At 42.3% G+C, this 71,873-nt stretch overlaps 2 protein-coding genes across 5 annotated transcripts; one reads left to right on the plus strand and one right to left on the minus strand.

The window, feature by feature from the left end:
• Positions 1–19,647: 19,647 nt before the first annotated feature.
• Positions 19,648–21,327, minus strand: LOC133071775 (collagen alpha-1(I) chain-like). The gene is made up of 2 exons (XM_061164554.1): positions 21,277–21,327; positions 19,648–20,625 (listed from the first exon to the last, which is right to left on the minus strand). The coding sequence occupies exons 1-2, from the start codon at positions 21,320–21,322 to the stop codon at positions 20,066–20,068; spliced, it is 606 nt and encodes a 201-aa protein (XP_061020537.1). The 5' UTR covers positions 21,323–21,327; the 3' UTR covers positions 19,648–20,065.
• A 103-nt stretch (positions 21,328–21,430) lies between these two features.
• Positions 21,431–56,799, plus strand: KLF3 (KLF transcription factor 3). Of its 4 annotated transcripts, XM_061164550.1 has the most exons (7): positions 21,433–21,587; positions 30,794–30,852; positions 35,565–35,660; positions 42,393–42,879; positions 43,763–43,913; positions 49,998–50,158; positions 52,832–56,799. In XM_061164550.1, exons 3-7 carry the CDS (start codon positions 35,604–35,606, stop codon positions 53,011–53,013), a joined length of 1,038 nt encoding a protein of 345 aa, XP_061020533.1. In that variant the 5' UTR covers positions 21,433–21,587; positions 30,794–30,852; positions 35,565–35,603; the 3' UTR covers positions 53,014–56,799. The 4 variants fall into 4 exon arrangements, with proteins under 4 accessions (XP_061020535.1, XP_061020533.1, XP_061020534.1 ...); XM_061164552.1 differs by lacking the exon at positions 30,794–30,852 and having other exon boundaries at positions 21,431–21,587; XM_061164551.1 differs by lacking the exon at positions 21,433–21,587 and having other exon boundaries at positions 30,462–30,852.
• The last annotated feature ends 15,074 nt before the right edge of the window (positions 56,800–71,873 follow it).

Here is a 71,873-nt window from a genome sequence, read left to right on the forward strand (position 1 = left end):
TCATCTTAGATAGTATTTTTTTCATCTCCAGATGTTTCATTTAGTTCTTTTCTATATTTTTCATTTTTCTTCTGATTCTTTTAACGTTTTCCATTAAATACTTACACATAATAATAAAGCCTATTTTAATACTCTTGTCTGCTAATTCTATTATCGTCTCATTTCTAGGTCTTTTTTATCTTAGCTAGTTCTTCTCTTTGTTATAGGGCTGCTTTTTGATTTTTGGTTCTTTTTTTGGGGGGTCCACTCTTTAGCATGTCTAGTTAATTTAGCATGTCTTGATATTGACAAGTGTCTGCTTTGTGTTGCCTTCTTTTAAACAGCATTGGGTTTGGTTTTGATGGGTGGTGAAGTTAATTGCTCATCAGTTTGATTCCATCAAAACGTAGCATTGTGCTATCCAATACGGCAATTACTATGTGGTTATTGAACTATGACTAATCTGAAATAAAATGTGTTATAGGTATAAAATATACAGGTTTTGCTTCATCTAAAATACACAGATTTTGAAAATTTAATGTGAGAAAAAGAATGCAAACTTTCTCATTAATAATTTTTATATTGATTACATGTGGAATTGATATTTTGGATATATTTGGTTAAATATATTATTAAAATTAATTTTACCTATTTATCATTAATTTTTTACTACAGTTACTAGACATTTTAATTTACATATATGGCTTGCATTAATTATATTTCTATAGGTCAATGCTGGTCTAGAGCAGAGGTCAAACTACAACCCACAGGTTGGCCATCTATTTTTGTTAATAAAGTTTTACTGGAACATGGTCACAACCATTCACTTATGTATTGCCTGTGGCTGCCTTCACATTATAATGGCAGAACTGAGTAGTCGTGATGGAGACCATATGACCTACAAGCCAAAAATATTTCCTATCTGTAAATTTCAGAAAATATTCCCCTGGTCTAGAGGATCTTTCACTCCAAGAATAGTTCAGACTCATTACTAATGTATAATTACTTTAGGGTCTCCACTGAATACTCCAAGGATGAACAAGGACTTACCCATTTGGCTTGTCAAGCCACAAACATTTTCTCATGTCATGTGTGCCCTGGGATTTATTCAACTTACAGTTCACCAGTCTTTTCTGTCCAGCCCTGTGGAGTATCATTCTACACATGTGTGTCATGGGATTCAGCAAAAGACACCCTTCACTACATATTGACACTACATTTTTCTGAATAGCTCCCTCCTTCACAGAATTCCATCCCACACTACCTCTGCTCACCTTAGCCTCCCCAAACTCTGACCTCTATCTCATCAACTCAGCAAGGCTGCCAGCATCTGTTTGAATCTACACTCTAGAAATTGCTTCCAGGCAGAAAGCCAGGGTAATTATCAAGTTCATGTTGTTTCTTTTCTCTCAAGGATCACAGTCTTATACAGACTGTTGTCTAATGTCTGAAAACCACTGTTTCAAATTTTCTCCAACCATAATTATTTATGGTGAGCAGTTAGGTCTGGTCCTTGTTGCTCCAACATGCCTTGAAGGGGAAATCCCCTCTACTTATCTTTTGATAAGTGGAATCTTCTAGATAGTGTACTCTAGCTCTTCAGACTTTCCAAAGAACATTTGTTGAATGTAACTGACCTACAAGACCTTTTAGAACAAACACCCAAAAAAGATGTCCTTATCATTATAGGGGACTGGAATGCAAAAGTAGGAAGTCAAGAAACACCTGGAGTAACAGGCAAATTTGGTCTTGGAGTACAGAATGAAGCAGGGCAAAGGCTAATAGAGTTTTGCCAAGAGAATGCACTGGTCATAGCCAACACCCTCTTCCAACAACACAAGAGAAGACTCTACACATGGACATCACCAGATGGCTAACACCGAAATCAGATTGATTATATTCTTTGCAGCCAAAGATGGAGAAGCTCTATATAGTCAGCAAAAACAAGACCAGGAGCTGACTGTGGCTCAGATCATGAACTCCTTATTGTCAAATTCAGACTTAAATTGAAGAAAGTGGGGAAAACCCACTAGACCATTCAGGTATGGCCTAAATCAAATCCCTTATGATTATACAGTGGAAGTGAGAAATAGATTTAAGGGACTAGATCTGGTAGACAGAGTGCCTCATGAACTATGGATGGAGGTTCATGACATTGTACAGGAGGCAGGGATCAAGATTATCCCCAAGAAAAAGAAATGCAAAAAAGCAAAAATGGCTGTCTGAGGAGGCCTTAAATAGCTGTGAAAAGAAGAGAAGCAAAAAGCAAAGGAGAAAAGGAAAGATATTCCCATTTGAATGCACAGTTCCAAAGAATAGCAAGAGGAGATAAGAAAGCCTTCCTCAGTGATCAATGCAAAGAAATAGAGGAAAACAAAAGAATGGAAAAGACTAGAGATCTCTTCAAGAAAATCAGAGATACCAAGGGAATATTTCATGCAAAGATGGGCTCAATAATGGACAGAAATGGTATGGACCTAACAGAAGTAGAAGATACTAAGAAGAGGTGGCAAGAATACACAGAAGAACTGTACAAAAAAGATCTTCATGACCCAGATAATCACAATGGTGTGATAAGTCACCTAGAGCCAGACATCCTGGAATGTGAAGTCAAGTGGGCCTTAGAAAGCACCACTACGAACAAAGCTAGTGGAGGTGATGGAATTCCAGTTGAGCTATTTCAAATCCTGAAAGATGATGCTATAAAAGTGCTGCACTCAATATGCCAGCAAATTTGGAAAACTCAGCAGTGGCCACAGGACTGGAAAAAGTCAGTTTTCATTCCAACCCCAAAGAAAGGCAATGCCAAAGAATGCTCAAACTACTGTACAATTGTACTCATCTCAGAAGCTAGTAAAGTAATGTTCAGATTTCTCCAAGCCAGGCTTCAGCAATACGTGAACCATGAACTTCCAGATGTTCAAGCTGGTTTTAGAAAAGGCCAAGGAACCAGAGATCAAATTGCCAACATCCGATGGATCATCAAAAAAGCAAGAGAGTTCCAGAAAAACATCTATTTCTGCTTTATTGACTATGCCAAAGCCTTTGACTGTGTGGATCACAATAATCTGTGGATAATTCTGAAAGAGATGGGAATACCAGACCACCTGACCTGCCTCTTGAGAAACCTGTATACAGTTCAGGAAGCAACAGTTAGAACTGGACATGGAACAACAGACTGGTTCCAAATAGGAAAAGGAGTACGTCAAGGCTGTATATTGTCACCCTGCTTATTTAACTTATATGCAGAGTACATCATGAGAAATGCTGGGCTGGAGGAAGCACAAGCTGGAATCAAGATTTCCGGGAGAAATATCAATAATCTCAGATATGCAGATGACACCACCCTTATGGCAGAAAGTGAAGAGGAACTAAAGAGCCTTTTGATGAAAGTGCAAGAGGAGAGTGAAAATGTTGGCTTAAAGCTCAACATTCAGAAAACTAAGATGGCATCCAGTCCCATCATTTCATGGCAAATAGATGGGGAAACAGGGGAAACAGTAGCTGACTTTATTTTTCTGGGCTCCAAAATCACTGCAGATGGTGATTCCAGCCATGAAATTAAAAGACGCTTGCTCCTTGGAAGGAAAGTTATGACCCACCTAGATAGCATATTAAAAAGCAGAGACATTACTTTGTCAACAAAGGTTCATATAGTCAAAGCAATTTTTTTTCCAGTAGTCATGTATGGATGTGAGAGTTGGACTATAAAGAAAGCTGAACACTGAAGAATTGATGTTTTTGAACTGTGGTGTTGGAGAAGACTCTTGAGAGTCCCTTGGACTGCAAGGAGATCCAACCAGTCCATCCTGAAGGAGATCAGTCCTGGGTGTTCATTGGAAAGACTGATGCTGAAGCTGAAACTCCAATACTTTGGCCACCTGATGTGAAGAGCTGACTCATTGGAAAAGACCCTGATGCTGGGAAAGATTGAGGGCAGGAGGAGAAGGGGATGACAGAGGATGAGATGGTTGGATGACATCACCAACTCAATGGACATGAGTTTGAGTGAACTCCGGGAATTGGTGATGGACAGGGATGCCTGGCGTGCTGCGGTTCATGGGGTCGCAAAGGACACGACTGAGCAGCTGAACTGAACTGACTTGTGTGGAAACAGCAGGGTAAATACAAACCCTTTCCTGATGGGTCTGCCTAAGTAGTCAATGATTTACTGTATTGCTGACTTGGATTTCTCATGTCCAGGTTATGACAGAAAGGACAGAGATAACTTTACAGGAGTTATCTGAAACCACATTCATCTTGGGCTGTGCATTTCTGAATTCATTTCTGCATTTATATCAGAGGTGCAACAAACACATTAGAAGACCCAAAAAGGACTGCCTCTTTTAAAAGTTTAGGAAGTGATTACCACAAGTGCCAGATGCTATATTAAATTAAACAGATAGAACTGACTTTCTCCAGGAGTTTATAATTAAAAGAAAGAAATGATCCAAAATACAGATAGGTGATAGATGCAGATAAATATTTAGATTTTGTTTTATATTAGCAGCATTTCTTTATTAAGGCATGAAACTATAATCGGTTGACTACATACACACACACACCCCAAAAAAAAAACTCATTTTCTTGTACCTGATTAGAAAATTTTCAAAAGAATGTGGAGAAACAATCAGTTTGTTGAAAATAAAATGAGAAGTGATAGTTTAGCCAGAGAGAAGGGAATAACAGAAAGGACTTGAGAAGGGCATAATATTGAAGATGTGGGTCAAATACTGGCGATCCAAGAATCAAATAAAGAGGCAGAAGTTAAGGCAGTCAAAGGAGAGAGAAGGAGAGGAGAGAGAAGATAGAAAAGTAAACGATTCAGGGCACAACAGTGCCAAGGACATGGGTGAGGTTCAATGAAGGCTGGGTGGATGGATGACGCATGGATGGATGGAGATACATATATATATATATATAATTATCTAGTGTTTATGTATATTATAAATAATTACATTTATTTGTTATAATGTTATAACATAATAAAACTTACTCAACTATCTACAGAGAGAAAAAGATAATTATCAAAGATTGCTCTTATTTTTGGTTTTATTCTTAGAACCCAATATAAAAAGACAAAACAGAACAAAGAAACAATTTGCACTCTCTATAGTCGCACCCAGAAACTGTCAGTTCTGCATCTGAATAAGCCATAAATACACGCTCTACACTTTTAACCATGGCTCACTTTCCACTTCCAAGGTTTCATCCTAGTGAAAACATTAAACATAGTATCACTAAAGCAAACCCCCATAGGCACTAAATGTGGTGTGCCCTCAGCCTCCTCACTGTGAAGTGGGGCTAGCGATACTTACTTCATGGGCTGGCTGCCGCACCAGAGCAGCGATGTGTATGGCTGTGCCAGGAACAGGGCCTGGCACAGAGCAATAAGGAACACCTGGGCTCTGGGCATCATTCACTGCTGTGCCATCAGCGTCACCTGTGATGGGCCAGACTGTGTCCCATGGCCATCCCCCTGGCCCAATCCATATGCTGAAGTCCTACTTCAGAACATGACCATATTAGGAGACAGGATCTTTATTGAAGTAATTAAGTTAAAATGAGGATTAGGGTGGACCATTATCCGATATAAGGATACTCCTTATATATTACATCCTTATATTGTCATTACAGGAAGAGGAACTCTAAACACAGACAAGGAAAGAGGGAAGACAACGTTAAGACATAAGGAGAGATCATCCTACAAGCCAAGGATCCAGGTCTGGAATAGATCACGGCCCTAACAAGGAACGGATTCTACTGACCACGTGATCTCATACTTCTAGCCTCCAGATATGTCAGAAAATAAATTTCTGTTGTTTAAGACATTTAGGCTTCCCAGGTGGCACAGTGATAAAGAATCCATCTGCCGGTGCAGGAGACACGGGTTCAATCCCTGAGTTGGGAAGATCCTCTAGAGAAGGGAATGGCAACCCAGTCCAGTATTCCTGCCTGGGAAATCCCATGGACAGAGGAGCCTGGCAGGCTACAGTCCATGGGGTCGCAAAGAGTCAGACATGATTTAGCTCACACACACGCACATGCAAGACACGTAGTCTGTGGCGGTTCTAGAAAACTAACATATCACTGAAATAAAAGCTCCATGGGAGAAGAGATTTCTCTTTTCCATTTGTTCAGTGATGTTCCCTGAGTGCCTAGAACAAAGCCTGAGACATAGCAAGCACCTAATAAGTAATTTTTGAACTTTTACATGAATGTCCATTCCTGAACCTGGCACAAAATATTGAGCAAATATTTGAAGACAGAATAAATGATTCTATTTCCCAAAGATCAAACCAGGACATAGGCTGGAAAAAAAAAGTTATGTAAGTATATTTGTATAAGCAGTGTAAAACATTTAATATGAAATCACACTTAACAATCACCTCAATTGAAAAGGGCAAATGTCATGAAATTCAAGCTGGTCTAGGAAAATCCAGCTTTGGTTAAATAAGTTCCCAACTGTTTGATGCCCCTACTCCTTGACCTAAATTGAAGTACTGTACTTAAAGCTCTCACTTGCTTTTCCAACCTCTTTCTTCCACATTTTGCTGGAACTACTGTGTTCATTGGAAGGACTGATGTTGAAGCTGAAGCTCCAATACTTTGGCCACCTGATGCAAAGAGCTGACTCATTTGAAAAGACCCTGATGCTGGGAAAGATTGAAGGCAGGAGGAGAAGGGGACAACAGAGGATGAGATGGTTGGATGGCATCATCGACTCAATGGACATGAGTTTGGGTAAACTCTGGGAGGTGGTGATGGACAGGGAGGTCTGGCGTGCTGCGGTCCATGGGGTTGCAAAGAGTCAGACATGACTGAGCGACTGAACTGAACTGAACTGTGTTCTCTGCATCCCTTCTAGATACACTCTGCTCAGTTCAAACCCCTCCTTACACATGAAGCCTCTTCTGACCCTATAAGCCAAAGTGATACCACTCTTTATTTGGACTACCTGTTTAAAAAAACATATCATCTACTTCCTCCAACCATCAGTTATCTTTGGATGAAGAGTCCTTTCTGGTTTCCATTTTAGATTGAAAATCTCTGAGAACAAGGATGTTGTAAATTACTTAATTCTACCCCTATCTAAGAAGACGTCCAGCAAATATTGTAGATTTTTAAATTAAATCACTGGAAAACAGCATCGTCAGCACTTACACAGAAGCCCAAGCTTGAGCACAAAGAGCCAGAGAAGGCAGTGGCAAATCCGAGTCTCTTTAACAGCTTGGGCACAAGTCCTGCTAAAGGTGGGAAGTGGAGAATTACAGTTGTTAGTGGAGAACAGCGGTGCCATTAACGTCACCACTAACACCACTCTAATAAACATGGATCAGGCCCTATTACTGAATAATGTCTATTTGATTAATTCTGGGAGTTTCCTTTCCAAGGATTCTTACTATTCTTTCATCTGACTGTCTTTTTTTTGGATCAACTAGACACCTTAGAAACCAAACCAGCAGCATGATGTGGAAATACGGTTAATCTCTGCCTCTGTGGACTTGGGAAACAACTAGAGTGTGTTTGTGGCAATCATAGGCAAAAGAAACACCATATAGAATTAAATGCTATCAGTAATTTTTCTGGTATGAAAACATGATATGATATCAATATGAATCATGACCCAATGTAAGGAAAGGTCTTTTCTCTTGATTTAACAGAAACCTTTAGGAAAAATGAGTGTGATATTTCTTAATTGTTTTCAGACCACTTGATCTCGTCTTCCTGTGACCTTTACAGAATCTTGCTGTTGTACTTCTTTTCATTTAAATAGAACCAGGCAATAAAGACAAATAAAGATAATTGGAGAAAGGAGGGTCCTAACCTCACAGGTAAGTATGGATGTCACTATCTTCCACTATTTTGTTTTGCTCACTTAATTCCCAGTCTAACTTTCTCTCCATTTTTATGTGATATAAGAGGACACTCTGAATGGAATTTTAATTCATAATAGTTTAAATATAATGTCTAATTACAATATTTTCTTTGGGAAATTAGACTCGAATAACACTATTTTGAGTAAAGCTTGTATTTTCAGGAGTATAACTCAGAGATACTAAAGCAAGTGATACGCAATAATGTATAAAATATCAAAATAAAAATCAATACTATATAAATAAGAGTACTGATAATAAATTCAAGAGTAAGATAATAAATTCAAACATAAAACGATCATGTACATGGTCAAGGAAATTAGTTGTTGGAATAATACAGAATTTTCTAATAAGTATAATGGGCTTTCCTGGTGGCTCAGACAGTAAAGAATGCAGCCGCAGTGCGGGAGACCTGGGTTTGATCCCTGGATTGGGAAGATCTGCTGGAGGAGGCCATGGCAACCCACTCCAGTATTCTTGCCTGGAAAATTGCCATGGACAGAGAAGCCTGGGCTCCTCTGGCATTGCAGTCCATGGGGCTGCAAACAGTCAGACATGACTGAGCAACTAAGCGAATATAATGAGATTCCCGGGTGGTGCTAATGGTAAAGAACCCACCTGTTCAATGCCATATTAAAAAGCAGAGACAGTACATTGCCAACAAAGGTCTGTCCAGTCAAAGCTATGGTTTTACCAGTAGTCATGTATGGATGTGAGAGTTGAACCATAAAGAAAGCTAAGCGCCAAAGAATTGATTATTTTAAACTGTGGTGTTGGAGAAGATTCTTGAGAGGCCCTTAAACTGCAAGGAGATCCAACCCATCAATTCTAAAGGAAATCAGTCCTGAATACTCATTGAAGGACTGATGCTGAAACTGAAGCTCCAATACTGGGGTTACCTGATGCGAAGAACTGACTCATTGGAAAAGACCCTCATGCTGAGAAAGACTGAAGGCAGGAGGAGAAGGGGATGACAGAGGATGAGATGGTTGGATGGCATCACCGACTCGATGGACATGAATTTGAGCAAGCTCCTGAATTTGGTGATAAACAAGGAAGCCTGGCATGCTATAGTCCATGGGTCACAAAGAGTTGGACACGACTGAGCAACTGAACTGAACTGAGCTGCCAATGCAGGCGAAGTTAAGAGACTCGAAATCAGTCCCTGGGCTGGGAAGATCCCCTGGAGGAGGGCATGGCAACCCACTCCAGTATTCAAGCCTGAAGAATTCCCATGGACAGAGGAGTCTGGTGGGCTTCAGTCCACGGGACTGCAAAGAGTTGGACACGACTGAAGTGACTTAGCATGCATTAAGTACAACGCTTTCAAACTGTGGTGCTGGAAAAGACTCTTAAGAGTCCCTTGGACAGCAAAGAGATCAAACCTGTCAATCCTAAAAGAAATCAACCCTGAATATTCATTGGAAGGGCGGATGCTGAGACTGAAATGCTGGTAGTTTGGCCACCTAATTCGAAGAGTCACCTCATTGGAAAAGACCTGATGCTGGGAAAGATTGAAGGCAAAAGTAGAACTGGGCAGTGAGGACAATATTAGCATCATTGTTTCAATGGATGTGAATTTGAGCAAACTCCGGGAGGCAGTGGAGGACAGAGAAGCCTGGTTTGCTGAAGTCCATGGGGTCAAAAAGAGTCAGACACGACTTATTGAATGAATAACGACAACATTAAGTATAAAGAGCTGAAATAGGAAAAAAAAGGACTGATGCTGAAGCTGAAACTCCAGTACTTTGGCCACCTCATGCGAAGAGCTGACTCATTGGAAAAGACCCTGATGCTGGGAAAGATTGAGGGCAGGAGGAGAAGGGGACAACAGAGGATGAGATGGCTGGATGGCATCACCGACTCAATGGACATGGGTTTGAGTAAACTCTGGGAGTTGGTGATGGACAGGGAGGCCTGGCGTGCTGCGATTCATGGGGTCGCAAAGAGTCGGACATGACTGAGCGACTGAACTGAACTGAACCACCCAATCAAAACCACAAGGTGCCAAGGGCTGGGTTTTGGAAAAACTCTTTCAGATGCAACAGAATGGGCAACTCCTAGAGATATCTGGTGAAGGAAAGCAAACAGATTCTACCAACAGTATCTCTCTTAAAACATGGTAAATAAATCCTCATCAAGACCTTTTCTGTCTCCTCTAACTTCTTTAACATGCCCTCATCTTCTCAGGACTAAGTGAAATACAGTGAATCATACTTGAAAATTTTGCCAAATAAACAAACATATGGGAAAGGAGAAAAATTTGTGTGACTCTGGGAGAAATCATTTTTCATAAATCCACAAAATATTAAGGGAAATGAGTTTAGGAGTCAACCATTATTAATTTCAGCTTCTTTTAAATCTTCATCTTTCTTATCTCCAGCACAGAAAAGGAAACTGATTAGATAAATGACTGTGTAGCAAATATTGTATTCCATGAGTTTTGAAAATGTTACTCTCTTTTTTTTTAGAAAGTGAATTTCCTCTCCTAGAAGATATTGTGACTACTAGGCAGAATTATATATTCACTGGTACTGATGGCTTGCTTTATGATGCTATTGCAAATAAAATCTTTTTAAATTTTATTTATTTATTTTTGACTGCACTGGGTCTTCATTGCTTCACGTGGGCTCTAGTTGCAGAGAACAGGGACTACTCTCTAGCTGTGGTGTGCAGGCTTCTCCTTGTGGTGGCTTCTCGTTGAGAGCACGGGCTGTAGGGCGTATGGGCTTCCATAGTTGCAGCACACGTCAGTCATAGGTTTCCCCAGTAGCTCAGACAGTAAAGAATCTGCCTGCACTGCAGGAGACCCAGGTTCAATCCCTGGGTCGGAAAGATCCCCTGGAGAAGGGAATGACAACCCACTCCAGTATTCTCGCCTGGAGAATTCCATGGACAGAAGAGCCTGGCAGGCTACAGTCCATGGGATCGCAGAGAGTTGGACACGACGGAATGACTAACGCTTCCACGTCTCTTGTTGCAGAGTACAGGCTCTAGGGCACTCGGGCTTCATTAGTTGCAGCACATGGGCTCAACAGATGTGGTTCCTGGGCTCTAAAGCATGGACTCCATAGTTGTGGCGCATAAGCTTAGTTGCCCCGAGGCATAGTGAATCTTCCCAGAGCAGGGATCTAACTGCATCCCCTGAATTGAGAGGCAGGTTCTTAACCACTGAACCACCAAGCAAGTCCTTCAAAATTTTTCAATATTTCTCATGAACCTGCTAAACTTAAGAGGTGCTAGACTCCTTAATGGGCTTCCCTGGTGGCTCAGATGGTAAAGAGTCTGCCGGCAGTGTGGGAGACCCGGGTTCGATCCCTGGGTCGGGAAGATCCCCTCAAGAAGTAAATGGCAACCCACTCCAGTAATCTTGCCTGGAAAATCCCATGGACGGAGGAGCCTGGCAGGCTACAGTCCATGGGGTCACAAAGAATCGGACACAACTGAGAATCCATAATGTTCAGTAAGCAACAGATCCATTTGCAACAATAAAGAACAAAATTAAAATGTAAATCTAAGCAATTCATATACAACTGAGTGGCTGAAATATTCTTTAAAATATAACAAACGAAATATTATACTGATACAAGCATGAACACAATATACATTTTTATATCATTCTTGTCTCTATCATAAGTAAGTAACTTGAAATAGACAAAGATCACCCCAAAAGTCCTGTACACAGTTCAAAGTTCTCCATATTTCCTTCTGTGTGTGCATACATGCTAAGACGCTATAGTCGTGCCCCACTCTTCGCGACCCTATGAGCTGTAGCCTGCCAGGCTCCCCTGTCCATGTTAATTCTCCAGGCAAGAATATCCCCTCCTGGAAATACAGCGTCTTCAAGAAAAGGGATGAGGGGAGATGGACCTTGGAATACACGCTGAGACACAATTTAGAGGTATTCATGATAGAAGAAAGTACAAAGCAATGAATTAAAGATTGAACGTATGGCATGCCTCCTTTGGTATGAGAACACATAAAAACAGAAATTCAAAAGTAACCGAGGGAAGAAAAACATGGCTAAAAGGGTTGGTAGCTGAGTGGGGTGGGGATGGGGCGGGGGACAGCGTCAGGGAGACAAACAGGATGCCAGGAGGTGAGAAATAAGGGTGGGGAGTAGTGGGCAATCTCAAGAGGAACTAACAAGGTCTGTTGCTTATAGTTACCCAGAAAACTTTAAGAACAATAACAGACAAACAAATGGAGCTTAAAGAACCCCGAGAGAAGCTACCCTCGGCTGGCTGGGACCACGGCCCCCTGTATCAATGGAGCGTGGGGAGGTGAAGATAATCTCCCACATATTCACGCCCAGTGAACTGCTGACACTCCTGTTTCCTGCTGAATCAACAGATCCCGGCGACAGACCACAGGGAGAGGATGAGTGGACTTTGTGCACCAGGAAGTATATTTCTATCTCTTGAGAAATAGGAACTTCGGCTCTATTCAGTCCAGTGTGCTGGGTGTTCTGGGCTTTTGGTTTGGTTTTGTTTTTTAACTTTTGCTCTTTGGAGTGGCTTTTAAAGTAAATACATGTGATTTTTGAGGAAGAACTTTAGTTCCAAGAACTTGCACAGATCTCGCTATTCAAGCAGTAGTTTAAAAGACATAGAGTCAATAAAGGGAGATGGTCACCCTCTCTCACAGCCTCACCTCCTAGAGCCCCCCCTCTTCCACCACCACCACCCCCCTAAAACTCCAAGGCACAGAACCACCCCTCTGGGTCTGGGTGCCTTCAAGGACCCACCTTGAAAAACTATGCTTCAGGCCCTGCATTTAATGAATTACACATAGCATGCACATGACTGTCTTAGCTATTTGAAAAAGCACACTTATTACCAAAGTAACACATACTCAGAGTCAGAGGCAATTGAGGGTGCGCACACACACAAACACACACAAATACATGCTCACTAGAGAAAAAAACACAGAAGAGCGCTGAAAGACAAAAAAAAAAAAAATCACTCTCACTCCTATCACTTTGATATGATATTACTATGATTTTAATATCATCTGCTGTGTGCAAATCTTTTTGTACTACAAGGGCAATGAAGAATTTTCTACTCTTCATGTGGTTCCACCATATGCTTATTATTCTTCTAGACATCTCAGCAAACTTCTAAAGCATTTGTGAGTGTGGACAAGCTTGAGAGGTTGGGAAACCAAGGAATGAAAGTTGAAACCTTCTTCCCCAGTAAGTACCGGGGAAACTGGTGCAACTGGGCTTTCATATGGAGGTAAATGCTTCACATGTCACAGTTGAGGGTTTGGGTGTAAGCATGCAACACACAATTGCATCAGCAGAAAAAGGAAGGCTGCAAGGCCTCTTCCCAAGAGTACAATTCACACACCATCCCTCTGCTGGCTTGGTTACTGAAAGGAGAAAACGTGTGTGTGTGTGTGTGTGTGCGTGTGTGTGTGTGTACAATTCACACACCATCCCTCTGCTGGCTTGGTTACCGAAAGGAGAAAACGTGTGTGTGTGTGTGTGTGTGTGTGTGTGTGTCTGTGTGTGTAGAGTGAGAGAGAAAGAGATGGTGTGCGTATATATGTGTGTATATATGTATTTCTCCCCACGGTGCTTGTACCATAGTTGCTGCCTCCGGTACTGCACTGTTGGAACTTCCCATTTGAGTTGTATTTAACATCATTTATATGCTACCATGCAACTCCCTTGTTCAGAAACCTTCCATGGTTTCCCAAAGTCTGCTGGAAAAAGTTGCATCTACTTGGCATTGCATTCCCCCCCCGTGTGGCCTCAGCTGACCTTGGTTAGCATGCCTTACACCACACCTGAGTGTCCCACACACCGCCCCCCAGGGCCCCCGCAGACTCCAAATGCAGTGTGGAGCTCCCCTCTAACTCCAGTAATGAAGTTATAGCCCTGTTATCACCTCTTCCATGAAGATTTTTGGGAATTTCCTGACCAATGTAATTTCTTTTGCAAACCCATAAGCTCCTTGAAGACAGGGCCCAATCCATGCAAGAATACTCATAGCTTTTGAATGAAGCAATTTACCTTTGTATCCTTTTAGGACCCATATCATTTTTCTTTTTTAAATTTTACTTATTATATTCTACTCTGTGTAATAATTTAAGCAAATATATATATTATCTCAAATTCCTTGAATACAGGGATCATATACATATTTCTAACTCTTCTACATCCACCTCAAATCACAAATGTTCAATCAATACTTACCAAGCTAACTTACATCCAGGATTTAAAGGCCAGTAAAATTTCCATAATGCAAAGGAGAGGATTGGAAACATAGTCAGCCTCATTCCAAAACAAGCTGAAAAATGGGAAGTAGTTTATCTTACTTTGTGGGTCTCCCATTCTCTAATCTCTGCCTCCTAGAACAGAGAAATCTAGATATTCCCCAAAATAAAAATAAGTTACATTCTACACCTTTGTATGTGTAGGTCATTGATTTGGAAATTACAATTGATTTCCTTTTGAAATAGTATTATAGGGGCTTTCCTGGCGGTCCAGTGGCTAAGATTCCATGCTCCCAGTGCATGGGGCCCAAGTTCAATCCCTGGTTGCAGAAGGATATGCCACATGCCACAACGAAGAATTCACGTGCTGCAATTAAAGATCCCATATGTCACAACGAAGACTTGGTGCAGTCAAATAAATAAATATTAAAAATGAAGGAAATCATATTATAAATAATGTTTCAGACCCCCGATAAGTCTCCCAAAGCCAAGTTCAACTCTCAATGAAGCAGAAATAGTATGTTGCAAGAAAAAGTAGAAAAATTATTTACATATTTCACTAGTACAATAACTAATAAAAACAACCAAATATAAGTGATTATTTTTAACTTGAATAATCATGATTCAAGGAAAGTAAACTTAACTATATGAAATGCATGATTTATCGAATCCTGGTTGCTGACATTCACCAGTCTCTTGGGAAATGAAGATATGGCCCAAGGACCTGGGTCTTAATCTTGACTCCCAAGTCTGGCCGCAATTCTGAGTAATTTCAAGACCCACACGGAACCATGTTTAATATCCCATTCATTCTTTCCCTCATCTCCTCATTTCCAGGTATATCCTCAACCCCCTTCTCACTTTCCACTCTCACAGGCACACTCTGAACCATGCTATCCCCAGAGACTGCAACAATTTAAAATGTTAAACTCACATATCCCCACTCTCTGGCTACTTACCACCTAACCTTCTAGGCCATTCACTTCATTATTCTCAACATTCTTCAACTTATTTGAAATGTTCAGTTCACTGATCTTTTGACCAGATCTCCGGAGTCTTCTCCTGTTTTCTCTCTCCAACTTAGAGTCCAAGATCCAACAGTTCAACTATTTTTGTACTACTGTCCTTCAATTATATTGTTTTGACAAACATAATCCAGGATAATTTCAATTGTCCACCTGCACAAGAAATGCTGAGAGTTCCTGGGGTGGGAACACAGAACATACGTCCAGTTTGATCTTTATTAAAAGTCATGGTCACCTAACTCAACATCAGTATTTCCTGGCATTCCTAAGTTGGATGGTTGGATGGATAATATAGGTGAAAACTTGTAGAGATGCTAAAGAGAAACTCTGCAACCTTTGCAATGCTATCAAGATGAGTGACCCTTAGTTTAACATTTCTAATTTTATTTCAAAACATATGGCTTTGCAATTTTGAGAAAGAAAAAAGTTGGAGGCGTCACAACTCCTGGTTTCAAAGTATATTACAAAGCTATAGAAATCAAAACAATATGGTACTGGCATAAAAACAAATATATAGAACCATGGAACAGAATTGAAAAGCCAGAAATAAATTCACAGATACACAGTCAAGTAATATTTGACAAAGGAGTCAAGTACACTCAATGGAGAAAGTACAGTCTCTTGAATTAAAGACTTAAATATAAGACATGAAAACATAAAGCTACTAAAAGAAAACATAAGGGAAAAAGCCCTTGACACTGGTCTTGGCAGCAATTTTTTGGCTATGACATCAAAAGCACAAGCAACAAAAGAAAGAATTAACAAGAAGGATTGCATCAAACTAAAAGGATTCCCACAGCAAAGGAAACAATCAACAAAATGAAAAAGCAACCTATGGAAGGGAAAAAAAATTTGCAAACTATCTATTTGATAATGGGCTAACATCCAAATTACATAAGGAATTCACATAACTCAATAGCAAAAAACAAAAACAAACAAAAAATAAATTTTAAAGTGGGCAAAGCACTTGAATAAACGTTTTTCCAAAAAGGACATACAAATAGCCAACAAGAGCATGAAAAGGTGCTCAACATCACTAATCATCAGGGAAATACAAATCAAAACCACAATGAGATATCACCTCATACCTGTTAGAATGGTTATTATAAAAAAAAAAAAAACAAGAATAACAAGTGTTGGTGAGGATTGGAGAGAAGAGAACCCTTGTATACTGTTCATGAGGATGTAAATTGACACAACCACTATGAAAAACAGTGTGGAAATTCCTCAAAAAGCTAAAGATAGAACTACCATATTATTCAATAATCTCACTTCTGGGTATACATCCAAGGGAAATGAAATCACTTTCTCAAAGAGATAGTTGTACTCCCATGTTCATTGCATCATTATTTATAATAGGCAAGATACAGAAACAACTCAAGCATCCATCAGTAGATGAATGGGTAAAGAAAATATCACACACACACACACACACACACACACACACACACACATTAGACTATCACTCAGCCCTTAAAAGAAGGAAATCCTGGGGACTTGGCTACTGGTCCAGTGGTTGGAAGTCTGCCTTGCAATGCAGGAGACGCAAGTTCAATCCCTGGTCAGGAAACTGGGATCCCACACCCCTCAGAGCAAGTAAGCCTGTGCGCCGCAACTGGAGAGTCTATTGGACACAGCGAAGATCCTGTGTGCTGCAACTAGGACCCCATGCAGGCAAAATAAATAAATAAATAAAAGGAAATTCTGCCCTTTGCAATAACCTGGATGGATTCCGAGGGCATTATGCTAGGCAAAATGTCAGACAGAGAAAGACAAATACTGGATGACCTCACTTACACATGAAATCTGAAAAAGCCAAACTCATAAAAACAGTCGCGTGGTGGTTGCCTGGAGCTGGGAGATGGGGAAATGGAGAGGTGCTGGTCAAAGGATACAAACATCCAGCTCTAAGATGAAGAAGGTCTGGGGATTGAATGTACAGCATGGTGTAGATAAAAAACAAATTGTATTCTATACTTAAAAGTTGTTAAGAGTAAGTTTTAAATGTTCTCACCATCACCACCACCCCCCCCAAAAAAGGTGTCAAGGGATGGAGGTGTTAACTAAGCTTATTGTAATTGTTGTTGTACCATTTTGCAATGTACACGTCTATCTAATCATCATACTGTACATCTTAAATTTACGTGTGTGTCTGTGTTGCTCATAATTTCACAAGCACATGACACTTTTCTGCCTTCATGATTTGGTCCATCATCACACAAGGAGAAGAAACTTTCCTGGCAGGAACATGGAAAAGCTCTGAAAGAGAGTGGAGGAGGAAGAAAGAATCTCAAGAATATGTGTTTGTGTGTCAGAAAGAGATTGCCTGAAATAGAACTGTGATAGAAGCCCTGAAAGAGAAAGTGGAGGTTTACAGTGACTTGTATCCATTAGGCTCTGAATCAATCTCAACATGGTGTTATTGTTCAGTTGTCATCCACTAATCAACAAATACTTTTGGAAAACTTATATTTGCCAGACACTGTTCCAGAAGTTTGGGAAACAGAAGTGAAGAAGACAATGTCCTTGCTCTCATGGATCCCAGGTTCTAATGGGAAAAAAGTTGGGTTGTTTTTTTGTTTGTTTGTTTGAAGCAAGGACAGTTAGACATCGACTGAGGAAAGGAGGGATGTTTTAGATTGTGCGGTCATTCCTAAAGAGGTTATATTTGAGCTGAAAACTAATATTGAAGAAAAAGCTATCTGTATGGAAACCTGAAACCATGCCTTTTCCTTATGAATATAAGATGGGTGCCATAGCTTCAAGCATCACATCCTCACATAATTTCCAAAGTAGGTCTGATGGTTTATCCTTGCAAGAGTTTCCTTTCATCAGGAAGAAACAAATTTCTCATAAGCCCCAGCACACTTCCCTTCAGGTCCCACTGGTGGCTAGAACAAGGTCACATATCTACTCTCCGAACAGTCACTCCCCAAAAAGACATCAATGATTGGCTAGGAGCAAGGATGCTGGGGCTAGGAAGGGGTATCCTTCCCTGAGCACACGCTGCTCCAAACCTAAACCAAACTGGCCTGCTGTCCTCAAAGAGCAACAGTGAAGTAACTACTGCAAGGACCACACACAAGATATTTCATTGACCTAGGATTTCTGGGTTCATCCAGCACCTCAGCTTGTGTAAAGCATTGTGCTAGTGTTAGGAATAAAAAGAAGACTTAGACACACTTATACCATCTCACTCTACTTCCCTTACCCTCCCCCTTACTATTTCAGAGGTACATGGCCACTTGCCACCCTGAAGCCTCCTCTCATCTTTTCAGCCTGAATGACTTCTTCTCAATCCATAGCTCACATTTATTCATTTTACAAATAATCATCGAGCATCTGAGTCATTGGGATACAATTTTGCTAAAAAGACATGGTCCATGCCCTTACAGAGTTTCTAGTTCAGTGCTGTAAAGAGTTAAATAGCCAATTACAAGAAAGAATAAAAAGTGTTAACAAGAGGTGAAGCCTGGGTGCTCTCAGAGCACTAAGGAGCCGCCTCCACTTGTCCAAAGGGATGGCAGTAAGAAAAGACATTTTATTGAAAATATGTCATTGAATATTTATTAAATAATAAATTTAACTAAATAACTAAATAAATTTAATATTTATTTAGAGGATGAATAGAAATTTAGGGAAATGAGAGTGGAGGTAAGGAGTCAGGGAGAAGCTGAGGAGGCTAGTCCATCTAGAAAAAAATGAGCATATGCAAAGGGCCAGAGGTGGAGACAAAGAGCTGGAAGAAAGGAAAGTGTTGGAGAAAAGAGTGGAAGGGGAGAACAAGGAGAAATGAGTTTATAATAATAAGTGGAGGTCAGGTCAACATGGAGGCTAAACTCAGATTTTATCAGCAGAGAAACCATTGAAGGGTTTGACATGTTTAGGTTTGCCTTTTTGAAAAAGGCAGTCTTAATCCTTTGCTGCAATCCCTAACTTAAAGTTCAGCCACGCTGCAAACAGGATGACCAACAAGACGCTGTGGGAATGGGCTGGGCCCGGGCGGTGGCCAGGGAGTGGGTGAGGACTGAGGAGGTCTGGGATCGAAGTGAAGGCAGGGCTGTGATCGGCAAGGCAGGGGAGGAGTTAAAGATGACTTCAGGCAGTTCTGGTTTGGGCACCTGGAGAGATGGTGGTTGTCCTTCACTGGATGGATTCATTTTTGTGCAAGTTATGTTTGAGCAGTCTCCCACAGGGCCCTGAACATGGTGTGTTCATTAATTAACCTTTTTTACGACTTTTCTCTTCCCTCCTGCATCTTTCACATCAAAGACACTCCCTACTTATGTGGAATAACGCTTTTTTCAGATAGACCTACTTCACTCTTCAGGTTTTCATCATTCTGAGTCCCTTGAGTGAAGCCTGTGTTTTTTGAGTCTCTACTATGAGCCAGGCATGGAAATGCAAAACAATTTCATCAGTCGTCACTAATGCTTTTTCAGCTAATACAAATCTAAGGCATCCGATCAGACATTTAATGATGTCAATAATCAATAAGCTGCGATTAGTAATTGACACAAATCCAACTTTTTTCCTTGGCACTTGTCTTTATTCACCAACATAAGAAAAACGCTCATCCTTTTACATTTCAAAGATTAATTTTATGGGACAGTAGGATGGCACATAAACAGTGTCAGTTCTGGGTGTTTTCCACGTGGTCTTTTATGTACATGCATTTTTTTTTTTTTTTTACAATAAGCAATTTCACTATTTGAGGTTTCCCGGTACTAATTTTATAATATTGTGTAGTTAACACGCTGGAGTTCCGAATACATGGTATCTCTATGTTTTAAATAGTACCATGCCTGGATGAAGCATCAAAGTTAAAATGGTGAACTTAAAGGGCGTTTAAAACATCTTGAAGCAATAACAAGCCATAGACGGCAGCAGGGGCGTTTTTAAACAATTGAACCAATTTGTCTTTCGTTCTTTTTATTGCATTCTTTATTACATTAATACTGTTTAAAAAGAAAACTCAAAAAGCATTAAACTTGGGTACCAAGCTCCGCAAAGTCCTCCCGGGGGCCTGGCTCCCGGGAAGGCCCCCGAGGACGCTCGCCCTCGGTCCTGGGGAGGCGACATGTAAGGAAATGTCGCCGCTCCTAGCCCTCGGCTCGCCCCAAGGTCTCCCTCCAAGCGGGAGGATCTGGCCCGAAGTTTGCCAAGTTTTCCGACAAGCCCGGCTGAGCAAACGCCGCTGCGCCCGGTCGCCGTTTCGCTCCAGCGGCAGGCCCGGCCGTGGGAAGTTTGCTCGGGGGTATCCGGGCCTTCAGAGAAAAGTCCCCGGGAGGCGGGGGCGCCACCGGCCGGGCCGCACCTCCCCCCCGGGGCGGACGACAAGGGGCGCCCGGCGCCCCGGGCACAAAGAGAGCGCGCTGGAGGCTGGGGAATGACCTTGGAGACGCGGGGCCGTGCTAAGGCGGCAGTCACCCAACTGCCCTCCCTTTCCTCGCCTCTCCGTCTCTCCGGAATCTGCCTGGGTCCACCCGCTGCAGCAGCAGCGGTGCCTTTTTCTGGTTTTCCTTTAAGAGAGTTGTCCGCGCTGGCCACTGGGCCCAGCCCTTCCCACCGCGCCCGGGGCCGCCCTTCCCGCCGGAGCCGTCTGATTGATGGCCCCGACCGCCCCGGGTCCCCCGCCTCGGCTCGCCCGCGAGCCCGGCTGTGTGTCCTGGAAGCGGCGCAGCGGGCTGCTGCTGCCCTGTGACGCCCGGAGCGGCCAGCGCCGCCCTTCCTTCCCCCCGGGCTCGGGCGGCGGCGCGGCGGCGGGGCCGGGCCGGGCGGGGCCGCGGGCTCCGGGGCCGAGGGCGGAGGGCGCCGGGAGGGGGCGCGGGCGGGGACTCCGGGGGGCGGGGGCGGCGCCCGCCCAGCCCCACGGCCGCGCCGCGCCTCGCGGGACAGGTTGGGCCGGCGGGGCGGCGCCCGGCTCCGGGGAATAATGAGTGTCTGTCAGGCCGTCCCCGGGTGACTGGGCGGGGCGGGGCGGAGGCGGCGCGGGAGGCGGGGGTGGCGGGGGAAGGGCGCAGGGCGGGGTGCGTGTTTGCGCGAGTGACTCGGCCGACCCCTCCGGCGGCTGCCTCCACCCAAGTGGGTGGGGACCCGCCCAGCCCGGGCGGCCGCGGCGGCTCCCTCTCCCCTCCCTGACCCTCCCACCCCGGGTCCCAGCCTCTACTTACCCCGCCAGCCCTGGGAGGCTCGCAGAGCGAGCGGCGCCGGCGTCATGTGACTGCCCGGAGTTGGTGCCAGGAGCTAGAGGGGAGCCAGGAGCGGAGCCGCGCGGAGCCCGGGCCCGAGCCGGAGCGCAGCGCGAGCGCCCGCCGAGCCGAGCCGCGCCCGCCGCACGCGCGCCTGTCCCCGTCCCCGTCCCCGTCCCCAGCGGCCGCCGCCCGTCCTGGAGCGCTGACACCGCTGCATCCGCGGGGTTCCAGGCAGCCCGGATCCGGGCCTTTATTTCTCGCCTGCAGCGCTCAGCACCGCGCCTCGAAAAGTAAGTCCCCTCTCTCACCTTTCCTTCTCGCCCCGACTCCCACTGCCCCCCTTTTCGGCTAGTCCAGCTTCCTTTTTTTTTTCTCCCGGGGTGGGTGGGGGGGACGTGCGGTGAATGGGCTGGGGGTGCAACGCGGAGGTGGGGGCGCCCCCGGGCTTGGGAAAGTGCAACAGCTCCTCGCCGCCGGGGGCGGGGGTGGGAGAGGAGGCGAGGGGGAGGGGGCCCCCCGGGTTCAGCGGTGGAAAGTGTGGGATTGGGGAGAACCGCCGTGCAGATCTGCGGGAGCGACGAGCGAGGCCAGCGGCGCCCGCCGCGGCCCGGGATAGGGCGCGGGCGGGGGCTCACCTGTGTGGTCCCCCGACCGCCTCCCGCCTGCCCGCTCGCGATTCCCTCCAAAGCCCCAGAAATCTCAGTGTTCTCCGCGTGTGGCGACGTTGTTTGGAGAAAGGTAGCGCCGAGGCCGCGCGCTCCTGCTCCTCCCCCTCCCCGGCCCCCACCCCCCGCTTCCTCCCCCTCCCCGCCCCCAGCCTGCGCCCCCTGCCGCCCCCCTTCTCGGACCGGGCGCGCTGCCGCTCACCAGTCGCCGGAGCAAACTTGGAGCAGCCTGGCGGGCCCTCTGGGAAGAAACTTGGGGCGATCGGGAGTGGAGGGAGCATCCCATTCTCGGTCCTGGAGTCCAGGAGCTGGCCAGGGCGTCTGGATCCCTGAGGGCAGGGGAAAAAGCTGGCCGGGTTTGGAGAGTCGTCCTCGGGTGCAAGGAGAGAACCTGCCGCAGTGTCTGGAGGAAGGATTGCAGCGTGGCTGGAGGCGGAGAACGCCTCAGGCGACTGCCTGCAGTGTTAGGGACCCGAGCCGGGTGGGGACCGAGGGAGGGAGCTCTGGACCTGGACGCTTGGGACCTTCCTTTGGAGATGGCAGACAATACCTGGAATTGTCATAGCTACTTCTTTGGCAGCTAAAAGCGAGAACAGAATTCTACTTTAAATTTTACTGCAATCTATAGAACTAGATGAAGACCGTGTGAATGGGACTTTTTCCCCTAAGCCAGGTTAAAGGGAAATTGGTAATGGCTCACCTTCTTATATTTCACTAAAATGAACATTGTACACTGAATTTGTTTTTTGCTAACTCAGAATGTATTTTTGGATAGGTCATCCAAGACATTTGAAACATATTGATTATATTCTCATAAGAGTCTGGTCTATAGAGAAAAGTATGAAGTGGTATTCTGACTTCATTTAGATTTAGTGTCTAATTATTAAACACAATCGAGTAGGGTATAAGGCAGTTGTTCATTATAGGTTATTTCACAGAACAGTTTTGTGCTGTCCTTTTCTGAGTTCTCATATGTATGAATTTGAGGAGCATTTTTAAAAGAGAAGTTCATCCGGATGATAATCTGCATAACCCAAAAGAAGATTTGCTTTTAGGAGAAAAACAATTTTATGACATCTTGAAAATTTTGTGAGTTAGTAGTATTTTTTTAAAGAGTGGATGTGTTTCTTCCGTGGCTTGAAACACGGGGTATGGAAGTTGACTTTATTCTGTTCACAGAAACCTTAAATGGGATGTTTGATTAATTTCGTTCAGCTCCCTAAAGAAGCTAATATCTCAATTTCTACAGTCAGTGGGGTTTGCTGCAGAACTGTTAGAAAAAAGCAGCCTAATGTACCATGGGTGAGGTCAATGAAAATATACTATAAGAAGCATTCCTGCCTGCCTGAAGGAAAATGCAAGTATGAAGATCCTAACGTGAGAATAACAAAACTTAACTGCTTAGACCACAGAACCTTGTCAGATGTAAAAAACGGCAACATAGCTTTGGAGAAAGCTATTGTTTTTTTCACTGCCAAGTTTCTAAATTAAAACCCAACCTTCTGGTTGCTATGGACACAGTGATGCCTTTTTTTTTTTCCTTTCTTTTCTTTTTACCTGTAGTTATATCTACACACAGATTCTTAAATCTCTGCTAATGGGAACCTAAACAGTACTGGCTAACAAAATATAAAGAAATAATGGGGAAAGGACAGGTGAATGGATTTTGCTACCTTACAAATACCTAAAGGAAACTAGACATTTTAGGACATCTTATAAAAATCGATACTCTATTCTACAGATTGTATAACAATTTTTCAGTTGGATTAAATGAAATATCAGGAACAGAATTGCATTCTCAAAAGGTGGATTTCTGTAGATGTGTGTACATGTAGAACAGATGTGCAGCGGTGTGCAAATATCTTTGTAACTCTGCAGTTTAAAAAGACTGAAATTTTGGGATGACTCTAGACGTCTCCACACTCTGTCTTGGGATTTAGTTCTGTGGCTCAGGAACACTTAAAATTGGTTCCATTTCGGTTGTGTGGGATGACCCCAGTGTCATCTGAATTCTCAGCTGCGGTGCCCTCTCCTCTTCCTCCTGATGCTCTGAGACTGCAGTAGGCATTACCCCAACCCAGAATTTGACTAGCCAGAGACCAGCCACTGGGATGGGGGCGAAAGAGACAAAAAAAAATTGGTAGGGAGGCTGGTGTTAATTAGGAAGGTTGCTGCTGCTTGAATATGATAAAATCACATGTTCACTTATGATGTTTACTGTATGTGGAAGCTCCTGTTTGTAAATAGGGCAGGTCTCCTGTATAAAGCTGGTGTTATTATTCACACCCATAGAACAAACACCTCCACCCCCCTGTTGTTGTCTTAAAAAACTCCAGCTGCTCATGAATCTAGGGTCAGGGAGGGCCGGCTAAATGTTTCTCTGTGCTTTCTCTCCAGCGCAGCCTGCAGAGCTGTTTCCTGTTCTTTGTTTCAAGGCTGGGGTTTGCGTCATACATTCCAAGTGGCATGTGTGTGCTCTTTCCTGTTTCAGGCTGTTTTCTGGTAGATCAGTAGCTCAGACCAGGCCACGGTCCCTGCCCTTAAACTCCCGGTCCCCACCCAGGGAGTTATGTCTCCACACACTTAGGATTGCCTAAGATGCCGGTGTTATGTCATAATGACAAAAGTCAGCTAACCTTTTTACGTACACCCTTTGCTCCCATGTGTTTGTATGGGTGAATAAGTACTTTTATGTTTTTTTTTTTTAGTTTATCAATTCGATTTCAAGAAATGTGTGTGTGTGTGTGTGTGTTGGCTGGAAATCTAAAGGAGGTCGTTTTGTTTGTTTTCCCTTCTTGTTTTGAGTATTGATAGGCATTTTGCCCCGGAGCTGTCAATATTGGATGGGGTTACACCTTACAGTTCAGAAGATCTAGCAGGATCTGAAGGATGTGGCTCATATTGCCTTTATCACCCAACACTAGGCATCGGAGGCTTCACTGAACGGATAACTCAAGCAGTCTTGGACTGCTTGTACTGACTTTAAAGAAGTCTTGCTTATGTTTTAAGGGAGACATCAGGTATTGAAACAAATTGTAAGATGTATTAAGAGCCCTACAGGATTATTTCTTTTTAAGGACAAAGATTTTACTGTATCCTACATCCGATTTCCAAAGTGTTTTAAGAATAAAAAGCTCAAAGGAAAGGAGAAATGCAATAAGTTCTTTTAATGATAGTTTGGAGATGTTTGACCTAATATTTTGAAAACAGAAGGAGAATGCTCTTTGTTTTTGTTTTACAACAGCAACTTTCTCATAATCTCCACCCCACCCCCCCAACCCCCCTTTTTTTTCTTTGGTATATTCTGTCCGTTGTGAGTAAGCAGGTTTCTGGGTTAACTATTTAAAACCTGCTTTAACAAACTATTTTTCTCTTGGTTCTCCAGAAACAAAGTTTGCATAAAATGGTTGGAGAAGAAAAGTTTTTTGGCAGATTTCTCCCTTAAACTTCTTATGTGGGGATTTTCTCTAAAATCTAGAGGAATTATCTACAGTGTTCTCTAATGGAATTAATGGAAAGTTTCTGAGGCAGCCCATCAGGCCTTATTCTTTCCCCAAATTGGTGATCATAATAATAATAATAATGTTTTGGTTTTAGCATCTCAACCCATCACATTTTTCCTTGATGGATAAAAAGGAAAATACACAGTATGATATTAAGAAAGCTGCTAGGGTCAAATAGTAGGATATTGATAACCTTCCATGAAAAAAAGATGGCAGTTTGGAAAATTTCAATAAGATTTTTCCTTTCTTCTTTGGAGGAAGCAGACTCGCGATATTAAGTTGCTTGTAGGACAGGAGATCTTTAAACTGAATTCATAAGTAACCCAAATTGAAGTAAGATTTTTTATGTTAGCTCCAAAGTTGTTAACAATCCAACTAGTAGATTTGGTAGATGGAGTCTTTATTTGGCTTACTCTCAAGTCATTCTTCCCTATTTATGAGGAGAGGGAGGTGGTTAATAGAGATGATTAGAAACTAATATTATTCTATCAGGAAGTATTCTGCAAGCTTTGAAATGTAAGCTAAACAATTAGGGAAAATTGTACCAATCTGATAGTTGTTATAATCAGTAAAAAAAAGTGGTGGGGTGGAGGTGGACGGTCTACATAGAGAAGGTAGTCTCTAAGCCATGTAAATCATCTCCCTCCATCCCCTTCTTTAGATATTTGCCTTCTTCATGTGTGCAAATCAACATTTTTGCTATAAAATGAACAGCTATCTTAAAGTGGCATTTCTTACTCTGTTTTCACATCCGGTTGTGTTTAAGAAAAATAAATAAAAGCAACCTAACCCTTTAAATACCAGGAATTACATTATTTTGAAAATTGGGTTTCTTTCTGAAGTGTTTCAGTTGGTGCTAACTTTAAAAAAGAAAATCCCTAGAGTTATAAAACAATTGATATCTGGTAGTATTCCAACCAGAATTCATGTTGGAGTGAGTTGGAAGGGAAGGATTGTGGTAACTTCCAGCATTCTCATTTTCAAGCCTGATCTGTCCCCTTATTAGACCCGGTTTCTCATCTGAAACAGTAATGCCCGCGCTGGAGACAGGAAACCAGACGGCAGTCTGCCCTGATAAGGGAGGGCATTGTCTAAGGGAGGGAGCCTTGCTTCCCCCTCAACTCTCCTTCCTTGAAATTTAGTAGCAATAAAAGAGATACAATACTACAAACACAGTTTCTCAACCAGAACTAAAACTGTTTTCTCCCAAAGCAAAAACTGGCTCTGCTTTCTCTGCATTGTCACCATAGTTCAGTGGCACATTAGAAAAAACTATATTTTGTGTCTGTTGGTCAGAGTATTTAATAAATAGTAAGGTCCTTTCTCCAGCAAAGCACGTTCCTAGAGCGATTGGAAACTCATTCCATTGTGTTGGCAAGTCGAATACATTACCATTTCCCCATCTCATTATTAAGGGGAGCCAGAGACCAACTGGAGTCACTTACTTGGCCCTTCAGCTTCTGTGTAACCCTGGGTCTCGCTGTTACCCTCTCCTGGGAAGGGGGTGCTCCCTTGAGACGCAGCCCCCTTTCAGGAGGACCAGCTTAACCTGGGACATGTCCAAGATGGTGGCCAGTCTCTGGAAGGCCTGGGGCTTTCCGGGGATGGCCTGGAGCTAGTCTCAGCCCAGATCAGTGGAGTTTGGCCAAATCTAGACAGAAGAGATCCTCAGCGGACCTGAGGTCAGTGCCTTCTACCCAGGAGAGCCACCAGTGGTCCCGTGTGGGGTTTTTCTCCTTTGGGGCATATGTTCTAGTTCTCTTAACGACTGTTCTGAGTCTGATGGCTGAAATCCCCTCCTGTATCTGTTCTTGCACTATACACCCTGGCCCCTTCCAAAGCTTTGAGCCCCAGAACCGCTTTCATTAGTAAGTTCAAGTTCCTATTCCAGTTCTCCAAGCAAGGGTGTTTTGTCTCCCAAGCGACGGTTTTCACATTTACTTTGTGTTTCAGAAGATGATTTTCAGGCTAGTTCCACTGGCCCCTGGGCAGATTCTCCTTGTGTGACACCTGATGGACAGTCACTCTTAGGCCTTTGCCCTTCATTTTATCCTAGCATGTGAGAAGGGTAGTTTGACATCTATTCACGTATTCATCCCACAAGTATTTATTGAGCACCTACTCATTAGAGCTAATCTCAGATTGCGTGCAGTCATTATTCTCAGTTATGCCACAAGGATGGAGTAGGTCCCAAGTGATCTAACCTGAAAAGTCATTTTGAAATCATAATTGCCAGCCGGAACCTCCCCATGGCACTGCCTCCCATGGACCAGCGTGGCAGCACAGACATCCCGCTCCCCGGCGACCCTGGGGGAATGCCCAAGTGTATAAGATGGTTTGACTTCAAAGCGGGCCCTGCAGCGCAGAGTGGAGCGGAAGAACAGAGAGAGTCCTGGGTCTGCAGCAGACACGCTTCTGTTCTTCTTGGCTGCAGCTCCCACCAGTTCGGCGAATTTGGGCGAGTCATTTCACCTCTGTTCCTTCATTTCCTCATTTCTAAAATGGGGATGAGGGCCTGACCCTTCCACCTTTGTACAGTTATTTTATGAGGATTTCCGTATTTACTTGGGTGAAGCTGCCAATTTTTTCTGAGCCGTTTTTATGGACCAATTGCAGGTGCATTGGCCAGGAAGAATAGTTTGCCTAAATCGGGGCCTTCAGACTGTGTCTTTTGATGTTGCATCCAAGCCTGCACTCAGAGGGGGAGGCAGCAGGGGCCAGCGGGCAGGAGTTGAGGTCACCCCTGCCATAAATCCACTGCCCCTGGTTCCGGATCCACAGTGGACGGACCTGCCTGCAGAACCCTCCACTCCACTCTAGCTGTGGGGCGTGCCCTGTTGCGGGAGGCAGTGGAAGTGAGAACCAAGTCACCACCAGCCTTGAAATCAGACTGCTTTGGGTTTGCATCCCAGCTCTCCACCTTTAATAGCTGTGTGACCTCGGGCAGATTACTTTACCTCTCTGTTTCCACGGTAAAATGAGAAGGTAGTACCTCCCCACATCGTAGGCATGAAACGACACAGTCCTTGTAAAGAACGGGACCTGGAGAGTGCCAGTTACGAAGGTGGTGATAATCAGTAGGAAACCTGTGACATGACTGAGCTCCTGGTTTTCCTAGGTCAATAGCAGTAGCATTAAAACAAAACGAACCTAATGTTTGTTAGCGCACAGATGCACACGCGCACACACACTTCAAGTTACCACATTCTTTTCTCTCTCACTGTCCTCCACCCCACCCCACCCCGCCCCCGCCCTTAATTTAGGTTTTAAAATAGAGACCCTGACACTGGGCTTGTTTAGAAGAGCTCTCTGGGTGAGTAATAAAAAACAAAGGGTTAAGGTTAGGAGCAATAGGTTTTTTGAGGAAGTTTCATGTAATAGGTTTCCTTTAGGTTAGGCCCCCTCGCCCGCTCACTCCTGTTACTGTTTTAAGGGAGATTTTCAAGTGCTTTTGAAGAGAAAGGGAAGTGATGGAGACTCCTATTGCTCAGGGCTTTTATATCCACTCTTTATGCCTGGCAGAACCTTGACTCAGCGGGTGTGCCTGATGTCCTTTGGGGAGCAGGAAGGGAACCCCTCTAAGGAGCCGTGAAGTAATGCCTGTGCTCAGGCGCTTCCAGGCCCGGTGGTGGTCTTGGACAGCCTATTTGGGAGGTAGAAAGGCCCACCTATCTAGGTAAGAGGAGGCGGCCTCAGATGGGCCCAGGAGCTGCGCTGAGCGGGGAGGGCCTCGAGCTGGTCTTTGAAGAATTAGGAGGATTTAGATAAGCCGGAAGGGGATGGGCATTCCACTCTGGTTGCCCAGCATCAGGGCCAAAAATGAACAAAGGCTTTGGGGAAGGGGGTGCGGGTGGAGGGGGAAGCAGGGCAGTCAGCATGGAGGGCTCCTGGGGGGGCAGGGGGCAGCTGGTAGGAAAGGGGGCGCTGGGCATGGTGCTTGAACCTGCTCTGCAAGCCCTAGGGGTGTCCCTGGAGGAAAGTTTGGGAGTTGGGGAAAGACTCCCAGGGAAGAGGGCTTTGTGACACATAGGTGGCAAGTGGCAGGTCAGGGGGAGGAATAGTCAGAATGGCTTGGAGGGTCCAAGGGGCAAGCATAGACCAATGGAGGGGAGTCCCGGTAACTCAGTCTTGAGGTTTGAGAGCCTGGCCACGGCAGTAGTAGAAATAGAAAAGCTGGTGAGGAAAGCTTGAAAGATGACCTGTAGGATTCTGAGGCGAGGGGCCAGAAGATAAGGCAGATGTGGGGCGCAGCCTTTTGGGGACAAGGAGGAGGGTTGGGGTTTGGGACACGTTGAATTCTCTTGCCGTGGTGCGGGGTGCCTTTCTGTTTGTTAGCTTCTGAAGGGAGAGGTTTCCACACCCAGAGGCTCCGTGGCTCTGAGAAGCTGGTGATGGAGCATCCTCAGGAGCTGGGGGAAGCAGTGCCACTTCTTTTTGGCTGTTTGCAAGGTTCCAGCCGGCGCTGCTCAGGCCGGCATTTCCAGGAACTGGCAGCTGGCTGAAGCCAACTGGTCCCTCCCAGCCTCCACTCGGAGGGTGGGGCCCCAAGGGTGGAGGCCCCTCGGGGCGGGGTGGGGTGGGTCTCCAGCGATAGGGCACCCGCCTGGAGAGGCCGTGCCCTCGCACAGCCCTTCTGGATTTGATTATATAACACATCGCAGGGCCAAGGCAGGCGGCGTCAGCCATATACACGGCAGGATTACGCATTAGGGGTGCTTTTCAACCGAGTTGGGGTCGCTGGCCTTTAAAAAATGAAAATTGTCGGCATGGGGAGGAAAACCGAGTACATAACCTTAGTAGGGAAAATGACTAGTGTTCGCTAAAATTGCTTTAAGAAAGATGTGGTAGGCCACTCACTGGGTGGCATTGAACTTGAGAGTTCACCTAAAGGGTATGGGTTTGCGCCTCCCCGCCTCCACCCTGCTCTGCTGGGCCCTCTGCAAAAGTGGAGGGACTTCGCTTGGTTCTTACCTTTGCACCTGTCCTTATTTACATGCAAAATCAATTGCTTCACTTGGTCTTTCCGAAGTACAGGGTGTGGGCAGAATCTTATCTGAAGCCATGTCCTGTTTGGACAAGTTGGACTGCCTTGGCAACTCTCCATAGGGTGGAGCAGATGGGTGGAGGCAGGAAAGTAAAATTGGGTGGCTTGTTAGCCCAGAGAGGAGAGAGGGCGGGTTGTTTGCTCATGGATCATTATATTTAATCTGAAACTAAATAATTAACTTCTTTCCCATTTACAAAACATTTTGATGCAAACTAACTAATTTATGAGGGGCAAAGATTTAGAAGTGTTCCACGGGAGTTTTTTTCTTTTCACACCAACAGTACAAGACTGAGCTAGGAGAAAAATCATCGAGTGACATGAAAACAAGACGCCTTTCCAGGTAGGTGCCAGCATTCAGTTGTTCTGGAAGGAGGCTCCGACTTAGAAATGTCTACTTCCATCTGTTGCCCAGCCCCTTGGATTTCTGGCCAGAGCAGCTGCCATTAAATACACAACTCCTTGGAGCTCTTGAAAGAGTTTGGGTACAAAAGTAAAGAAAGAAAAGTTTCTTTGGAGAGGAAGTTTAGGAAGTTTAACCTGTCCGCCCTGGTCCTCCTCCTGACCGAGAATCTCTCTCACATACATCCACACACACTCACACTCACCCACGCACCTTTTTTTTTTTTTTTTTTTGGTCTTTTTTATTTTTTCCCTGAAGTTCCTTAAGGGAGTGAGCGGTGAGAGGAGGCAACATGCTTCCTCCTTTAAAGCCCAGAGGCTGGGGTGGGTTGACAGGGGCACTTGGAGATGGCGTGCTGGTTTCACCATCCTCTTTTTCTCCTTACGCCTGGCTGAGGTCAGCTAGGAAACAAAAGATGAGCTTTGAAGGAGGCAGGTAGTCTGGAAGCTTAGGGTCAGGCTGGGCTGGGGGAGAAGAATTCAGGGTCCCTTTGAGTGCATTAGACAGGAGAGGAGAAGGGAGAATGTCAGAGCAAATCCTGATAGATCGCCAAGAAGTTTCTTTCAGATACATTCTCTCTCCAGAACTCCCTCCATACCCTGCCCCACACCTCCCTCTCTCTCTTTCCCTTTCTTCCCCACCCCCCCCCCCCCATTCCTCTAAGGAAGGGACAGTTATTTAAAAGGTGGTTTCTGTAATAAAATGTGCCATAGCTTCAAGACAAGCTATCTTCAAAGGAGGCTGGCAGCATAACCTGTTACATTAAGGCCTGTGTGTGTTTCTAAGCTCTGCGGCTCATCTGTACCCTCATGAAGCAATTGTCGAGTAGGCCTCGTGGAGGGCTGAAAGGACCATGTGAGGGAACTAGATTGTCTGTGAAACTTCATGTAAGTGACTCACCAGAGCTTCTTCAAACATAAACACGCGGTTGTGCATCTTGACAAAAATCTGAGCCCTCTTATGACAGCTGAAAAGTCAGAAGTATAAGTAGAGTGTGAAGGAAAATCTGTTTCTTCCTTTTGAAGGAAAATTATTCTCTATTGGCCCTTCCCAGTAAAATAACAGTTGGGGAAGAAGACGTTTGTTCCGTGATGGAAAATTATTTTCGCAATGGTGATGTTCCTATATTTTTGCTTTTAGGCACTTTGATAACTTAGACTTTTTTTTTTTTTTCTTTAAACCTGTTTCGCCTGTTTTTCCTCTTGTAAATGCAGTGTTGTTATCCTGGGATTACTAGTTTAGAATGTATGTCTCCTAAGCTAGCTTAACACAACTAAGATGTAAACCTGTTAATGTTTGGGAACTAGTTGTAAGAAAAACAGAACCACTTTGGGGGACCTTCTAATCTCTGTGATAAGAACTCCTGAGCCTGGTTAAAATCCCCTAGATTTAAAGACCCTGACTTTGGCAAACTCAATTTACTGAATACTTGTTTTAGCGCGCCACCTAATGGTCATACTTGGAACTGCTGTCAGGGTTTTGTGGTAATAGATTTTCTATAGCATTTTAAGTTTACTTTCAATAGCCCCAGAGCTCAGAGTTGCCCACGCATAGCAAAAGCCACTAAGTTGAGAGACCCCACTTCTTCCAGTGCTGAATTATTTGGAAGGCCCTTCAGTGACACTGCAGTCACTCTTTTCTTATTCTAGATCAGAACCCAAAGATAAGGTCAGTGCTAGTGGCAAAAGTGGTCCACTCAAGAAACAGTGGGTACAGAGTCGAGACTTGTGCAAATAAATAAACAAAAGTCTGATTTGCATTAATGTGTTTGAGTCTCTTCCTAAATTTGATTTCTTCTAGCTTAGCTTCCCTGTTACTTTTATTAGAAGTTTCGATTATAGAATTAATACATTTAAAAATAGGCACACAGGTATGTATAAATCTGCCCCCACCTCTCCCAAGAATTCCTTGTTAAAGGTTAGGGTGTGTCTTTTTCTTATATTTTTTTTTTACATGTCCTGCTTGTTTCATAGCCTTTGACTATCACTGAAAGTATAATCAGTCATTTTAGAAGCTACAAGATTGAGAGCAAAGTACTATTAAATATGTGAGTGGACAGTGAGTGTGGTTCTCTTCACAGTGACGTTTGAATTTTGCACAGACCTTTTATTGCCAAGTGATGCTTTATTTAGTTAGGAGTTTTAAAATGAGGTATTCTAAATTCTGTAATATCATTTCTTGTTTATTAGCTGAAATCCTTGTGTATGAGAAGTATCCCTTCATCAGTGATTGAGTTACTCTTTGAGGTACAGTTCTGAATAAACAACCCTTACAATTATTTTTTACTAAAAATGAGTCCAGTTTTGTTAGGAGGGATGCTTTATGCTAGATGAATTTTTCTCTTAAGATTACAAGTGTTTCAAAGCACTGATTTCCTTAAATTTAGATAAAACATAAAAACTAACAAATTAACTTCACCAGTGTCTTAAAATGACACAAACTGTAGCAAGTTAATGTGTCATTCATTTCTAAATGGGTTCAGTAGTTACTGCTGTAGACATTTGAAAAAGTCAAATGTACTGTACATTGAAGGGCTTTATGAGCTAAATGATGGGGTTAGGATTTAAACCAAAATGAGCTCCAGACCCCATCATCTTTAATTCCACTGTGCTGCTCCTACTGGTAGTAAAGGATTCCAGGTAAGGCAAGGCAAGAGATGATAGGAAACTATTGGGATGGTGCGATTTTCAAGTGACAAGGTCCTGTATGAGATCTCAGATAGGATGAAAGCAGCCATTACTTTTTAAACTGAATTTAGTCTGAGTTTTTTAAGGGTGTGTGTGTTGGGGAGGGGGTGGTGTTGACCACTAAGGCTAAATATTCTAGGAAAGAGGCAAGTACTTGACATTGTTCCAGAGATCAGAATCAACAAATTTAGTGCTGTGTGTATAGTATTATAGATTCAAAAATTGTGTGCATATTCAGATAAACACCTTGCAGGGCAAAAAGAGTTTTTCTTTTTTTGGATTTTATTATTTTTAATCTCATTTAATTTCCCCAAAACCTTGAAGGTAAATCTTTTAGGAAGTAGACAAAAGAGGTGCCCTCTGCATTTTGCATGTAAAAAACGGCCTCCCCCCATCTACTTCCCCACGGCGAGGGTCAAGTACTGATCTCCTGCTTGAGTTTCAAGATCAGAACTCTTCCACTACACTCCTGAGAATATGAGTGCTTCTATTTAGAAGGATTTGCAGCAAGATACTATCTAGTGGAGTGGATGAATCTGTAAGAGTAAATTAAATCTAAAAAGCTTGGGGAAGGATGACCGGCCATGGGTCGAGGCTGCTGAATCATCTGACCTCATTGATACAAGCATGCGATCTCACATCTTTTGTGTATGGTCCGCTCTGGGGCCCTGGGCAGCAATTCTTAGCACCATATCCATCTGTACAGCTGCTAGGCTGGGAACTGGTTAATAATAGATCCCAAGATACAAAAGGGGTTTTCATCCTTCATTATGAAATCATCCATTTTTCACTGGCTATGGGGTTTGTTCTTACTGGGACACAGAAGAGGGTGGTAGCACCATTGATTTGAGCAGCCTGGTTTCAAATTGTGTTCGCAGATTATAATACGTCCTGTGATGTAGGAAAATATAATTTTGAAGTCAGGGCCTTATGTTGAGTTAATGATGATATTCACGTGTTGTCATGAGACCCAGGACAGTCTTTCTTCAGCACAGCAGTGAAGCACAAGAACTACACAGTATTACTTTTATAATTGTGCATGAAGATATCTTAGTTTAACCCATAGAGCGTGGACACCACTAACGACAGGATTGCTGTCAGGGAGGTGGGGATGCGGAGTTTAAATATTGAAATACAGGAAGTAATCTAAACAGGAGTTTCTACACCTTTTTCAGATGGAGCTCAATCTAGAACTTGCTCACCTTCCCACCCAAACAAAAGTGATATATAAAGACCTGGCTTTTAACCAAAGTGCTGAACATTTAAACTAAATTTGGATAAGAGGAGCCTGAGGCAAGTTGTCCATCCTCGTTGGGGAACAGATCCCACCAGTTGTTCAGCACGGTCGAAAAAAAAAAAAAAAAATCTGATTGGTTCACGCGGTGACATGCTGAACTTGATGGTGTGAAACCACACATACTGGAAAGGAAACGTTTTCCCAATAATTGTTACGTGAAATTATGGGTACTACATAGTATGCGCATTACGATCCATTTAAAAAGAGTTTGGAGGGATAAAAACAAAGATAGTCGTGATAACTGTTTCTAGGTTGTCTTTTTGCCTGCCTTATTTTTCCCTGATTTTTCTTTTATGACATAAGATGGAAAGGAAAGTTGTTTTTTTTTTTAACATTTGTATATAATGTGAACTTCTGTTGAGCTGCACAGTAATCTTATTAAACAAGCTTGGCTGCTCAGGAGGGCTGTACCTATTGTTCCAGAAACGTCAGGGTTTATGTTTTTGAGTTAGAAATGCCAGTTGACTCTCCTCTGGTCATGACCATGGAGTCTGGTCTTAATTATATCAAATGGCATTTTCACAGGTAAGAAAAACAAATTCCAGCCATTCTGGGGGCAGGGGAGAGGAAAGACCAGAGAAGCAGGGTGAGGAAATTTTTTTTTTTTTCAACAGTTTATATTGAAAGTAACCTCAGGATTTAGACAGACACCTTGTTTTGTTTTCCAGGCTAAACACCAGAGCACCCTAGAAAGCATAACTAAAAGAATGCTCATGTTTGACCCAGTTCCTGTCAAGCAAGAGGCCATGGACCCTGTCTCGGTGGTAAGTTTTCCAAAACTAAACACCTCTTGTTTATTCCAAGTGGTAATAACTTTACTGTGTGTTGTGTTATTCCTTAAAAGTACTCCTTACCCGACAGGCATTTGATAGGCAAACTTGTAAACAGGATCCATGTTTTCTTAAACGCTATGCCCCAGTCCCCCACCACACCCAGGATGTCATCCGCACAGAGCTTGAGCCACAAGTACATCTGCTCACAACAGAAATAGTTTTTCAGAAACCCCTTAGTTGTCAGTTTTTTAGTCTGAGCTCTCAAGATTATTGATTTTGGCCAAAAGAGAAAAAAAATGGCCAGACTAGTTTTTAAAAATTAATGTGCATGTGGAATGTTTAAAAAAAAAAATAAAATTGTACACAATGTTTATCATGAGTAGGAAGCAGTTTCCAAATGTACCTACAAGAAATCTTCATCAAGAGTGAGTTTACTTAGAGGTATTTTTCACTCAAGATGACCACCCAGACTATATAGAGGAGTTTCTTAAACATGTTTGTGAATGTCAATCTTTTTTTTTTTTTTTTTTGATTGGAAGCAAAAAAAAAGACTCCATTTTGCTTCACGTAGTGCTTAGGATGTCCTTCACAAAAATCATTAAAAAGATGAAAATTGGGAGAAGAAAATCCTTGATCATTTTGCATGTAAAAATATATTAAGAATAAAATGATTTGCTTAAACTCCAGGCAGGCAGCCTTGTGGAGCTGTGACTTGGGAGAAGCTAGAGAAAGAACTTGACCCTGAGGATGGAATTTTGTTTCACTCAGTCTGTGGTGGCTGGGAGGCAATTAGTCTCATCGTCTCTTTCAACACTTCAGTGCTAAGCTAGCCCGGTCTTCATGCCTGTCGACCACCAAGGAAGGAGTAGTGAGTCCAGTTGTTTATAAGAGGTGCAACACCAGCTCCCTGGAGGTTGGACAGGGCTGACAGCAGAAAGGTGTCCGACTGCAGAGCCGGGAGTGGTTGAGACTTGAGGGGCTCTGGTTTAGTGAATGTGAAATAACACAGCCGCACTCCCAGCTCTGTCTCTCTTTTCTTCCTCGGGCTTGGAAAATACTCACAAGGGGGAAAACTTGGCCTGAGTTGTGGCTCTGAAGGTTGGTAATGACACGCTTGCAAAAATTAGATCATCCTTATGCGCTGGCTATGGAGTTCCTGCCAAAACTGTTTATACGAGACACGGGGGTCACTCCAAGGCCCTTGGAACTGAGTTGCCATGGAGATTTCTGCGCCAGTGTTTACCACTCTGTACGGTGAAAAGTTAAGTCAGAGTGGCTTTAAGGAAACAGCATTTACATTCTTGCCTGACAACTGTACAACCACATGATAATAACAGAGCAATAAGAATTTTATTAATCAAAAAGCTAAATTGGCTTCTAATGTTACTCATTTTGTCATCAACCCCTTCCCCCAACTATTGCATGATCATACTGGAGGAATATTAAGGTACAAAATGTCCTCATTAATTGTATCCTTGAAATATGAATAGGGTTTTAGTACCAGAGACTATGATTAATTTGGTAAATGATGTAGGCCCATCAGTGATGCATTTTACTATTCAGTATACTTCCAGAGCTTTTAATCAAGCATGAGAATGTGTCACAAGAGCCTAATTTAAAGCTGAAATGAACTTCACCATACAAGGAAATGCACTTAGCTGAAAAAAACTGGAAATAAAATGAATTTTGTTGTAATAGTTATAATGCTGTAACATATTAATGCATGGAGTTAAAATATGTGGAAGTATTTTTGCAATTAATGGTCTTTTTCTCCTTCATGCTCTAGTTTTCAAGTTCTGCTAATGCTTATAGAATTTAATCATATTGTTTCACCAAAAGAGAGTTCCAATCCTTACAATGAAGTTTCTTTGTTTCCACTCTTAAATCTTCAAATTTTATTTTTCCTACCTTCATAGGTGAAGTATATGAAATCTGATTTATCATTCCTTTATTCCTTTTCTCTTTTTCATTCTGCCTTTGACCTAAAGGTTGAGGTCTTTGTTTATTCAGGTCAGTGTTCTAAACATGAAGCAGTAACATGTAAGATTGGTTTTCGCTTCAATTCCACATATGAATAAAAATATTTTACTGTTATTTATTCCCCTCTCTCACCCCTTTTCCCTAAAAGTTAAGAAGAGTAAAAATAATCTGCCTAGTTGGTGTTTTGCTATAATTTAGAGAAAGTGAGGAAATGTCATTTTTCTCTTCCTAAAGTATAAACCTTCATAATGCTCACTAAACCTTGTGCCTTCAGGCAGACTAGACTTTGGATTGTCGATCCCATTAAGATTTGCAAGAATAGGGAACAGAGTACACCCCGCCCCCCATCCTATGCTGTAGATCTCTGCTGCTTACTGTCAATGCGTTGCTGGCAAAGCCATCAGCAGCTCCCTGAGTCTCCCAATTTTTTTCTTATTTATAAAATTGGAGATACTTACATGTAAAACATGAAATGGCAGGTGTATATAAAATGCACATGTAAAGGAGTTGTTTTTACCAATACTGCCAAAGAAGGTTGAAAACTAGAATTTAATTCAGGAAATGAGAAAAGAAAATTTTTAAAAAGTATTCCTTCATATTCTTCTGTTCCTAAAGGAAGATTACTTCTGAAGAAAGTGTATTTTTTTCTTTAATGAAAATTATCATCTAATAGACTCCTTACAGATGAAGAAGTACTTAAAATCAGTAGTCCCTCTGCTGTGTTCTCACAGAAACTTTTCATGACTTTTCTGAGCCTGGTAGAAAGAGAGCTTTCTACTTTTGTTTGCACAGAGGGGCATGACATTTGCTCTTTCCAAAGAGTTTGTTTATAAATGCACCGCGCCTTCCTGCACTTGGAACTCCACCCTTGGTATGAAGATTCCTTTGACTTGCCATCGCCCTGTCACGGACGGTCGCATTTTTTTTTCATATTAATGACTAGTGAAACAGACTCACCCACGTTTCATGCAGTCACTCTGTCCACTTAAACCATCTTGTAATGGAAAACTTCACCAAAACTATTTCCAATAAAATGAGAAACTATTCATTCTCACTTTCACAGGAAGTGATAGCATTGGAAAATTATCCAAACCCTGTGCCTTTTTCCTCATCACACTTAAAAAAAAATTTTTTTTTTTGAGAATCAAAAAATTGTTATGCTGAGCCTGGTCAGTGGTAAAAACTTGCTCAGAGAGCATGTTGATTCATGTCATCCATTCATCCAGTGTTCTCTGAGCACTTGGGCTGGACCATCATCTCCCACTCCATTGACAAGAACCCACCAACAAGTAAATAAGCCACGGCACGGAGGTGTGAACACTTGAATGAATGTTACCACAGAGGGAAAGAACCGTTCTTAATACCAGACCTTTGGGGAAAGTAGCCCCCTTGCCGCCCTTACTGGGTGGGGGTCAGGAGTGGAGGAGACCTATGCTTGAGTCAGGAGGGCCATGGATGCCCAGCAGTGGCCAGAGGACCTCTTTCTGCTTCATCACTACTTGGGGCTGATGTGGATTTTGCTGGTGCAGCCACACTTACTTGCATTGCTTCATTAGAACACAGGAATGCTCTGGAACAGAGAGGAAGCAACTATTACCAGTGTGTATCCACCCAAGGCACACACCCCATGCAAGCCCTGTGTCAGTCCTTATGCTGTGGAGAACCAGATTGTTGCAAGCTGATTGCAGTGGCTTATGTGCTCCACCCAAATGATTAAAGTAAACATGCCTCATAGAAGGTTCTGGTAAACATTGCTGTGAAGTTTGCTAGTGAGACAGTTTGAAGAACCACATTTCTTCACCCTCAGGCGAAGCAGTCAGACCAGAAATAGTTAACACTGGACTCAGTTGTATGCCCAGGTCAACGAAAACAGTCCCCCTGCTTTTAGCCCTGGAGCCTTCCAAAGACCACATGTCCAGTGTGGGGGATAGGGGGCATTCATGGGAGGGAAGACTCTCAGCAAAACTGTGCATAATGTTTATAAAATTCAGCTCTGTGTGGCTGTTTCTTTATGGCTCGAGAAACCTGAGACTGTTATTAAATTTGCAAATCCCCCAGGTTCTAAATTCCTGCTTTCCTTAAACTCACCCCACAGATAGAAAAATCCAGCCATGACAGCAAGAAAAGTTTGTCCTCATCCTGCTTCCTATGTAGTTGCCAATAACTTGGAATTAAAATCTAGGTCATAGGGATGTCTTTGAAGACTAGGGCTGAAAATGAGGGAGAAGCTACATTTCTGTGAGTAGAAACAATGAACACTGCCTCCCATTTCCTGGAGTTTTTGTTTCTTGTACCAGAACTTTTGCCCTTTAGAAAATTATATCAAGCTGGCTAAACTTTAGAACTAGGAGAAATCTTTTTTCCTCCTGTAGTTAATTACTTCCTTAAGCCCTCATTGTACATAATGTGTAATTTCTGTTCGCAAACCTTGTGCCTCTTGCTTTTGCCTATTTTAATATTTCAATTTAAATCTATTGCATGTTAATATTACTGTATATTTTGAGGCTCTCACCTTGTGTTGCACCTCTGTGTGTCTCATTCTAAAGAAAGGTAGAAATAGCCTTTTCTTCATTTGATCTTTGATACATAATTCAAAACTATTTTTAAAAAACAATTTGTTTTGTGTTTCCTGATTTTATATCCCCATGTCCTTGTTTTTAAGCAGTATTATTAGTGGAAATTCTCCCTCCCCACCTTTAAATTGCATTTAAATAATTTACCAAATGTTAGTGATAAAAATTAGTATTTTTATTCTGTATCTCATCAATTTAGAGCCATGCTAGTCCAAGGCTGATCTATGGCACTTTGAGTCATTCCCCCAGTAACTCAGAATCTGCCTTTTAACAAGATTCCCAGGTGAATCTGTGTGCTTAATGAAGTCTGAAGAATACCTGATAATATCAAAGCCCACTGAAGTCCTAACACCTGTGATATACAGCAGGAAGAAAAGACTCCTGGGACCCCAGTGTGTGTTAAGTTCATCTCACAGGCGTCTCATGTCACAGCCTGCTAGAAGATGAGTATCCCGCACCACCTTGACAGGTTTTGACACAACCTCGTGACACTTGCCTGTCTAATATTTATTTAGTAATTTTTCTTGCCTTCTTTTCTAGAACTGCTTTTGAACATAATAAAGTTACTTTGAAAGTGCAGGACTGGGATTTCAAAGCAGCACTGATGAGTTGGGTGCATAGCCAGGTGGAGATTCACCCTATGAGGCCCAGAGAGAGGAAAGGGTGTGATCTCAGTAGTAATCCCAGTCAAAACCACTGCTGTCCCACAGTTATTAATAACTCATATTAGTGGCCAGTGAAGGGGCCAGGGAGGTTCAGAAATTAATAGTGCATTTAAGCTGTTTAATTATAAGTTCCCATTAGTGGGTTTTCTCAGTTGCATTGTGAGCTAGTGTTGCTTCAGAATCACAAATGCATTGAATTTTAGGGCTGGAAGAGAAGCACAGTGTGTTATTTTTCACCCTTACTGTAAAACATTCACATATAAGTAATCCTCTGCAGTTAGACTTGACATGTTACCACTGAAAATATGTTCCCCTAAAATGCATGCAAGTAAAGGGTTTATGTTGAGTTTAATTTTTTTTTTTAAACATTCTACAACAGACTTTAAATTTTACTTAAGGAGTAGAAGTAATTCTAATGAATTCCATGGCCAAAGACAGTACCCATAGTGTGCAATTAGGATTGATTTATATTTCAACCTGGTAAATGAGAGTTACGTTATCTTGATGATATAAGAAAGGAATGTATTTGAAGACAAATTCAGTCAGTTACGAACAGATCTTAGATTTCGCAGGGGACTCTTTATCTCACCTCCAGTATCTTGTTAGGTTGTCCCCCAGTCTCTTGATGAGGGAGTAGCAAGGTGGAAAGGAGAGAAGGCAGAGCCTCAGCTTGTATGTAGGTCCCTTCCAACATCACGTGTCCTTACTTGAGTCCTGTTATATTTGCTCTTTCTTATAGTTCTGTGTCATCCTCAGATTTGGAGATTAAATCATTTTCTACAGTATCTCAAATTGTGGATAAATCTGTTGAACAAGTTGGGGCCAAGGACATAATCGCCTTCGTGTGGGTGGCCTTCTGTATATAAGTGTGTGGGGTGACTAGCCATCCTGAGTTGCATGATACTGAGGCATTTCCTCAGATGTCAGACATTTAGCACTAAAGCCAGGATTCGTGGTCACCTTAGCATGGATTGGTCAGTAGGGCTGGAGAGCATGCCAAGGCATACCACATGGCTCGGTTTGTCCACATTATCCACAAGCATGGGAAATGTTCTGTGTCTTTATGCTCGGGTGGAGGACACTAAAGCCAAGGAGGGTATTTCCTGCCAATTAAGAAACCCCATCAGAAAAGCAATAAGGTTCCTTGGCTTGGCTGGTTCTTGATGAATCCCAACTCCTAACGATAAAGGCCCATAAGCCTTTTGTAACCTGTTTGAGAATTTTTCCAGGCGTCATCATCAATCTTAACATTGGATATGGCCATCACTGTAGAGTTGAACTTGATATGTTTTGTGTGTGACATGGTTACCACGTTAACTTCAGTGCCTACATTTATTAGACCAACTCTTTCATGGTATTTTTTTTTTTAAGTGTCAAGCATATATCTAAATCCAAACCATTTATGAAAGTCCATGTAACTGAATATGCCTTGTTGTGTATTTTCATCTTATTTCGTGTTTCAAGCAAACACACCTGTCCGTTGACACGTTTCTGTCTCCTAATAGTCATACCCGTCTAATTACATGGAGTCGATGAAGCCCAACAAGTACGGCGTCATCTACTCCACGCCGTTGTCGGATAAGTTCTTCCAGACGCCGGAAGGCCTGTCTCACGGGATGCAGATGGAGCCGGTGGACCTCACGGTCAACAAGCGGAGCTCACCGCCCTCCGCCGGGAACTCGCCATCCTCCCTGAAGTTCCAGCCCTCGCACAGGCGAGCCTCGCCCGGGCTGAGCCTGCCCTCGTCCAGCCCGCCCGGGAAGAAGTACTCGCCGCCGCCGCCCGGCGTGCAGCCCTTCAGCGTGCCGCTGTCCATGCCGCCGGTGATGGCCGCGGCCCTGTCCCGCCACGGCATCCGCAGCCCGGGCATCCTGCCGGTCATCCAGCCCGTCGTCGTGCAGCCCGTCCCCTTCATGTACACCAGCCACCTCCAGCAGCCGCTCATGGTCTCCTTGTCGGAGGAGATGGAAAATTCCAGTAGTAGCATGCAAGGTACCGTTCTGTTCTGCAGCTCACCCACCCTGCTACCGCCCCCGCCCCGTCCACCCGCGTTAATCCGGACTTGCAGCGCTTCGCTGCCAGGTAGTCTGGTCCAATTGAGGGAGCAGAGGAAGCAAGGGGCCAAGAGCCGCTCTACTCTGCAAAGGAAGCACTCGACTCAGAGGCTGCCTGAGGCGTTTCGTTTTTCTAAGAGTTGATCCTGCAAGAGCTGCCAAGAATCAGACTGTCTGTGTAATGCCATGAAACGATTAGTTTCACTATGTGCTTATCAGCTTTGGGATAACAAGAATCTTGACTTTACATTTTGCTTTATTGAATGCCAGCATGGTTCTAGGTGCAAAAGGCTGGTAAGAACTATTTTTAGACCAGGGCTCCCCAGCCTCCAGGGTCTAATGCCTGATGATCTGAGGTGGAGCTGACATAATCATAGAAATAAAGTGCATGATAAATGTAATGGACTTGATTCACCCCCACCCCACACCCCTACATCATTCCATGGAAAAACTGTCTTCCACAAAACCAGCCCCTGGTGCCACAAAGATTGGAGATGGCTGCTTTAGACCATGTGATAACTAATGGCTATCAAAAGCCAGCTTGTTTACTGATTGTTCAGAGGCTGCAGGTTGTTGTAAAAGGAGATAACCAAAAGTCATAAGGAAGAAATCCCCTGGGGGCTATGTCTTAAAAGTCCAACTTCCTACATAGTGTTTGCTAACAAAGTAAGAATTCCACCCCCGGGTTTATTTCTGCTGTCATTTTGCCAAAGGTAGATACTCACACATCAGTGTGGTAGCTAGAAGCTGTGGGATAAGCTTTTAAAGGCTGGACATTGGTAAAGTGTACATAGAGTAACTTTTCTATTTTTATTTTTTAGTACCTGTAATTGAATCATATGAGAAGCCTATATTGCAGAAAAAAATTAAAATAGAACCTGGGATCGAACCACAGAGGACAGATTATTATCCCGAAGAAATGTCACCCCCTTTAATGAACTCAGTGTCCCCCCCGCAAGCGTTGTTGCAAGAGTAAGTATACTGAGGTCTGCCCGGCAGTTGCATAGCAGCGTGCATCTCAGAACTGGAATGGAAGCCCGAGCTTCCGATGAGGGATGACTTGTGGATTGCTAGGACCACCTGGTGGTTCGGGGCAGCCCCTGGGCCAGATGGACTCTCTCCACAATCACTGTGCTCTGTTACACTCCTTGGGTTACTTTTCAGTGAGTCAGTCACCCTTCATTTTGCCACTTTACCCCTTAAATCATTTTTATCCTGTTTTTTTCTGTCCTTCCAGACTATGTGTATATAGTCCTCCCATCATCTTTATCCCAATGTGGATTGAATTTGGTGTTCTAGATATCCCACTTAAGGTTGGATCCTGAAAACTCTTTATGGGATCACTCATCATCCTTCCTGTTGTCGGTTCTCATAAAGCACAGTGTTTCTGTGATGGGGTATGGCTTTGATCAGAATTTTCAGGCCAACCACAAAAGCCCAGGAAAGATTCTCCAAAACCAGTCCTATGGCAACAGAAAGTTGACGATACTGCTCAGAGAAGCTTGGCTTTGAAAGAGCTCTTTCTTCTCCAGTCTTTTTTATTGTGTGTGCCCTAGAATGTTCGGTCTGCTTTAGAAATGCCATACAGTAGGAAGTTTACACTGTACCCATCAGTATCCGGGCACCTGAACAGTGGTTTAACTTGCTGTCATATGAGGGTGTCACACACAGGCTAAATAACATCATTATTGTGGTTTGCACCATCCTTGACTTCTCCCAGGGTTTACCCTGGGGGCTGTGCTTGCAGTAGGTACAGACATCGTCTTTGGCCCAACATCTTTGATCCCACCTCTGCTCGCCACCATATTTGTGACCTTGGCCTAGCCACTTGCTCTTTTGCCCCTGCTTTCTCTTGATTTACATTATTGGTTTTAATTATTTTTCTTATATTATGGTCCTTTCAACATTGGGTTTAAGGACCAGCTGTCTAGTACAGAGGAACTATAACAGTTATTGTCTCCTCAGACTCCCTTCTATCACTTTCCTCCCTATATCACTTTTCCTCCAGCTTTTCTGCTCCCCTTTCTACTTTATCTTCTGCATTCCTCTCTCCCTTACATAAAAAATTCTGTAACAGAATATGAATTCTCTGGTTTTAGAACAGCTATTTTATGGAACTTCAAATAAATTCTGGTTGTATCTACATTCAGTCCAAGTAGGTGCATTCATAATAGCTCATGGGTTAATTATCATTTGAACCAAATCAGTTTTTTTTTTGGGAGGGAAGGAGGGGGAGTTCATCCATTCCCTGATACATGAGAAGAGAATGAATCTCCTGCCCCAGCCACACCAGTAGGGAGCCTATCTGATGGTCTTTTCATTGTTACCCTTCACAATTGCATAGCACTCCTTTCCCACAAAATTTAAAAAAAAAAAAAAAAAAGAGGAACTTTTCCAAGTGTTTTCGAAGGAGTTATTTCATTCTCCCAAAACAAGCATGTGGGAGTCAGAGCAAGCAAATAGAGAACTGACGAGCCAAGACATAGGTGAGTCTGCTGTAATCACACCATTAACAACAGCAGAGGGGACCTGGGCTGATCTCCCCCTTCCAGATGTGTGCTCTTCCTGCCATTTTTAGATCATGTCTAGCAAATTACATCTGCTCCTGTACTTGACTGAAAGGAAAAACAGGCCAACCAAAATGGGGGGCTTCCCTGATGGCTCAGTGGTAAACAATCCACCTGCAATGTAGGAGACAAGGTGGATCCCTAAGTCAGGAAGATCCCCTGGAGGAGGAAGTAGCAACCCACTTCTCTTGCCTGAAAATCCCATGGACAGAGGAGCCTGGTGGGCTACAATTTATGAGGTTACAAAGAGTCAGACACAACTTAGTGACTAAACAACAAACCAAAATGGACACAGCTGAATTGCCTCTTTTTTTAGAATGACAGATGTCTCTACAAAGTAACTGGTACCCTGGCTTAGCACTTGTAATTGTTCCTGAACAGATGATAAAAAAGATGCTCTAAAGCCAGCTACTCACAAAGGGAGGGATCCATTGACTATAAGGGGTATTCCAAAGTGGAGGTTATTGTGAATTACAATGTAACATATTTCAGAAGAAGAATATTTGAAGGCAATATTCTGTTCCCTGAATGCTGCTGAAAAGAAAACATCTCTTATTTTAAGTAATGTTCTTTTGATGATCTTACATTCAATGGCTTTTAATGATTAATGAGTAATGTGCTTCTTCTAATGCTGATCTAAGAATGCATTTTGCCTCTCAGAAAATTGAACAGAGTAGCCACAACTGGAACATGTACTTTTTAAGTAATTCTCTCACAGATGTGATTAAGTAATGTCTTGGAGTATGCCCAGTAGCAGCCCACATAGGAAACCAGCTAGCCAGGAAAGAATCACTGGAAACCAAATGCCTGGTACCATTTCAATGAGGCAGCCCCAATGATATTTGCCTTAGGAAGCCATTCCTTTTCAGGGGAGGACTACAGCCTTGAAATCCATTTTGCTTAATCATAAAGTTGTAGCTTTAGAATTATTTATAAAGTCACTCAGATTCCTTTTGTTATTTATCTGTATGTATGAAAGTGTATTTAGAACAAAATCTTGTAGATCAGATTTCCCCATTGAGTTGTGTACATGAAATTGTAGCAAACCTAACAGGGATCAGCTTGGACTTCCCTGATGGCCCAGTGGTTAAGAATCTGCCTGCCAGTGCAGGGGACACAGGTTCAATCCCTGGTCCAGGAAGATTCCACATGCTTCATGGCAACTAAACCTGTGGGCCATAACTACTGACCCCATGAACCCTAGAGCCTGTGCTCCACAATAAGAAAAACCACCTCAATGAGAAGCTCTTGCACAACGAGAGAGCAGCCCCCATTCTGCTGTGACTAGAGAAAGCTTGTGAGCAGGATGAAGACCCAGTGCAGCCATAAACAAACAGTTGAAAAATAAAAAAGAGGGATCAGCTTAATTCAAAACAATGACCAGGTCTCTGTTATTTACTAGGTATCCTAACTTCTTAGAAAGATCTCAAAACAACCTCCTTAAAAATGAGCCGTGAAGAGAGCAAGAAGGGTGAATGAAATCCCAAGATCCTGAGCCTCAACCTATACCAATGTCTGGCCCCTTTCAAGATGGACTGCTGACCCCTCTCAGAGTATTACTGCCTTCCGATGCTGCCAGCATCTCTTTATCCTGGAGTAGATTCATGATCTGGTGTTAGGACATGCCCCCAAAAATTTCTCAAGACTAGACAACTGTAAGGACGAAGTTTGCAAGTGGATTTCTGAACCTTGAAATATCAACAGCTGCCGTTGAGCAGATTTTTCATCTGGACCAAACGTTAAGTGCTTCGTGTGCATCACTCACAGCAGCCTTCTGAGGTCCTATTCAGTTCAGTTCAGTCGCTCAGTCGTGTCTGACTCTTTGCGACCCCATGAACCACAGCATGCCAGGCCTCCTTGTCCATCACCAACTCACGGAGTCCACCCAAACCCGTATCTGTTGAGTTGGTGATGCCATCCAACCATCTCATCCTCTCTCGTCCCCTACTCCTCCTGCCCCCAATCCCTCCCAGCATCAGGGTCTTTTCCAATGAGTCAGCTCTTCGCATGAGGTGGCCACAGTATTGGAGTTTCAGCTTCAGCATCAGTCCTTCCAATGAACACCCAGGACTGGTCTCCTTTAGGATGGACTGGTTGGATCTCCTTGCAGTCCAAGGGACTCTCAAGTGTCTTCTCCAACGGCGCAGTTCAAAAGCATCAATTCTTCCGCTCTCAGTTTTCTTTATAGTCCAGCTCTCACATCCATACATGACCACTGGAAAAACCATAACCTTGACTAGAAGGACCTTTGTTGCAAAGTAATATCTCTGCTTTTTAATATGCTCTCTAGGTTGGTCCTTACTTTCCTTCCAAGGAGTAAGCATCTTTTAATTTCATGGCTGCAGTCACCATCTGCAGTGATTTTAGAGCCCAGAAAAATAAAGTCAGCCACTGCTTCCACTGTGTCCCCATCTATTTCCCATGAAGTGATGGGACCGGATGCCATGATCTTAGTTTTCTGAATGAGATCCTATTAATATACCCATTTTACAGAGAGGAAACTGAGGCATGGAGAATGTAACTACCTTGCCAGGGGTCACGGGGACCATCAGTGGTAGAGCTGGGATTTAGAGCTGAAGCTCACAGCCTTTTAGGGTCCCTTTTTTGAGGCTGACATTTTCACAAAGTGAGTAACTGAAGCAATGATCATCATTACTACCCAGAAACTATTAGATGCCCAACCTTTAAAATCTTAATAACTGGGAGAGACTTCTGAACTCATCTGGGATTCTCTCCCAGTGTCCCAGAAGCACATAAGATACATTTAACTGTTCATTTTTTTTCCTTCAGCACTTTGTTTCCTGAAGTTCTTTTAAGATGAAAATTTTCAGTCAGTGACATTAAAGTTGAAATTTTAAAGTAAACTGATAAGCTTTTCTTTTTATTGAAGGATCTTCATAATGGGCTTTTATTTTAAAAAAAAAAAAAAAAAAACACTCTGTCCATAAATCTCTTCACTTACCTACTTTCCCTGTTACTTTTATGTTTATATAACTGAAGTCCTTGTTCCCTGCCCCATCCCCACCCCCCACTAGTTCGTTTCCCTTTTCCATGTATCTAAACTGGCTAAACTTCATTCTTCCCTATAGTCCCTCTAAGTATCAGGGTAGGAAGGTAACGTGATACTCAAAACTTACAGTTTAAAAAAAAAGAGGGAAATAAACAGAGTTTTCTTTGCTCATAATTGAGAAGCAAGGTCACTCAAGGTAAAATGTACCTTTTTATTCTCTTCCTAGTCACTTCAGGTGCCTGAAAAAGTTGTTGATAAGAGATGTATTTATTAATATATTTTTACCAAGATAAATACGTTTTATTTCAGGAACTAAGTATTTATTTTCCTTTCCACCAGTCTTTCCCCCCACCCTGCATATGTTCTTGTATAACATTTTAAGAAATTTAGATTCAGATTGAAAAGAAACAGGAGTCTTTTGTCACAGAGACCAACTACATAAGCTTGTAATGTATCAAGTAATTAGTCATTAGGGAAGCAAATGGACGGATTAGGACTTGTTAATTACTTACATCAATCAGCAGGAGAAGCCTGAGAAAACTACAGATTTTTCCTGGCTCTTCCTCATCTGCCATTTCTACCAACTTCCTTTCTGAAAAAGAGGAAGTTCATAGTAATGACATTCAACAGGATTTGATTTCAACCCCTCCCGCACCCCTGAAAGGTATGAAGGCCCAGGAAAAGGCGGGTGTGGGAGAGGAGCCAGGAAGGTAGGGAGGATGGCAGGCAGCTGCTCAGGGCCCCGAGACTGCACCTGGGTCCTGGGTGAGGTGCTCCCTCGCCGGACCACTAGCCGTGCTTCAGGTTCTCTTCCAAGGAGGAATAATAGTGACAGTAAAGGTCTGAGTTTGTTAAGACAGCATGCCAACAAACTGTTTTTTTTTTTTTTTGAAGATCAAAATCAAATGTAAGCCTCTTTAAGAGACTCAAACTAAATGCCAATTACATAGAGGATAAAATACAGATTCATCCCACAGTGTGGTTGCCTGAGACTTAGGAGTTTGACCTCTTAGGTTTTCCCCAAAAGAACAGTAAATGGAAACCAGAGCGGCCTGTGAGAAAACAGTACGGTGTTTAGCCTCCAACCACAAAATTCTGCAAAGCAAATTTCTGTTGAGGGAAAGACTCTCCCAGCACTTTGCACCTCCCTCTAGCATAGCACCTAAGCCTTCTTACTGTCGTTACTTATCTACATGTCTGTCTCCCCCTAGAGTGTGAGCTCCTCCAGGGCAGGAACCCTGTTTTTATTCATCTTTGTGCCCCGGTGCCAAGCACAGTGCCTGGCTCATGGTAGGTGCTCACTCCATGTTTGTTGAATGAATATAGCAGTGCTTCTTGGGTTGATCAGCTAATTTCTTTCTGTTTATTTTGTTGGGTTTTCTGTTCGTTTGTTTCTGCCCAGTGTTGTTAATGCTTTTGGTAGCCTGAAGGCAAGGATCTTGCACCTCACCATCTTGCATTTGGCATTGGCTTTCCTAGGAATCACCCATCAGTCATCGTGCAGCCCGGGAAGAGACCTTTACCTGTGGAATCTCCAGACACACAAAGAAAGCGGAGGATACACAGATGTGATTATGATGGATGCAACAAAGTGTACACTAAGAGCTCTCACTTGAAAGCGCACAGAAGGACACATACAGGTATTAAGAGACTCACTTCGTTTACCTTCTTAGGAAGTACTAGAAGGGAGTGTTAAATGATCTGTCCTGGAGAGATTACTACCGTGAAATTTTTTCAGGCGTCTTGAAAGTGGCCCTAGTCAGCTACAGCTGTCTCTCTGCAGTTGTGAAGAACGAAGTTGCTGATGATGATCTGTTTTTCTAGTAGGACATAGTCAGGGTTCTCTGCGTAACAAGGTCTCTCACAACCACTTGCAGCTCTGCCGTCTCTGTAGTAAGAGGCAGAGAAGGGCAGGACACCTCCACTGCGAGCAGAGGGGAAAGTGCCCTTAACCACGGGCCTGTGTCATCAAAGATGTGGCCTTCGTGTAGACTGTCATTTAATAAATGTTGTACATTAAAAAACAGTTCTTCATGCAGAACAAGTAAATGCAGCAGTGTATAGAAATGGAATTCAGATGGAAATGGAAGTCATTGACGGGAAGAAAAGTAAAGAGATGTTGGTAATTATCATCTTCTAAAAGTGAGGGCGCTTGTATGCCATCACCTGCCATATTTGTTCTAGGGTATTTTCCAGCTTGCCAGGTGTTGTGTATAGAGCAGGCAGGCAGATCTTATAAAAACTGTTAAATAGGTGAAGAAAACATAAAGTTGTCCCCTGGGCTCCGGAACAAAACATCTTAAGGAATTTGTACAAAAGTATTTTAAACAAACCTGAGTAATTGCAGTTGGTAGTGGTGACTAATGTTTATGGGAGGCCTCATCTGGCGTGGCCTAAAGTCTTTGATGTGAAATTCTAGCGTAATAGTCATTTGCCTCTCTGTACATTTCCTTAACTCAGAATGCAGGGGTTTGGGAGCCTTGTGAGTCATTCTCGCTAGGAATATTTACAAAGAGAACAATCTGGGATTCGGAAGAGGAAAGGAACTGAAGTGTGTGGCAGAGTGGAAGTGAAGTTTTTTAGCACATCCTGTAAGGAGGCAGAGGAATCCACCCCGCACACAACTGTCCTTCGGCTTCCTCGCAGCGTAACTGTGGAGAGAGCTGAGGCCACAGCCTTGCGGTTAGGGGATCACCCAATGGGCAGTGCCAAGCAGATTCAGGAATGCCTCCCCAGGGGCATGAATGGGACCTGAGAGGTGGATGTTATCACATGCCAGCGTAAGATTAAAAAGACATTGGGTATTTGGATAACAATTTAGATGTAGGAAAAATTACCTCTTACATGTATGTTCTGTGCAGTAAAGTGGGTAGTATAAATTCTGAGTATGTCATTGAAATGCCAAGGAACGGCAGTCCTTTAAGGTTTCTGGAAAGCTGAGGAGATAGTAAATGGAAATGAATCTGTGATGCCCATTACCCATTATTACTAGTTTAAACAGGCAAAATTGCCATTAGCTGCCTGTTTATTAGTAAAAACCTTCATACTGACTGTCCTTGTGACTTCCCCACAAGTAAGTAAGTAAGTGAAAGGCGCTCAGTCGTCCAAATCTTTGCGACCCCGTGGACTATACAGTCCATGGAGTTCTCCAGGCCAGAATACTGGAGTGGGTAGCCGTTCCCTTCTCCAGGGGATCGTCTCGACCCAGGGATCAAACCTAGGTCTCCCACATTGCAGGCAGATTCTTTACCAGCTGAGCCTGTGACTCCCCAGCAGCGGTCTTCTTTTTCTCACCTGTGGATTATCCTTGCCCAGGAGAGAGTTGCAGAAACCTGACGTCCCCTGACAGGGTGGGGAGAAATTACTCTGTTTTCATTAAAGCGTTATACTTAGGCATTGATGGTGTTGACTAACCAAAAAGCAAAATGCAAAATCCCTGATAAATATTTCAGTTCATAGGGACTAAGGGACTTTACATTTTTAGAAAACTACTGAATAAGAAAATCCCCACAAGACTTTTGATTTGGGCTTCTCATTGGATAATGCCTCATGTAGCTAAGTTCCTAAGTAGGTTTACAACTTGAAGGTTAGCAAATACAGATCACTGTGTATTAAGAACAGGTTCGTCACTACTATTGAGGGCAAACCCAAAATTATTTGGTAGCCCCTTAGAGTGGATTTCGGTGCCATAAATATGCTTTAAGAACTCTTAAAACCCACCCTTCCCCCCTTTTGGGGAGCAGAAAGCCAATTACACATTAATACAGTTTCTTTTTCTTGTCTGTCCCCTAGCGGTTCATACGGCAGTATTATTGAGGAACAAATATATGATCATATATTGGAAATGATGTTTGTCAAGAGCTATTTTTCTTTTTATTTTATATTGGAGTATAGCCTGTTAAAATGGGCTTCCCTGGTGGCTCAGATGGTAAAGAATCTGTCTGCAATGCAGGAGACCCGAGTTCAATCCCCGGGTTGAGAAGATCCCCAGGAGAAGGGAATGATTACCCACTGCAGTATTCTTACCTGGAGAATCCCAAGAACAGAGGAGCTTAGTGGGCTGTGGTCCATGGGGTCAGGAAGAGTCAGACACAACTGAATGACTAAGCTCATAGCCTATAAACAGTGTTGTAATAGTTTCAGATAGACAGCAAAGGGACTGAGCCTTACATATACACATATGCATTCTCCCCCAAACTCCCTTCCCATTGTCAAGAGTTTTAGCTCAAAAATATTTGCTGTCTTTAATTGTTAATATCGTTTTGCTATTAGAAAAAAAAAAAAATAAGCTCCTTTCCCCCACCTCTCTGCAGGAGAAAAACCCTACAAATGTACGTGGGAAGGATGCACATGGAAATTTGCTCGGTCTGATGAACTCACAAGACATTTCCGAAAACACACTGGCATCAAACCTTTCCAGTGTCCAGACTGTGACCGCAGCTTCTCCCGCTCCGACCACCTTGCTCTTCACAGGAAACGCCACATGCTCGTGTGAACACCTCCACCGCCCGCCTCAGCGTGGCCCCCCACCCTCCAGCTCGCTCTCTGTCCTTCCCATCAGCTAACTCATTTTTTACATGTACATTTTAATTTCGATTCAGCTGGTCTGAATCTGAATTTATATCATTCAAACTTCCATATGGTCAGTAGTAAATATCCTCTAATCCTCCCTCTCCTTACCACGGGTCAGACCTAAAGAATGTGAACACTTTTTTTTTCCGGGGATGCTAAGCAAACCCTTCTTAGAGATACGTTTAATGTAATGAAAACAAGGGAACATGTAAACTAACATAACCAATTGTCGGTTTCTCCATGTATTCCTCAAGAGAACATCAAAGTAAATGTATTACAAGTACAGTATCCAGCCTGCTAGTCCTTGCCAGAGACATCCAGACCTATGTGCCCTGTGATCATGTTTGGTGCTTCACAGCGAAAAGAAGGGCGTAAGCTCTCACAGATTAGCTAGACTTGCAGCCGGCTGTCGGGCTAGTACAGTCAGCTCTTCCTTTGTCCTTCACATATCTGGCTTGTCAACTTGGATTTGTCACTTCATCTAAATGTACATCCTTTAACCCCCTTTGTGCCTGCAGCTCCTTGGGAGGGCTTTGCCGCCACTGGGAGGGGAGCCAGAGCTGCTGATGTAGGTGGGTGATGTCTGTCAGTTGAGGGGATGGATGCTTTATTTGCCTCGTGGAGTTAGAGCAAAGGGGCATGGAACAGAAGCAGAGCGGGGTGGGCAGAGGAGGAAGCCATCCATCCTGCTGGGCAAGGGCTTTCTGGTGAGACGTCATCATTTTGTAGCTGGGCAGAGCATTCCCAGAGTTTCAGCCTCTATGCATGTTCAGCTATGCAGAATCCTATTGCAAAGCCAGATAGAGTGGGCTTCTCCATACACCTGTCTCCATTTCTGCAATGTCCTTCATGTGCATCACCAAGCATTGATCATAGGACTGCCACAAAAATATCTGCCCAGACATGGTTAAAAAAAAAAAAAATCTTTTGGGTAAGGGTATGAATGGCCTTCTTTTACCCCACCTATTTAATAGCTTTTTTGCAAACAGGAAAACTTTGAGTGGTAATTGTATTCCCCTATCCAATTAATCATGGAAACTTCATACGGAAACTTTTTAGCTGCAGACTGCCTAATTGGCTGTCATCTGTGTTCAAAACACATATCGTAAACAAGCATCTGCTAATGCTTTAGTAGATTCCTTCAATCTAAGACCTGAGTGACACTATTTGTAAATATAAATAGTTGTGAAGCACACATACTTTTCTTTGGGGGACAGATTTCTGAAAAATCTGGAAAACCACAGTTCAGGGATTCATAAATGTAGCTCAAATTCCCAAATGTTTACTGTGGGAGCTGGCAATCTCCTGTCATTATCACATATCCTATCAGAAAAGAACAAACTGAAAATGACTCGTGTTTATGTTGACAATTAATAGCACCATTATTTTAGGGGAAGTTTTTCAAAAGCAGGCTTTTGAGCACTATAGTGTAAATGCCAATAAAAATAATCTACGCATAGAAATGCCATTGGTCCTAAATTTGAAGAAAGTGGGCGACGGTGGTCTAGTGTGGGTGCATGTAAGTAAATGCGCATTCATCCCTCGATAAAGGAAGGAGGAGCAGAGAGAAGAACAGAATCCTGAAGATTCATCCCAGCCACAACTCAGGATCCAACACAGCCGTAACTGGGAGGAATGTACTGTTCAGTTGTTCTTAAAACATCAGTGCATGAGTGATTCTGGAGGCCTGTGATCATGTGGGGAGCTTACTTTGATGGCGCCATGTTAATAAAAGTGAGTTGTAGGGACTGCGCCCCTAAGAGATCCCGCTTATCAGCCCTCGGATCCAACTGAAAGGCGATGTAGTTGAGAAATGCAGAGTAATTTGTATGTGGCACTTGGTTTTTATTTTCTTTATTTTTTTCTTAAGCACTGCAAAATTTGTTTAGAATATTAAACCATCCTTATGAGGCTTTTTTTTTTTTTTTTGCAACTATGACATGAATTGAGGGATTTAAAAAAAAAATGGCTCTTGGAAAAGTAGGTATTGTCTATATTGTAGATGCTTAGTCACATTCATGCCAAAGTGTTTATAGCTTGAAATGGTTCTTCCACAACACACCGAAGAATGGAGTGCAAATAACTATTTTTTTTTTTTATGAGCTAACCAATTTGTGCATGTTCTAACCCATCTTGAAGGTGGGAAAAGAGGCAAGAAAGGGTAGAAAATTGATCTTTGGATAATTAGCTTTGAGTCGAAGTCCAGCTGATAGAAAGCTTCATGGGTTCTCATGAAATTTAATATGTGTTTGCTATAACATATTCAAATTTTTTTCAAAAAAGCAAGCAGAACCCTGCAAAGACTTACTACATTACTATTCAGCCTGCTTAGATATGGTAACATTAACAAGAATACACTTCAGCTCTGAAAATAAAGCAACCCAGGAAGCTTTTTTCTGTTCCCATGCTGGCCTATATACTTCAGTTACCAATTGGCTGTTAACCAAATTTTCCTTCTTTATATATATTTGTATTTTAATATGATAGTTGAAAAATTTAGTATCTTAGTAATTTTTAGCTGTTATTGTGGAAGACCTCCAATACAAGATAAGGTACCCTTGAACGTGTGGTTTTAATGATATGCCATGTTACTATCAATGGTGATTTTAATTTTGAATATTTTAAATTGATGAGAATGATTTGTAAACATGAAGTTGGTGTTGTATAAATTCTGTTGGTTATAGAATTTCTTTGATGATTATCCAAGTGTCATCCTGGGGCAGAAGTCAGAAAAATCAAATCTGCAACCATCATTATTTTAGAGTTCTAAAATGTGAACCTACATCATAAATGGGCATTAACATTCTAAATCACCTGGTTTGGAGAATGTGTTAGCAGCATAGCTATGTTCAACTAAGGAAATGGCTAAATACCAGAAATTTCAAGAGCCTTGGAACAGATTTACAGGGGAACTCTATATGTATGTGTATATTTTATTAAACACCCATCTGCACTATCAGTGTTGCACTAATGTGGAATTTGAAAAACTATATTGCTGATACTGTATATCTGCACATCATTCCTGATTAGATTGTTTAAAAGACAATCTCAAAGGTCTGAGGTTTTAAAATAATTTGGTTGGTTTGAAAATATACAGTCATCTTGAAGGAGTCACTGTCATGCATGAAGTTGCTCAGAGTGGTCTTTATTCTCTTCTTGGTCAAGGTTAACAATTTCTAAATGATTGCAAATTCACTTAAATAATACATTTACAAAGCCATTTTACATGCATTAAACGAGGGCTACAACAATATTATGTTTTACAAATACTAGCACTTTTTTTTTTGCTGTTATGTACTTAGTGTTAGAGGGTCAAAATAATCTTTCTGCTTAGCATCTCTTAAACCATACCTGCAAATATAGCAGGATTATTACATTTACAGTACTTTAATACTTGTATAAACTATGCAGAAATTTTTAATAAAGTGTAATATATTTTATAAGCTAATAAGACTGAATGGGTAAAGGTTTTTAGCATGCATTAGTATACTTGCAAATACTGAAACATTTTGGTAATCTTTCTTACTAAAGATGTGAATGTTTAATGTTCCTTCTCTGTTTCTACTCTGTAGTCCAATGGGAATTCAGTAATGACATTTTGTCATGTCAAACTGTGAACATAAATTTGTACTGTACAGTCCTCATATACTATATACAGTATGCAATATATGTATTATATACTTGTTAATAAAACCATCAGAATATTAAATGTGATCATGTGATTACTATATATACAGTGATCACTAGGAACAGAACTTACTAGCAAAGTCACATGAAAGAGACCCTTACTTACAAATTTCAAAGTAAATCATCCTTTAATAAGCAATCATTAATGGAGGGAAAGAAAAGCAGATCTAACTGGGGGATGCACTATATGAGTTAACCTTAAAGCTGCGTCCCTGGTCTTCTGACAAGAAATTTTCTAAGTACAAACCATAAACGTAGACAAGCCAGCATGAACCTACAAACTCCCCTAGTGCATTCTTGGAATATTTTATTATGACCCTGCTGCTGCTGAGTCGCTTTAGTCGTGTCTGTCTCTGTCCAACCCCATAGACGGCAGTCCACCAGGCTTCTTTGTCCCAGGGATTCCCCAGGCAAGAACACTGGAGTGGGTTGCCATTTCCTTCTCCCTATTATGACCCTAACTACCTCCAAAAAGAATTTTCCGTTTCATGTGTGTAATAACTTTAAACTTTTTAGTAAAAGATCAAAATTCATAACTTGGACAGTGGGGAGTCAGGAATTATATCTGGATGAACATGATTTCTTTAAACCTTCAATAAGCCATGTCCGTGGACACTGCTGTGTCTTTGTCATTTAAAGTTTCTAAGACAAAATGTCTTGCCCTCTCAGAATCCCTAAATTTAACTGAAGCTGGCTTTTTAGCTCTCTCAACAGATTCCTCCAGCAAACTTCATCTTAGCATAACACAAAATAATGTCTGACTGGTGCTGGTCACAAGACAACTTCACCGGTTGGATGGGTGAAGGAAGATGGGGAGAGGCTGAATTCAGTCTTCGAGTACTCTCCATCAGCCTACTCCAGGGAACTTCTCTGGTTTTATATTGTGATAGTTGGCTGCAAGCTCTAAAAGTATTTTATGTGTCTATTGCATTCTAATGGAATGTCACCTTGAATTAGTCCAAATGATTGGTTGCAGTCCTCCACTACATATGGGTGAGATGATACTACCTGGTGAGTTGAAAATGCAACCTAGCCATCTAAGAAAATACTTTGTTAAAGCTGGATTCTGCCTGAGTGAGTGATCAGAATGATGACAAATACAGGTTTTATGAGAAACCAAATTCCTTGAGAAATGGTTGAACAAATTAAGATGTTCAGCACACACACACCAAATACATAACCATTGTCCAATATTTTATATGCTGTAAGGTTGAAGACCAGGAGCTGACTGTGGCTAAGATCATGAACTCCTTATTGCCAAATTCAGACTTAAACTGAAGAAAGTAGGGAAAACCACTAGACCATTCAGGTATGACCTAAATCAAATCCCTTATGACTATACAGTGGAAGTGAGAAATAGATTTAAGGGACTAGATCTGATAGACAGAGAGCCTGATTAACTATGGACAGAGGTTCGTGACATTGTACAGGAGACAGGGATCAAGACCATCCCCAAGGAAAAGAAGTGCGAAAAGGCAAAATGGTTGTCTGAGGAGGCATTACAAATAGCTGTGAAAAGAAGAAGCAAAAAGCAAAGGAGAAAAGGAAAGATATTCCCATTTGAATGCACAGTTCCAAAGAATAGCCAGGAGAGATAAGAAAGCCTTCCTCAGCGATCAATGCAAAGAAATAGAGGAAAACAACAGAATGGGAAAGACTAGAGATCTCATCAAGAAAATTAGAGATATCAAGGGAACATTTCAGGCAAAGATGGGTTTGATAAAGGACCGAAATGGTATGGACCTAACAGAAGCAAAAGATATTAAGAAGAGGTGGCAAGAATACACAGAAGAACTGTACAAAAAGATCTTCATGACCCAAATAATCACAATGGTGTGATCACTGACCTAGAGCCAGACATCCTGGAATGTGAAGTCAAGTGGGACTTAGGAAGCACCACTACGAACAAAGCTAGTGGAGGTGATGGAATTCCAGTTGAGCTATTTCAAATCCTGAAAGATGATGCTGTGAAAGTGCTGCACTCAACATGCCGGCACATTTGGAAAACTCAGCAGTGGCCACAGGACTGGAAAAGGTCAGTTTTCATTCCAGTCCCAAAGGAAGGCAATGCCAAAGAATGCTCAAACTACCGCACAATTGCACTCATCTCACACACTAGTAAAGTAATGCTCAAAATTCTCCAAGCCAGGCTTCAGCAATACGTGAACCATGAACTTCCAGATGTTCAAGCTGGTTTTAGAAAAGGCCGAGGAACCAGAGATCAAATTGCCAATATCCGCTGGATCATCAAAAAAGCAAGAGAGTTCCAGAAAAACATCTATTTCTGCTTTATTGACTATGCCAAAGCCTTTGACTGTGTGGATCACCACAAACTGTGGAAAATTCTGAAAGAGATGGGGATACCAGACCACCTGACCTGCCTCTTGAGAAACCTGTATGCAGGTCAGGAAGCAACAGTTAGAACTGGACATGGAACAACAGACTGGTTCCAAATAGCAAAAGGAGTACATCAAGGCTGTATATTGTCACCCTGCTTATTTAACTTATATGCAGAGTACATCATGAGAAACGCCGGGCTGGAGGAAGCACAAGCTGGAATCAAGATTGCCGAGAGAAATATCAATAACCTCAGATATGCAGATGACACCACCCTTATGGCAGAGAGTGAAGAGGAACTAAAAAACCTCTTGATGAAAGTGAAAGAGGAGAGTGAAAAAGTTGGCTTAAAGCTTAACATTCAGAAAACGAAGATCATGGCATCTGGTCCCATCACCTCATGGGAAATAGATGGGGAGACAGTGGAAACAGTGTCAGACTTTATTTTTGGGGGCTCCAAAATCACTGCAGATGGTGATTGCAGCCATGAAATTAAAAGACGCTTACTCCTTGGAAGGAAAATTATGACCAACCTAGATAGAATATTTAAAAGCAGAGACATTACTTTGCCAACAAAGGTCCATCTGGTCAAGGCTATGGTTTTTCCAGTGGTCATGTATGGATGTGAGAGTTGGACTGTGAAGAAAGCTGAGGACCGAAAAATTGATGCTTTTGAACTGTGGTGTTGGAAAAGACTCTTGAGAGTCCCTTGGACTGCAAGGAGATCCAACCAGTCCATCCTAAAGGAGATCAGTCCTGGGTGTTCATTGGAAGGACTGATGCTGAAGCTGAAACTCCAGTACTTTGGCCACCTCATGCGAAGAGCTGACTCATTGGAAAAGACCCTGATGCTGGGAGGGATTGGGGGCAGGAGGAGAAGGGGACGACAGAGGATGAGATGGCTGGATGGCATCACCAACTCGATGGGCATGAATTTGAGTAAACTGCGGGAGTTGGTGATGGACAGGGGGGCCTGGCGTGCTGCGATTCATGGGGTCACAAAGAGTCCGACACACTGAGCGACTGAACTGAACTGTAAGGTTGGAGAAGAGATTAGAAGCCTTGCTGGGGGCAAGTTATCAAGTCTAGTATGCCTTCAAGGAAAGAAGTGGCTCTGTTAAGGGAAGGATGGGTTCAGGAAAATAGACTAGGTGGCTCAGTGGGTAAAGAATCTGCCTGCAATGCAAGAGATGCAGGAGAAGTGGTTTCGATCCCTGGGTTGGGAAGATCCCCTGGACAAGTAAATGACAAGCCATTCCAGTATTCTTGCCTTGAACAGTATCCTCCCACAGAGGAGCTTGGCAGGCTATAGTCAAAGGATCTCAAAGAGTCGGACAAATCTGAAGCTGCTGAGCAGGCCCACATGCATAGGTGTCTGAGTTGAACGAACAGACCAAAGTACACACAAAACAATAAACTGCCTTTCAAGGGTACATTTATTTTCTTGTTATTCAGTGGCTCAGTCGTGTCTGACTCTTTACAACCCATGGACCGTGGCAACGAGGCTTCCCTGTCATTAATTGTCTCCCGGAGTTTGCTCAAACTCGTGTCCATTGACTCAGTGATGCCATCCAACCATCTAATCCTCTGTCGCCCTCTTCTGCCCTCCATCTTTCCCAGAATCAGCATCTTTTCCAGTGAGTTGGCTCTTTGCATCAAGTGGCCAAAGGTATTGAAGCTTCGACTTCAGCATCAGTCCTCCTAATGAATATTCAGGATTGATTTCCTTTAGGTTTGACATTTATTTTAAGATATATAAACTGTACCTGTTACCACTTCCTATTCTCTGAGCCGATAACAGACGTGGTGGCTAGGATGAGACTGCATGTGCAGAGTGTGATCCCCAAATTAAAATGATGCATGCGGTCATTAGAATTCTTTTTAAGCTTATTCTTTTCCTGTGGGGAATAAGTTCTCACCAAATAGTTCTCACCAAATCTAGACATACTTACTGCTTTGAGTTCTGTTTGCTCTGTCCTGGTTTTGCATTCCCTGTGGTTGTCCTGAGTGATATGGGTTATGGATAGAAGACAGAAACTGGATCTGCAGGTTCCTAGACCGTATCTCTCTTTCACACTGAGCATATCCAGCGTTTCTTCCTTCTCAAGACTCAGTGTATTAGTCATGGTTCTCTGGAGAAACAGAAACAATAAGACATATAGAAATGTAAGTGTAGATATAAAGAGATTGTCAGTGTTAAATTGGAGGCTGAGGAGTCCCATGATCTGCTATTTACAAGCTGGAGACCCAGGGAAACCAATGATTAATTCTAGTCCAAAAGCCCCATAACCAGTTTAGCCAAAGGTGTAAATCCTAGTCCGGGGGCAGGAGAAGACCAGTGTCACAGCTCATAAAGACAGGAAGCAAAAGAAGCAAATTCCTCCTTCATATACCTCTTTGTTTGCTGCAAGCCCTCAATTGGATGAAAGTGAAAGTGGAGTCACTCAGTCGTGTCCGACTCTTTGCGACCCCACAGACTGACTATAGCCTACCAGGCTCCTCTGTCCATGGGATTTTCCAGGTCAGAATACTGGAGTGGGTTGCCATTTCCTTCTCCAGGAGATCTTCCCGACCCCGGGATTGAACCCAGGTCTCCTGCATTGTAGGCAGATGCCCACCCAAATTAGGGAGAAAATCTGCTTTACTGAGTGCACAGATTCAAATGCTAATCTCATCAAAAAACTCCCTCACAGACACACCCAGAAACACTGTTTAATCTAATCTCTCTACAGCCCAGTCGGGGAAAGACCCTGATGCTGGGAAAGATTGAGGGCAGGAGGAAAAGGGGGCAACAGAGGATGAGATGTTTGGAGGGGATCATCGACTCCGTGCACATGAGTTTGAGCAAACTTCCAGAGATAGTGAAGGACAGGGAAGCCTGGCGTGCTGCAGTCCATGGGGTTGCAAAGAGACATGAGCGACTGAATGACAACTACAATCCCGTCAAGGTGACATAAAATTCACTGTCACACTCAGGAACTTCATCAGCCCAAGGACTGGGCTTCTAAAGAGCTCTGTGTGGTAGAGGAGGCCTTTGAAGACGTTTTGCTAATATTTTCTCCCAGCTTGTGGCTTGTCTTTCCATTCTCTCAACAGTATCTTTTGAATAGTGATGTGTTTAAAACTGATGAAGCTTAGTTGATCTATTTTTTTCTTTTATGGGTTATATTTTTTATGTCCTAAAAAGTCTTTGCCTAAGCCAAGATTACAAAGTTTTTTTTTCTTATTTTTTCTTGTAGAGGTTTTATAGTTTCAGGTTTTACATATGATCCATTTGGGGTTAATTTATGTATATAATGTATGATTCAAGATCAAAATTTTAATATACATGTCCAATTGTTCCAGCATTATTTTTTTAAAGACCATTTTTTCTTCATTAAATTGCCATTGCATCTTTGTCAAAAAAATCAATTAACTATATATATGCATGGGTCAATCTCTGGATTTTGTATTTCATTAATCTATGTGTCCATCCTTTCACCAATATCACACAATTTTGATTACAGTAGCTGAAACCAAAATCTACATAAATCCATGAACATGAGTAAATGCAAAATGCAAAACACTTTTTTAGAAGAACATACCCTTAACCCATGACACAGAGAAAGCCCTACTTATTTAAGTCCCTAAGTCAAACTAGCAAACACTACAAGCAAGAGTCAGCAGTCACTGCAAACAATACAACAGAAGAAAGTCATATGGTGGAATTGTCAGAAAGAATATAAAAATAAGTACATTTACAGACTTAATAGGATTAATCAAAGCCCTGAGAAAAGAGTGTCTGGTTCAGGTCAATGTGAATAAATGCATCCCACTCTATTCCTCCTGCTAATTACAACCAAGAACTCTAGAGTAAAACATAAAAGCGACTATAAGTAGACTCTAAAAGGTGATGAGAAGATGGTAAACCAGCTGGAGAACTTAGGACTTAAGGGACCATCCAGCAGTAAGTTTCTTGAGTAGTTTTTTGTTTATTTGTTTAATATCCTGTCATATATCCTGGGACCTAGAGCAACCCAGGACCTGGAACCACTCTCAGGTACCAACCAGAAAACAAAACAGAAAACAACTCCTTCTTAACCAAAGACCAAGAGGATGACTGCAGGATGGAACATTTTTTACTCTAACAGACCTAATCCAGGCAAATACCGTACGTGGTGCAACCCCGCCCCGCCCCCCAACCCCGTTACCCACCATCACCATCCCTACTCTGCACAAAATGAAGGTCAAGCAAGAAGTGGCTCCCCTTCGCTTTCTGAGAGACAGTGGGGAGCTGTCGAGGCTCCCTGCCCTGCATTAAATAAACACACACAGAAGCAGCACTTCTACCACTAAGCTCGCTGCTGAGAGGCTGTGGGGTATTGCCCTGTTGACAGTATTCACCCTGCACTAGGCCAGGAGGCAACATCCCCTCCCCCTCCCAGCTAGAGAGTCAGGAAAGGATTATGGAAAGGAGGGAGCAGAAGAAAGAGACCTTTTAATCTAAGCCCCAGGCTCATCTCTGAGTGGCTCAAGCATTAAACTGACCAGAATCAACACCTCAAAATCTTTGAGAACTGAACCTCAGTGTGGAATACCACCCAGGTTTCAGGCTGGCCTCTCAGTAGTACACAGTGGGGCAGACCAGAATAGTGCTGCAAAAGTTTAAAAGTTAAATTAACATTCAAACCACAGCCCACAAAAGTGGGCCAGGATGTGTGTTCTAAATCTAAATGGGTTGACTGCTTGCTAAAATAGAAAATTTAAAGAGGAACAAGAGTCTCATAACATAATACACAGAATTTCTAAAATACAGTCCAAAATTACTTGGTATAGTAAAAGCCAGGACACTCTCATCTTGTGTGAGAAAAGAAATCAACAGATACTAAGGCCCAAAGATGGAAGTGTTGGAATTGTCTGATGAAGATTTTTAAGGAAGTTTCATTAAAATTCTCAAAAAAGCAATTATGAACATTCTGGAAACAAGCAGAACACTAGAAAATCTCAGGAAAGAAAAAGAAGATATAAAAAAAAAAATCAAATGGAAATTTAGAACTGAGAAATAAAATATTCAAAATAAAAATATTCACTGAATAAGCTCAATTACAAAGATCACAGAGGAAAGAGAAAATTTAACACGTGCATGTCAGTCACTCAGTCCTGTCTTTGCAACCCCATGGACTGTAGCCCGCCAGGTTCCTCTGTCCATGGAATTCTCCAGGCAAGAATACAGAATGGGTTGCCATTCCCTTCTTCAAGCGATCTTCCCAATCCAGGAATCAAACACAGGTTTCCTTTTAGTGTAAAAGCTCCCCCAATTTGTTGCAAGACAAAAAGAAATGAAAAAAAAAAAAAGCAAACTCCAGATTCAAGTAGCTGATTAAATTTGAAAAACAATAAACCCAAAGAAATCCCCACCTAGACACATCATAATCAGACTGCTGAGATAAAAGGGGGAAAACCAACAAAACAAAACAAAAAACCCAGGATTAGACATAACATGGATGAGACATGATACAGAATTTTTACATTGACAACTAGATAGATAATAAATACTAGAATTGTAAATGGTTTTCCTGATGAAAACATTTAATAATAGTTCGTGTAATTTCTAAAAATTAAATGAAACTTCTCCACCTGCCCGTCTGCCCAATCCTGTTTCCCACATTCTCATGCAGGGCCCATTCTCTATTACTATTGCAGGTTCTGTTCCCCCACTAAACCACCTATGTGCAGATCTCTATCTTGGAGTGTATTTCCCAGGAGCCTAACCCAGCTATGTGCAGCTATGGCCTGATGGCAGAAAGAAACATTGGTCTTCTGTCTTCACTTTCAGATGGTGATGTAGTGAGACAAGCAAATGGCGAGCTTGCTGGTAGATACCGTTAAATGTACTCCTGTCTTAAATGTAACTTAATTTAAATAGCTTTGTTTTTTTAGTATTTATTCATTTGTCTGCATCGGGGCTTCGTTATGGCACACCAGGTCTTCACTGTAGAAGATCTTCACATGGAATGTGTTGTTGTGGTGCGGAGACTCTAATTGTGGAGCACTCGCTCAGTAGTTGTGGCCCCAAAGCTGTCTAGTTGTAACACACGCACTCTGGCGTGCGTGGGCTTCAGGAGTTGTGGTCTGCAGGCTTAGTTGCTTACTCCTCAGCATGTGGGATCTTTGCTCCCTCACCAGGAATTGAATCTGCACCCTCCTGAATTGCGGGGAGGATTCTTAACCACTGGACCACCAGGGATGTTCTAGCTTTGATTTTTAATTTTAGATACTTAAGTATTTGATGTCTCTTCATTTTGTATTCTTGTCCCAGGTGCCACAAATATTTGGAGTAGGCCTTCTCATCCCTCTTTATTTCTGTTATATTTTTTAGTTTCTGTCCTAGAGGAACACCATTGGTTTTATAAAAAAATGATCTTGTATCTGGAAAACAAGGTGAATTTTCTTATTTTTCTATTCCTTTTCTGATGATACTACTGTTTTGTTTTTTTTTAGTAAAGATAAGTATAATAACTGTAGTAATAACTATTAGTTTTCTCCTTCAATCCTCATAGCTCATATGCTTTTCTCCTTTTACAATGTTGGCTAAATTTTGCAATATCATGGTAGGTAGTAGTGGCACCCTGTGGCATCCCATTTATTGTTATCTTCAAGGAAATACATCAAAATTTGTTCAATGAGCATGATTTCTGTTGTAAGATTTTTAGTATACTCGCCTTTATCTAGGCACAGAGGGTCCTTTCTTCTTCTGGTTTTCTGAGCATTTTTTATGTAAATAGGTGTTAAACTTCAACAAATGTTCTTCCTTCATCTGTTTAGATATGCTTATGGATTTTCTCCTTTAGACGATTAACATGGTAACTTACAGTGAAGGATTTCTTTGATGTGAAACCATTTCTCATGTAAAGCTTGCTTGTGCACAGGGTATACAAATACACATATTTTAATAAAATGTAAAATGTGTTTACATCTGTGACAATAAGTGAAATGATCCTACAATTGCTTAAGGTTTCATTTGCTTCCTAAACTGTGTAGAAATAAACAAAGACCAATCAGATGAGAATAGACAGGGCTAATATTCAGAGCTTGCTGAAGCAAGAGAGTCAGCCACCATCACTTGCATTTGGGAAAAGACTCAAAGGCAGGCAGAAGAGGGGGAAAGCCTTAGTGAAAAAGATGAAAGGCTGAAGGTTTGCCCTGCTTGGAGTTCGTTGACATGGGGAGGCTGTAGAAGGGCTAATGAGTGGGCCCTTCTGTGTGATGGGTTAGGGGTACACATTTGGCTTTCTCCTATTGGTCCTAAATTGGAAATAGGGACAAAAATTAGAGAAGCTGTTAGTTATTAATCAAGTCCTGGCTTATTCAGGGCTGATGATTGCAAAAGTTATTGTTGGTTTCCTGGACTGTTTGCTAGAGACAGTGGTCTAACTTTCTACAAGTCTGACTTGGAGATAGTCAGTTAGCTTCCTAGGCTGGTTACCATAGATTGTGGACTAGCTTCCTGGGCCAATTATTGCCTATTTTGGGTCCGAGTTCTATTTTTGTATATGATCTGGTCATCATCTGTTTGTATATTTAGACCCTTCACTGACTTTGGCAGCTTTCCCTCCTTTAAAATTTTCTGGAACAACTTATAGAAGATAGAGATTCTTGAAAGTTTGGGAAAATTCCTCTGAGAAACTACCCAGGCCAAATCCTGGACAGTGGAGGTCTTCGTTTTCAATAGTCATTAAATAACCAAATAACCATTACACTATTTAAATTATCTGTTCTTCCACCAATTTTTGCCTTTCTTACTTTCCCGAAAACATATCTGCTTCATCTAATTTATCATATTTACTTGAAATAGTTCATCATGGTAGCATTTCACAATCATTTTAATCTCCATAATCCTACTTTTTATGTATTTCTGTCTTTTTTTTTTCTTTCCTTGATCAACCTTGCCAGAAGTCTATCATTCCAATTTTTCAAACAGCCAAATATGTTTAGCTAATTAATCTTCTGGGAGGCTTGTGTTAGTTTGGTTAGTATCTGATTCCATTAGTTTCTTTGTTACTTCCTTCCTTATTGTTGGGTTTGCATTGTTGCTATTTTTTAACTTCTTGAGAAAATTGCCTAACATTTGTTTTCAGCTTCCCTTGTTTATTTTTTCAATGTATTGTTAAAGTTACGAATTTCTTTCTGTTTGCTTTAAATGGGTTTCCTAAGTTTTGGCACAAAGACAGGGTAAGCCACAAAATGTAATGCATGCATCATCAGGCCCATCTGAGGGGTGAGTGGAGGCTCTCGGGATGAAGATTGTTATCTTCCTTTTAAATACCTAGAAGACATGGACATGCCCTTGGGTACTAGTAGGTGTAAACACACAAAAAGTCAAGAGATCTGTGCCCCCAACTCTTTTGTGTGTGTTGGGGCGGGGTGGGGAGGTGGTTTATTGAATTTGTTACAATGTTGCTTCTATTTTATGTTTTGGTTTTTTGGCGGCAAGGGATACGGGTTTAGCTCCCCCATCAGGGATTGAATCCCCACCCCGTGCATTGGAAGGCAAAGTGTTAACCATTGGACCACCAGGGAAGTCCCAGTGTTTTAAGATTCTTGATATTGGTTTGTATTTTCCATGGTGGAAAATCTCCTTTAAAGAGCAGGACAAGCCTAATGTTACTGAAGGATTCTGGAGCCATTTTATATACATATATGTGTGTGTGCGCGCACGCGCGTGTGTGTGTGCTGTTAATATACAGTCTTCTACACACACACAAGTTCAATTTCAAGAGCACATTTGTAAGTCCAATTTGTTCATAAATCCAACAAAGTTAGCATAGTGACCCAACAGACATAACTGACTGCATAGTGACTTCGCACACATGTAGTATTATACTGTAATCTATTTGTAATACTTTTCCCACAAATAATAGGTTAAAAACAAATATGAAAATAAAGAAAACAGTACCTTGAAAAGTACAGTAGTACAGTACAACAACTGGCATACAGGGGCTAGCGTTGACTGAGCAGCAAGAGGACTTACTCACTGGAGGAGGGAGAAGAGGTGGCCGGTGGCAGAGCTGAAGGATCGTCAGTAACAAGAGATGGAGGGGCAAACTACAATTTCACTCACGCCTGACACTGATGGCGCAAGTTCTGGTTCCTTGCTGGATTCAATTCTATCCACCCTTTGAAAAAACGATCCAGTGATATCTGCCTAGTAGCTCTTTCTTTCTCATCATAGATGACACAGTAGCCCTGGGTTGCATTCTAAATGGCTGCTGCAACCCTCATGTACCATTCTAGGCTTGGGTCTTATGCCTCAAAAACTAGTAAGAGAAAGTGAAGTTGCTCAGTCGTGTCCAACTCTTTGCAACCCCATGGGCTATATAACCTGCCAGGCTCCTCTGTCCATGAGATTTTCCAGGCAAGAATACTGGAGTGGGTTGCCATTTCCTTTTCCACAAAAACTAATAATGCCTCCTCAAGTAAAGAAAATCCCCTTGCCATTTCCTGCATCCCGAATCTCTTTGGTTCTCTAGTTACTCTTCTTCCTCTTGTTGCTCTTCATCCTTCCTCTGGACCTCCAATTCCATCAGGTCCTCATCAGTAAGTTCCACACAAGCACTTGTAGAGAACACACACGCATGACGATGTACGCCAGTCACAGGAACTGACTTGCATGATTGGACATGCAAACACCCATGCTCATCTTTGAAAGTTGGCAACTTGAAGGTTTATATGTAGGAGACTTACCTATAAACATTAGGAACATATGTATATATGAAGGCTGCTTTTGGTTCCCATTAGAATTCACCATTGGACCCATGCACCTGATACATAAGAAAGATAATAACCCACATAAGAAAGATAATAACACACATTAAGAGGTTTGGTGTTTTTTTGTTTGTTTGTTTCTGTTTATTTGTTTTGGCCATTTCACATGTCTTACGGGATCTCAGTTCCCTGACCACGGATTGGACCTAGGCCACAGCTGTGAAAACCTGGAATACCAACCACTAGGCCACCATGGACCTCTCGAGAGGTGAAAAGCTATTTAGAAAATGATTAGAAAAAACTGGAACACTAGTCAGAGAAAAATAAGCTAGATTTTCTACTTATATTAAAAAAAACAAATGTCTGATGTAAAAGAAAAAAACTAAATGCTAACAGGAAAATGTAGGAGACCATCATCGTGAGCTCCAGGTAGGGAGAGTTTATGAACGAGACTGGAAATATATAAACCATATGGCAAAATTTTAGTGGATTTCACTGTACCAAAATTCATTTCTTTCAACAAAGTTAGCAATAGTTAACAGAACAGAAACAGATACTTCTAGTGTCTATATAAAAACTGTACAAAAAACATATAAACCATTATTGATAGACCTCAAAATCAGTGTTGAGTGAGAAAAGTAGGAAGCAATATTAATGTTGCATGCCATCCATATGGGGCTTCCCAGGTGGCACTAGTGGTAAAGAAGTTGCCTGCTAATGCAGGAGACATAAAAGATTCAGGGTCAATCACTGGGGTCAGGAAGATCCCCTGGAGGAGGGCATGGCAGCCCACTCCAGTAGTCTTGTCTGGAGAATCCCATGGACAGAGGAGCCTAGCAGGCTACAATCCACAGGGCCGCACAGAGTCAGACGCGACTGAAGCATATCAGCATTCATGCATGCCATCCATAGAAATAGATGCACATATGTACACAAAACAAAATGACATGTTTTGTAAGAATATAGGCATATTTAAAGTCAGGACTTAAAGTATGTATATTGGATGGAGAGGAATGACAGTAGAAAGTAAGGGAGAAAAGGGAGGGAAGAAAGAAAGACAACCTACACTTCAGCTCAGAGCACTAGTCTAAACATGAGTACTCAATTCTATGCAAGAAAAAATTAGACTAAAAAATGTTCGTCAAACATTTAGTCTAGCAACTCATGGACCAGTCATTAGCTCCCTCCCCAGCACCACCTCAAAGACTCACATAAGTTTACTGTACAAGACTAGGTTTACTGTACATATTTTTTTCAATGAGCAGAATCATTCAACCTTCCTAATCAGAACTTTCTTTTTATTACAAATAACAGTAAGGAAATAGTTGAACTGAGTGTTCAAAATGAGAGGAATCCTCTGGCTCATTTCTTTTAAAGGCTTCCCTTCCCTATTAAAATATGGAGTGAAACAATTGGTTGCATTTGAGCTTTTAATTAGACCAAACTTAATATGCCTACAAGTATTTTGCCTGCCAGGCATTGCAAAGATCTTTGCTGCTGATTTTACAAGAATTTAAGACATGGGAAGACACGTTGGCTGGGATTAAATAAGAGATTATCTTGGCAAGTGAGAATGACAAAAAAGTCAGGGAGAAATACAACCTTATTGGAAGGGGTGGGGAGAGAGGGATGGGCTGGCAGCCATATGGAAAATGAGTCTCAGAAATGCAGTGTAATTGACTCAAGAGTAGATATAGTTTTGTAGATGTATATATATATATATATATATATATATATATATATATATTTGAGAGGGGAGAGGCTTAAAAAAATAAAACTATGAACACAAATACAAAATTTAAAAATATGATATCAGTTATGATTGTGAACATTTATTTCAAATGAGAAAAGAAATCTGAGTAAACTTTAAAGGCTCATAGATATGTTAAACATTACAAAATCTCTAACAATATCATACTGTGTCTTCACAAACCATCTTGGCCATTTCAGCAATGCTTGCTTTTCTACATTTTTTTGGCTGCATAGCTTTTTTCTATGATAATAATTTCATAGCTTTTTATACAGAGAGTGAGAACAGAAAGGCAAGTCAGTCTTTCCTCTAGTATGGTTGATTAAAATTAGATTTTTATTATTAATTATTGGATGTATGTATGACTTCACACACAAATATATATGCTTTTGTAAGAATGTTACAGGTTTGTGCCTTATAAATACAGAAATTCTGAAAAACATCTATTTCACGTGATGCCAGCAAAAAGAAAAGGCGTGTGATGCTTCACTTAGAATGATACTCATTGCATTACTTAGTAGATTCTTGATGGGAAAGAACTTTTGTTTGGATCATGTATTGAGGAGAACTGAGTCCCGTGCCTGGGATTCTGCACACCTGGTGCTTGGGAGCATTTCCCCTGGGTTAGCTTCTGACCCTGTACATTTCAAACCTCACTTCTCTTCCACTGGCACATCTGGGCCAGACGCTGCAAGATCTTCTTATTGCTCCACAACCTCTGGCCCTGCAGCTGCATGTAGCCAACAGTTTGAGCCAGCCCTGTGGGCGATAAAAATATTCCTGGATGTTATTCCCACATTGGCAACAATGCAGCACAGAAGTAACAACAACAACAACAAAAAAAAACAGGAATACATCCTTCTAAGCCCCAAAAATGAAATTCCTCAGTTAGTAGTCCTTTCAGCAAATCCCCAAAGTATCCAAAGGTGCTCTTATCCCACAACCCAAGTCGAAGTCATGAAGGAAGCAGACAGCTGTCTTCAACCTTAGTTGAAGTATTATACTTCTGCAAATATCACAAGAGCAAATGTTGAGGGAGCAGGACACTGGTGCCCACTTTCCCCCCATCACAACCCACCCCAGACTTGCAAAAGCCCATGCTAGTAAAGCCCTGGAAACTTCCTTGGCTTCTCAGCAAACCCACCTGGGACTCTATAGGGCTACAAACCTGGCTGACAGTCCCGCTCAGCGGCAGACCTGGTTAGAAAATACCGACTCGAAGGCCTCTCACGAGTGGAAAGGGGAGTGGTGTCTTTGTAAGCCAA

Source organism: Dama dama, chromosome 17 (assembly GCF_033118175.1).
Source record: "Dama dama isolate Ldn47 chromosome 17, ASM3311817v1, whole genome shotgun sequence".
Classification (NCBI taxonomy): domain Eukaryota; kingdom Metazoa; phylum Chordata; class Mammalia; order Artiodactyla; family Cervidae; genus Dama; species Dama dama.

Excerpts from the sequence above, each read along its gene's own strand:
- KLF3 (XM_061164552.1), top strand. The coding sequence starts at position 35,604 with ATGCTCATGTTTGACCCAGTTCCTGTCAAGCAAGAGGCCATGGACCCT. Across the intron at positions 35,661-42,392 it reads CCATGGACCCTGTCTCGGTG|TCATACCCGTCTAATTACAT; the intron begins GTAAGTTTTCCA and ends GTCTCCTAATAG. Across the intron at positions 43,914-49,997 it reads CCGCAAGCGTTGTTGCAAGA|GAATCACCCATCAGTCATCG; the intron begins GTAAGTATACTG and ends TGGCTTTCCTAG.
- LOC133071775 (XM_061164554.1), bottom strand. The coding sequence starts at position 21,322 with ATGACGCCGGCGCCGCTCGCTCTGCGAGCCTCCCAGGGCTGGCGGG. Across the intron at positions 20,626-21,276 it reads AGCCTCCCAGGGCTGGCGGG|GAAAACCAGAAAAAGGCACC; the intron begins GTAAGTAGAGGC and ends ACTCTCTTAAAG.